At 33.6% G+C, this 72,089-nt stretch overlaps 1 protein-coding gene and 1 pseudogene across 1 annotated transcript; one reads left to right on the top strand and one right to left on the bottom strand.

Moving 5' to 3' along the window:
* Positions 1 to 20,571: 20,571 nt before the first annotated feature.
* Positions 20,572 to 21,321, bottom strand: LOC146992885 (uncharacterized; annotated as a pseudogene).
* Positions 21,322 to 22,676: 1,355 nt separating this feature from the next.
* LOC118205226 (histone H2A.V-like) lies at positions 22,677 to 69,455 on the top strand. The gene is made up of 4 exons (XM_035377529.2): positions 22,677 to 22,830; positions 22,927 to 23,004; positions 54,908 to 55,021; positions 69,151 to 69,455. Exons 1-4 carry the CDS (start codon positions 22,828 to 22,830, stop codon positions 69,343 to 69,345), a joined length of 390 nt encoding a protein of 129 aa, XP_035233420.1. The 5' UTR covers positions 22,677 to 22,827; the 3' UTR covers positions 69,346 to 69,455.
* Positions 69,456 to 72,089: the final 2,634 nt, after the last annotated feature.

The raw sequence follows: 72,089 nt of genomic DNA, 5'->3' as shown, positions 1-72,089 counted from the left end.
GAGAAAATACTAAGGACAAATTGAAATACATCATAGCTACGTTTGGTGCTTTCTATATTATCTGTATCAATATTAATATAAGTACCGAAAAATACTTAAAAAATAGGTATTTTCGAAAATTTAAAGGAATAAAATTGCAGTCTGAAAATTTATAGCATAATATCTGAATGAAAATTTTACTATCAAAGTTTTTAAAATTAGAATATTTAAAATAATTTTTAAATTAGAAATGCCATAAAGTTGCTATTATTATTAATATTATTTTTCTTTTAATTAAAAATGATATCAAGTTTCTACTTCCTAAAATTAAATTTGCATTGCTATTTACTTAACACATAAATCAGCTCGAAACGAATTATAGCATTAAAAGGTCGAGCATTAGTTCTGCATTTCTATTGTTAGAAACATCCTCAGTAGAGTCCTTCTAAAAATTTTTCACTGTTACATTCATTTCATTCTATTGGGTTCCGCTAACATGCGTATTTCTTCCTGCCGTCTTGAGAAGAGAAACGCAGCATTCTGCAGAGTCTAAGATCTTGAATTTTCCTTTCAATTTATTCAATTTGTAATTGTTTAGTAAACTGAGTTACTTAAAAGCGATAATTATATTTCTAAATTTTTATTTGATTTATGAAAAGATGTAATACACGGGTCTAATTCGTGCCTACCTCGCATTTTAAGAAGAGGGAAAACTATATATCGTAGTTTAACATTACCTATTACGCAGGGACTAATTTCTAAAATTTCACAGCTCTATGGAAGACCGTACGGAATGATGACAAAAATATACATAAAATAATAAAACGTCAATGATTAAAATTAAATAAAATGTTAAGAAATAAATAAAAATATTAGCAAATTAAATAATAAAGTAAAATATCCGATTTCAACCCAGCTCAGGCTGAAATTACAGTTTCATTGAAAAACAGAGAAACACCGGAGGCGGTTTCCGGCTTTTTCAAGCACCAATAATGGGAACAGAAAGCATGCTAGATAAAGCATGAGAACAAGTAAGAAAAACAAGTTCCTAAACAACGAATGCCCTGCCTGTTCTTACAGCTGTTAAGAACAATGTGTGACAGAGTAGGAAAAACTGCTCCATTTCTCGACTTCCAATTAGTGGTTACCCCTTGTATGCTGCACGCTTCGATAGATGAAATCTCTACTTCAAAGGTACCTGAACGACTCCTTTGAATACAGGCTTAGCAATTCCGCTCTATTATTTGTTCAATTATTTTCGATTATGTGGATGTAATTGAAATTTAAACGTCTTGGTCCTTAGTCCAAAATTGACCTGTTAGCAAAGAACAAACCTAAGTTTGGCATAAGTTACCTTTTCATCCCCTATATTTGAACTGTGAACTATCTTACCTCTTTTTTTTTCATCTTGTTATAAACAATGTATAAATAAAATCGCAATACTGTAGCAATACCTTCGGGATGAATGGTAAATTTACTATTACCACAGAAGTTTTTAAAAAAAAGAAAGAAGAGCTTAAATTCCTCTTATGTAGGTCTTCTATGCACTCCGTTTAAGTGATGCAGTTGTGTAGATAATTCATTCTGTTACAGAAATCCCATTCATAAAATAAATAATGTGTACTGCGTAATATCACATTGCACAGAATAATTAATTGCTAGAAACACAGTAATATAGATTTTTTCCTTATTTCTATTATCTAGTATAAAAAAGAATCGCTATTTAATTTAAAGTGTGAGTAGAAGTTTCAGCGCTTAATTAAAATAGAAATTGAGGAAATCGCAAATAAGTCAATGTATAAAGTATTGAGGTAAAATATTACACTAAACAGTTGAATCTAGGGGGCCTTACTTTTTTAATAGTAAAATTATTAGGATAAATATTTAAATCTGCTTAAGGAAACTTAGAATTTTGTGTTTGATTAATTACCTTTGGGTAAGGATAACCCACATTATTGAATACTTTCTTTAAGCTTATATAAGAACATTTAAATCTGTGTACATATTTTTTTCTCAATTGATACAAAACTTTTTTTCATACGGTATTGAAATCTAACTATCTATTTGTGTGCAATGCTGTCTTACTCCATGCCCTATTTTATCCAATAAACTTAGAAACATAGAAACGTACAAAATGATTATATTCATCTCAAATAGAAGAGAGTTTTGAGAAGGGAGCGGAACTTTTGAAGTAATTTGATGCCTTCTGAAGGTCGCCATGAACATAATTTATAACTGTCAGCTTTTACAACTAGGAATCAGATAAACTCTATTGTTTGCTAAACCGGACTGTCTAGAAATGTTTTCGGGACTGTCTAGTTTCCGGGAATGGCGATGTATGCAAGCTTTTCCCTCTTTATGCCCTAAGAATAAACAGCTCATAGGGGAATTCTGAAAAATATATAACCCTTTCATATATGTATTCATACCCTGATATTCACAATAGAGTTTCTTTACTTTGTAGAGTTGCGCGCCTCCAACCTGCACGCAACCAAGAGGTGACTGTTGAAACTGGAAAATAGACAGAGTCTTGCTAAGGGTTTAAGTCCCTTTTTATTCAGCTTAAGAAATTACAATTGCGTGCTCTTGACGCTCACAAACTACGCCGACCCGGCGGTAAAATAAAAATAAGAACCTGAAAAGAAAATAATAACAAGACTCTAACTACGAGGCTCTCTAAAAGTAACTAACCTCACCGCGTTTTACAATACCGCTGCTAATTCAGCAAACTTTGAATATCACGTTGAACGATTAACAATTCTCCGAGGCAAGCACACAGGCCGAAACGCGGGGTTCTTCAATTTCTGGCTAACTACCTCCGCGCTCGTGAAGAACAGCACATTTCGAACTCGTTTCCATTCTATTTAACTCAGAATACTTCCGCTGATAATTTGAATCCTTGCGCGTTCTACTAAAATTTACATACTCTGGCAGTGGCAGTTCCAGGGGAAAGTAAGGCTTGACAGGAAAGATAGTTTAAACTTAAAATAAATGTTAGTTAAAATAAATATAAACCCTACATTTGCCACTGCCAGAATTTGGAAAACTTGGAAGCAGGTCCTAAAAACGACCTGTTGTAAAGTTTCTACAATTCTGAACTAACTGTTAAGAGCCTCGTTTACACAAAAAAAAATCTTATGTAACAAAATGTATACTAAATTTCTGTCGATACTTATATAAATCTCTCTTCTTACAGCAACTTTTCCTGGACTTCATCAATCAATCTTGTTCTTTTCCTTCCAGCATCTGGAAGGAATAAGTATCAGTATCTTTCTAAATACATTATAATTTACACTTTCTTGACACTGAATAAATTTTTGTTTTTAAACGATTCGTTTTCCTTAGTTACTGCTTAATTCACATTCATTCAATTATTCAAACATTGATTTAACTTTACCCTGGCTCTCCACCATGTGTGGTGTCAAACGGGAATATTCGTGTTTTAGTCTTACAACACTTCCCCTAACCACCATGATTTGTTAGAATTCAACGACCAAATAGACACACCTTACTCGACATTCTACAACTCGATGAGCTACTTTAACATTCTTAAAAATTCAAGTGTAGGTGGAGAACCCTACAAAACACATTCATTCTAACTTCCCCCTCATTCATCTTTAGACATGCAGGCTTTCGTTCTAAAGCATTATTTTATCTACAGTTTAATACTTAAATTCGAATTCATTGCTTTTAAGCATTTACTTTTAGCATCTAAAATTTTATGCTTCTAGACTAAATTCTACTTTTACACAACTTTCAAGTATTTACATATATTTACAAAATTTTAATACATATGATTATTACAATTTACCATAAAATGAATAAGAGAAAATAAATTTTTACTTTACTCATTCTTAGCCAAGCTGGCGGCACTGAAACTAAAATGAATAAGAGAAAATAAATTTTTACTTTACTCATTCTTCGCCAAGCTGGCGGCACTGAAACTAAAATTCTTATTAGTACAAGAATACGAAGTTATTTTTATCTTCGGCCAAATTTTGGCTTTAACATAACAGAATAGTCTTTCGACCAACAGAAAATGCTTTTTCTTACATTTTATACTTAAAGAAAATAATACTTTTGCCTTAGCTAAATAAAGTAAAACAAAACTAAGTCTCAACCGAGACATATTGACTTTCGTCAAAACATAGAACTTCGTACTTATGCATAACATTTCGGAACAAAAGAAAAAAAGTTTATAGAAGATTTTAACTTATCTTTGAGTTTTCGATGATTCAAACTCCGTCAATCTTTTCTGGCAAAATTGTTCCCACGTTATAGGTTTCATGGACGTCAATCTTCTCCTTACTGACCTCCGAGTGTCGTCCACATTAGTTTTTCTTTTGCGTCCTCTGCATGCTGGCCTCTTGGCGGAGTAATCGTCGGGTTACTGTCTTTTTCGTTTTCCATTGGACGGCTGGTCTTGACGTCCTCCGGTCTGGAGTCCTTCTTGAATTTCTTCTGTTGTTCCTGGTATTTTCGTTCCTCCTGCTGTCTTTTCAGTTTCCGGAACGGCGGCCTTGTTTGCACCTGACTCTCTGGCCCTGGGAGCGTTCTCCTTGATGTATAATTTCTACTGCGATACGTTGTAGGTGGTATTTTCCTCTTTACCAAGGTTTCTTTACGCGGTGGCTTTGCATTCTTGTTTTTCTTAAATGCTGGAGTCTGAAAGTTTTCACTTTTTCTTTTTGGTACCTTCGTCTGGGTTGTAGAAGGGCTAGGTCTCTCTTCAGTTCTCTGCTTCTTGCGTGGTGGAACGGTAGTCGTTTTTTCTGGACCTTCTACTTCTTTTAGGCTTGAGTCCTGCAAGAAACTTTTAAGGATTTCAAAATCATTTGGATTATAGCATTTTTTCACCTGGTCGGGACTTGCTTTACAGATCTCCCCTCTCTCGTTCTTAAGGTACAATACGACTCCTTTGATTTCCTGAATTACATAGGGGCCTTCAAATTTTGGAGCTAACTTTGCAGTAAAATTGTCTGGGGCATTTGATAAAGAAAATTTCCGCTTCAATACTTTATCCCCAACTTCAAAATCTGCTTCACGGTGTTTTCTATCGTAATACACTTTTTGCTTATTTCTTGCCGTATCCGAGCTTTTAAGCGCCTGATTAATAAGTTTTTGCACATCTTTCTGTTTAAACTCTTGCTCTCTTTGTTGCACAAAGAATAATTTATCTAAAAGCGTAATTAACTTTCTGCCTAAAAATAATTCTGCTGGGGTTTTTCCCGTAGTATCGTGATTTGGCATTCTTAAAGCATAAGCTAATTCATTTATGTAGCCATCCCAGCGCTTGTGATGTGTGCTGACGTAACTGCGAATTATTTTTACGATGTTTTTATTCACTCTTTCTGCTATGTTTGCCTGTGGTCTATACGGAACTATTTTGATATGGCGTATGCCAAGTCCAGTGCATATGTTTTCAAATATTTGACTAATGAATTGTTTTCCGTTATCACTAATGACATTTATCGGTGCACCGTATTTTAAAATGTATCTGTGTAAGAATGCATCTGCGACTGTTTTGGCTGACGCGCGTTTAAGTGGAACAATTTCTGTCCATTTTGAAAAATGATCTACTATTACTAAAAGAAAACGATTTTTATTTAACTCGCTCTGGGGGAAGAAACCAAGAAGATCTATGCCTAAAATTTCATTCGTAAATGTGGCGCGAATGCTATTTAAGTACCCGGCCGAGCTGTAATTAATATCATTTATTAACTGACATTGATTGCAGGACCTGACATACGCAGTTACTATTTTGTATAATTGCGGGAAATATACCGCCTCGCGTACCCTTTTTAAAGTCTTTCTGACCCCTAAATGACCCGCTGTTTTCGCGTCGTGTAATTCCTTCAAAATGCTTAATCGAAGCGAGTCTGGGATGACTGGTTTGTACTCGAGATTTTCGTTTGTTGATTTCGTATAAAATAATAAATTATCTATTATTTCATAGTTTTCTGCTCTATTTCTTATCGCATCGATGTCTGTGTGCTCAAAGCTTTCGGGGTCTTTCAAATATGCATAGATATTTTAAATTCAGGATCAGCTTTCAGTTCAGTAATAATCGTATCTCTAGAATCTAAAATTTTTGAAGTCAACACAGCGCATTTAAGTTCATTTCCTTCATCGTCCAGTTTTATACGAGAAAGTGCGTCAGCTACATTGTTTTCCTTACCCGGTTTATATTTTATTATTAGATTATATTCTTGGAGTTTTAAAGCCCATCTTATTAACCTGGGCGTTAGGTTTTTCCCCGAGTAAAGTCTACCAACAGCCGCATGATCCGAAAAGACTGTTACTGGCGATTTGCCGAAATAAACTCGAAATTTGTGTACAGCCATTAATACGGCTAATGTTTCTCTCTCTGTAGCTGTATAATTCGTTTGTGTCTGATTCAACGTTTTACTAAAAAATGCCAGAGGATGGCTATTTTGCATAAGAACTTCGCCCACCGCATAGTCCGACGCATCTGCTGCAATTTCCAGGTTTTCGTCCCCCTCCGGGAATTTCAAAACAGGGGCATTGATGAGCCCTTCTTTTAATCTTTCAAATGCTGTATTTGCTTCCGCTGTCCACGTAAATTTACTTCTCTTTCTTTTAATTACTGAGAGTGGTTCAACAATATTAGCGAAATCTTTTATGAAAGACCGATAGTAAGAACATAACCCAAGGAAAGAAGAAAGTTTCTTGGCGGTGTTGGGCGGTGGGAAATTTTTGATTGCTTTTATTTTTGAATCTTGCGTTTCTATACCCTTTTGCGAAATTTTATAACCGAGGTATTTAAGTTCTTTAGTTGCGAACTTGCATTTTGAGGCGTTAATTGTAAGACCGGCCTCTTTTAATAATTTAAAAACTTCTTCTGGATCTTTAATGTGTTGTTCCAACGTACTACTCGTTATAATTATATCATCTAGATAGATTAAAGTTGATTTTCCTAGGACAGGCTTTAGAACAATGTCCATAGCTCTCTGGAATGTTGATGGGGCCCCACACAACCCAAAGGGCATGCGTAAAAAAGCATAAGTGCCCGATTTTGTTATAAACGCGGTTTTAGGTATGTCTTCGGGTCTCATAGCTATTTGATAGTAGCCAGACGTTAAGTCCAAAGTAGACATGTATCTTGTAGATTTGATCTTTCTAATAATTTCCTCTATAACCGGCAAAGGGTAAACTGGGAATTTAGTAATACTATTTAGTTTTCTGTAATCGATAGCAAACCTCCAAGCCCTTTTATCCGAAGGAGGAAACTCGTTCTTTTTCCTACATAGTACGACTGGCTCGCGTACTCACTATTTATGGGCGTTATTATTTTATTCTTTAACATCTCCTGAATATGTTCTTCGATGATTACATCTTTTTGTTTATCATAACGATATGGTTTAGTCGCACAAAGTTTTTCGGCAGTTAACTGTATCTGGTGCGTAACTATTTGACAACTACCAGGCTTTTCTGAAAACAAGTTAGAAAAATTACTCACGACTTGCTGGATGGCTTGACCTTCATGGTCATTCAGATGGCTAAGGTCAACTTGCGGTTGCTCCACAGGTTCCATCACCCTCTGGTCCATCTCCAGCAAAACTGAACTGTCTTGAAAATTCAATTTAGCCCTCGCGGCTCTTAAAAACTCCATACCTAAAATAAGAGGATTTTGCAGATTCTTCACTACAAAAATTAATACTTCGAGGCTTTCCTCTTTTACCTGTATGTTTAATGATAATTTCCCGATGCAGTGACAGGTTTTTCCTTGCGCCGCTATAATTTCCGAATTTTTGGTTTTAAATAATCGTAACCTATAAAAATTCTTTTTGAAGAATGTGTCACTCATAAAATTAACTTCTGCTCCTGTATCGATGAGGGCTTCTACTGGTACATCGCCAACCAGGACTTGTATAATTGGTAGATGTGAGTTCTTTACGATGACCGTATTTAAATGTCTTGTTGAGGGTTTTTTTAAAACTTCCGGGGTCTGGACCCTCGCTTTCACAGGCCCCTCTACTCGTTTAAAGCTTTCCTTTCAATTTCTGCCTTCTGGGTACGCGGATGTTTATTTTCGAATTTTCTTTTTGGGCCTTGACCTTCGAGGTTCGATGAGTTAGCTTCATAGCTCTTTCCCCCATAAAAGCGGTTTGCGTTTCTGGTTTGCTCATTTGAAGATTGCCTTCGGGTACTTTGAGAATACGTTGCCCCTCTAGCTTTTTCCGCTATTCTGCGATTTTGAAACTTCACCACCAATTCGAAGAGCTCCTGCAATGTGCTTGGGTTTCTAATTTCGAAGTAGTCTTGAACAGCAGGTAACAATCTTGGGAAGATTATTTCAATAATCTCCTCATCGTGTTTCTTCCCATACAGCATATCCGTCAGCTTAATTTTTCGCAAAATAAAGTCCGTCAACTCTTCTATATCCCGTTGATAGAAACTATATAGTTCGGCTTCCAGCCTTGCGCGATCTTTCACTATGGGGAAGGCCTTTACTACCGATTTTTTGAAATTTTCAAATGTATATGTCTGGCTTCCAAATTCCCCTAATAAAAATTTGCCTATATTCTTCCACCATAGCGCGGCCTGTCCTCTTAGTGCAGACGTGGCGATGGCAACTTTTTGTCTTTCAGGCACGGGGTAGAGCTGAAAGTCATTTTCTAGGCCTTCTAAAAATATCGCCACCGAATTTTTTCCGTCGAAATTGACGTTTGCCTTGATTGACGCTCTCAAAATCTGGACCAAATATCCAAATCCTTCCAATTGGCTTGCCATTTCTTGGTGTTGTCCCGCGGCTTCCATCCGATTTTCGGCCATTTCAGTTCGATAAGTGTTCGGGCACCAATGTAGAGTTGCGCGCCTCCACCCTGCACGCAACCAAGAGGTGACTGTTGAAACTGGAAAATAGACAGAGTCTTGCTAAGGGTTTACGTCTCTTTTTATTCAACTTAAGAAATTACAATTGCGTGCTCTTGACGCTCACAAACTACGCCGACCCGGCGGTAAAATAAAATAAGAACCTGAAAAGGAAATAATAACAAGACTCTAACTGCGAGGCTCTCTAAAAGTAACTAACCTCACCGCGTTTTACAATACCGCTGCTAATTCAGCAAACTTTGAATATCACGTTGAACGATTAACAATTCTCCGAGGCAAGCACACAGGCCGAAACGCGGGGTTCTTCAATTTCTGGCTAACTACCTCCGCGCTCGTGAAGTAAGAACAGCACATCTCGAACTCGTTTCCATTCTATTTAACTCAGAATACTTCTGCTGATAATTTGAATCCTTGCGCGTTCTACTAAAATTTACATACTCTGGCATTGGCAGTTCCAGGGGAAAGTAAGGCTTGACAGGAAAGATAGTTTAAACTTAAAATAAATGTTAGTTAAAATAAATATAAACCCTACAACTTAGATAGCTTTGAGCATGCAAATTCAGTAAAAATCAGAAAGCAAGTACAATACTTATAACAAAGCAGGTTATCTCAGTAAATGAAGGGAATTAAGTACCGGTGATAACAAGATTTTCCCATGGTTTGTGACTAAGTAATTTATTCCTTTCAGAAAATTTTCTCGGAAAGCAAATCATCACTTACGGATAGAAAAATGTTCTAAGAACTACGGGATAAATTTATAATGGGAATAAAAGAATGAAAGAAATCGGAAATTATTTTCTAGTAATCATTTTACTCCTCGAAAGTTGGTTTCAGTATCACCTTTTTAAGGAAATGACACATGAAATGGATTTCAGAAACTGTATCTCGAAATCATCAATAGCTATCCAATATTCTGCATTTGTAAATATTTATTTAATTTTCATTTCAACCAAATGTTGAAAACAAAGCGGAAAAAAATCTCCTTACAAAAGGAAAAAAAAAAAAAAAACTTCCCATTCTTTTACAGTGATATTCCATTAAATTATATCAGAAAATCATATCACTGATGGATGCAATAAATACTAATTTCAGACGTGTTGCGTGTTTATGGATGCAACTCTCTTTTGAAACTGAACACTGGTAGTTTTGCCTAAGTTTGAATTCAGGCGAATGCGTTCGTTGCTTGGTATTTTGGTGAATTTTAGGTTGAATATACCAAACCAGTTTCCCTGAAAAAAACCATCTACAAACGCATCCTTTTCCTCAAGCAGGTACCCATCGTATGCTGCCTGACGAATGTGCAAGAATTTTTCTTCTTTTACACAGTTTTCATAATCACGTGTTACCCACCAGCGGCCGAGCGGTAAAGACGTTGAACAGTGGTATAGTTTGGTCTGAGGTTCGAATCCCGGGAACGGGCTGGCTGCATGGTCGTTTTCGTGGTTTTCCTCATGTGTAACGTGTATACGAGCCAGTTCCCTTAAGTCCTCCACGAAGGCATCCCTACCTTTAGGCAGATAAACCTCGTGTGCTTTGCCTTAATTAAATAGTACCATACCAATAATACCATAATCACATATTATATCATTGAACATTTTTAATTTGCAAAACTATAAGTTATGGAAAACTTAATGGCATATTTATTTAGATTAATAAAAAGGTAAAAATTAAATGCGTCATCGGCATAATTTTGCTTGTAATATCATTATATAATCTTTTTTTTTTTTTTTTTTTTTTTTTTTTTTTTTTTTTAAGTGTACTGGGGAATTAAAGAAAACCTCTCAAAAGTACCATCATGTTTTCGTAAACTGATATATAGTACTAAATTATTATATTAAATTTCAGTTTATTATAGCAGAAATCATAAATAGCTGCTAGCAAGTTAATCTGCGTCCATCCTCATAATCGAGAAGCAGGTCGATGCTACACATTTTGCTTCTCAGTGCAATCGCTGTGGGATCTTAATTCTATTGACCGATGTTCTATAAATTTAAAATATTTTGCCCTGCCTAAATTCTGTAGCTCTCTTCATTCTAAAACTTTTGTCGTTCAATAAATTTTTGTTGTCAAGTGCCAAATTCTTAGAATTTTGCCATTCCTAAATTTTCTTGTTCGATGCCTCTTTAAATTCTAAGAATTTTTCAGCCATTAATCTGCCTCCCGGCCAGACGTGTTTTTCGATGCCACATATGGCACTGAAAACAGTTGGAAAATCGGAATTTTTAAAGCAAACTTCCTACTTTTCATCAAATAAATTTTATCGATTAGCAGTGCTATGGAAGCATTTAAACATTTATGTAATAAATACACAAATACTTCAGAAACATTTTTTTTCTCTCTACTGAAGAAATGCCTGTCTCTGACTACCTGTGAATTTGATTAAGATTTATTCAAAATCTACGTCAAAGCGTTTCTTTTTGGCCTAATATTAAATTTTACATTTTCATGTTCCTATCCCTGCTTGATGTTGACAAGATTTATTCAAAACTTACTGTTCTTATTTTTTATTTTAAAACAAACAATTTAAATGGAAATCCTCAGCTTACTTTTATTTATTTAAATAATAACATTTGATAATGTGAATTGAGATCTCTAAGTAATTTGCGTATTTGAACCCAAAAAAATGTTAAACACCAATTTTGAAGCTTTTGTTTTGGTTAGTTTTATTTTTCCTTCAAAGCACGCGAGAGCTATCTGCCTAAAGGGAGGAATGCCTCCGTGGAGGACATTCTAAGAAAAACTTACTGGCGCCCACGTTATGCACAGGGAAAACCACAAAAATTTCCCTTTGAAATGTAAAAGTATCCAATTTTTTTAGAGCGAGATTTTCCTAACAATGATTTTAGCAATTTAATACAAGTACTATATTTAATTAAGAATTAAAACAATGTTCTTTTGTGATTTACATAAGATAACTCTTTCTGTCAAAAATAATCATATGAAAATGCACCGAATTTCAGTACCATGTAATTCAGTTCGGAAACTGAGAGGTATCTGTTACAGCTTGTCTATATGTAAAAAATTTTTAATAAGGTTATTATGACTGAAATTTGTTTCAAAATATTCAGTATTTCATAACTTCTATCAACCAATAAATGCGATAAAGGTAAACTCCCCTTTTATAAATATGAAACAAAATAAACGAAATAAATTTGTGGTAAAATGAATTACAAACATTATGTCGAAATGACTGACACTGAGCATGTGTTTGTTATTTTAATAGTAATTTAATTATCAATTACATGTAGCTTTCAATAGGAATTAGGTATTTCAAGCCTCTTATAAATTTTTTCTTAGCGTTAAAGTTCGATAAAATGAATCAAAAGCAGAAAATTAGTTAAACTACACTGTCTGACTAGTCGTAAAATTATATTACTGAAATATGCATATAAAAACCAATTAACATTCTATAAACGCGTAGGGCTTATATTTATTTTAACTAACATTTATTTTAAGTTTAAACTATCTTTCCTGTCAAGCCTTACTTTCCCCTGGAACTGCCAATGCCAGAATATGTAAATTTTAGTAGAACGCGCAAGGATTCAAATTATCAGCGGAAGTATTCTGAGTTAAATAGAATGGAAACGAGTTCGAGATGTGCTGTTCTTACTTCACGAGCGCGGAGGTAGTTAGCGAGAAATTGAAGAACCCCGCGTGTCGGCCTATGTGCTTGCCGGGAAGTAGTGTTAATCGTTCAAGTGAGCTTCAGTTTGCTGAATTAGCAGCGGTATTGTAAAACGCGGTGAGTTAGTTATTTTTAGAGAGCCTCGTAGTTAGAGTCTTGTCTTTAGTTTGTTTTCAGGTTATTATTTTTATTTGACCGCCGAGTTGGCGAAGTCTGTGAGCGTCAAGAGCACGCAATTGTAAATTTTTACGTTGAATAAAAAGGAACTTAAACCCTTCACAAGACTCTGTCTTTTATCCAGTTTTCACAGTCACCTCTTGGTTGCGTGCAAGTTGGAGGCGCGCAACGTTACATTGGCGCCCGAACACTTATCGAACTGAAATGGCCGAAAATTGGATGGAAGCCGCTGGCCAACACCAAGAAATGACAAACAAGTTGGAAGGATTTGGATACCTGGTCCAGACTTTGAGAGCGTCAATCACGCCAAACGTCCATTTCGACGGAAAAAATTCGGTGGCGGTATTTCTAGAAGGTCTAGAAAACCACTTTCAGCTCTACCCTGTTCCTGAAAGACAAAAAGTTGCCATCGCCACATCAGCACTAAGGGGACAGGCCGCGCTATGGTGGAAATATAGGCAAATTTTTATTAGGGGAATTTGGAAGCCAGACATATACATTTGAAAATTTCAAAAAATCGTTAGTAAAGGCCTTCCCCATAGTGAAAGATCGCGCACGGCTGGAAGCCGAACTATATAGTTTCTATCAACGGGATATAGCAGAATTGACGGGCTTTATTCTACGAAAAATTAAGCTAACGGATATGCTGTATGGGAAGAAACCCGATGCGGAGATTATTGAAATTATCTTCCCAAGATTGTTACCCGCTGTTCAAGACTACTTTGAAATTAGAAACCCAAGCACATTGCAGGAACTCTTCGAATTGGCGGTGAAGTTTCAAAATCGCAGAATAGCGGAAAAAGCGAGAGGGGAAACATATTCTCAAAGTACCCGAAGGAAATCTTCAAATGAGGAAACCAGAAATGGAAATCGCTCTTATGGGGGAAAGAGCTATCAAGCTAACTCATCGAAACTCGAAGGTCAAGGCCCAAAAAGAAAATTTGAAAATAAACATCCGCGTACCCAGAAGGCACAGATTGAAAGGAAAGCTTTAAATGAGTAGAGGGGCCTGTGAAAGGGAGGGTCCAGACCCCGGAAGTTTAAAAAAAACCCTCAAATAGACATTTAAATACGGTCATCGTAAAAAACTCACAGCTACCAATTATACAAGTCCTGGTTAGCGATGTACCAGTAGAAGCCCTCATCGATACAGGAGCAGAAGGAAATTTTATGAGTGAAAATTTCTTCAAAAAGAATTTTTATAGGGTACGATTATTTAAAACCAAAAATACGGAAATTATAGCGGCGCAAGGAAAAACATGTCACTGCATCGGGAAATTATCATTAAACTTACAGGTAAAAGAGGAAAGTCTCAAAGTATTAATTTTTGTAGTGAAAAATCTGCAAAATTCTCTTATTTTAGGTATGGAGTTTTTAAGGGCCGCGAGGGCCAAATTAAATTTTCAAGATAGTTCCGTGGTGTTATAGATGGACCAGAGGGTGGTGGAACCTGTGGAGACAACGCAAGTGAACCTTAGCCATCTGAATGACCATGAAAGGAAAGCAATACAGCAAGTGGTGAGTAATTTTTCTCATTTATTTTCAGAAAAACCAGGAAACTGCCAAATAGTCACGCACAAGATTCAATTAAATGCCGAAAAACCTTGTAGGACTAAACCTTATCGGTATGACAAACAAAAAGACGTAATCATCGAAGAACATATTCAGGAGATGTTAAAAAATAAAATAATAACGCCCATAAATACTGAGTACGCGAGTCCAGTCGTACTATGTAGGAAAAAGAACGAGTTTCCTCCTTCGGCGAAAAGGACTTGGAGGTTTGCTATTGATTACAGAAAACTAAATAGTATTACCAAATTTCCAGTTTACCCTTTGCCGGTTATAGACGAGATCATTAGACAGATCAAATCGACAAGATATATGTCTACTTTGGACTTAACGTCTGGCTACTATCAAATAGCTATGAGACCCGAACATATACATAAAACCGCGTTTATAACAAAATCGGGCACTTATGCATTTTTACGCATGCCTTTTGGGTTGTGTGGGGCCCGATCAACATTCCAGAGAGCTATGGACATTGTTCTAAAGCCTGTCCTAGGAAAATCAACTTTAATTTATCTAGATGATATAATTATAACGAGTAGTACGTTGGAACAACACATTAATGATCTAGAACAAGTTTTTAAATTATTAAAAGAGGCCGGTCTTACAATTAACGCCTCAAAATGCAAGTTCGCAACTAAAGAACTTAAATATCTCGGTTATAAAATTTCGCAAAAGGGTATAGAAACGCAAGATTCAAAAATAAAAGCAATCAAGAATTTCCCACCGCCCAACACCGCCAAGAAACTTTCTTCTTTCCTTGGGTTATGTTCTTACTATCGGTCTTTCATAAAAGATTTCGCTAATATTGTTGAACCACTCTCAGTAATTAAAAGAAAGAGAAGTAAATTTACGTGGACAGCGGAAGCAAATACAGCATTTGAAAGATTAAAAGAAGGGCTCATCAATGCCCCTGTTTTGAAATTCCCGGAGGGGGACGAAAACCTGGAAATTGCAGCAGATGCGTCGGACTATGCGGTGGGTGAAGTTCTTATGCAAAATAGCCATCCTCTGGCATTTTTTAGTAAAACGTTGAATCAGTCACAAACGAATTATACAGCTACAGAGAGAGAAACATTAGCCGTATTAATGGCTGTACACAAATTTCGAGTTTATTTCGGCAAATCGCCAGTAACAGTCTTTTCGGATCATGCGGCTGTTGGTAGACTTTACTCGGGGAAAAACCTAACGCCCAGGTTAATAAGATGGGCTTTAAAACTCCAAGAATATAATCTAATAATAAAATATAAACCGGGTAAGGAAAACAATGTAGCTGACGCACTTTCTCGTATAAAACTGGACGATGAAGGAAATGAACTTAAATGCGCTGTGTTGACTTCAAAAATTTTAGATTCTAGAGATACGATTATTACTGAACTGAAAGCTGATCCTGAATTTGGAAATATCTATGCTTATTTGAAAGACCCCGAAAGCTTTGAGCACACAGATATCGATGCGATAAGAAATAGAGCAAAAAACTATGAAATAATAGATAATTTATTATTCTATACGAAAACAACAAACGAAAATCTTGAGTATAAACCAGTCATCCCAGCCTCGCTTCGATTAAGCATTTTGAAGGAATTACACGAAGCAAAAACAGCGGGCCATTTAGGGGTCAGAAAGACTTTAAAAAGGGTACGCGAGGCGGTATATTTCCCGCAATTATACAAAATAGTAACGGCGTATGTCAGGTCCTGCAATCAATGTCAGTTAATAAATGATATTAATTACAGCCCGGCCGGGTACTTAAATAGCATTCGCGCTACATTTCCGAATGAAATTTTAGGCATAGATCTTCTTGGTCCCTTCCCCCAGAGCGAGTTAAATAAAAATCGTTTTCTTTTAGTAATAGTAGATCATTTTTCAAAATGGACAGAAATTGTTCCACTTAAACGCGCGTCAGCCAAAACAGTCGCAGATGCATTCTTACACAGATACATTTTAAAATACGGTGCACCGATAAAAGTCATTAGCGATAACGGAAAACAATTCATTAGTCAAATATTTGAAAACATATGCAATGGACTTGGCATACGCCATATCAAAATGGTTCCGTATAAACCACAGGCTAACATAGCAGAAAGAGTTAATAAAAATATACTAAAAATAATTCGCAGTTACGTGAGCACACATCACAAGCGCTGGGATGGCTACATAAATGAATTAGCTTATGCTTTAGGAACGGCAAATCATGATACTACGGGAAAAACTCCAGCAGAATTATTTTTAGGCAGAAAGTTAATTACGCCTTTAGATAAATTATTCTTTGTGCAACAAAGAGAGCAGGAGTTTAAACAAAAAGATGTGCAAAAGCTGATTGATCAGGCGCTTAAAAGCTCGGATACGGCAAGAAATAGGCAGAAAATATATTATGATAGAAAACGCCGTGAAGCAGATTTTAAAGTTGGGGATAAAGTATTGAAGCGTAAATTTTCTTTATCAAGTGCCCCAGACAATTTTACGGCAAAGCTAGCTCCAAAGTTTGAAGGCCCCTATGTAATTCAGGAAATCAAAGGAGTAGTATTATATCTTAAGAACGAGAGATGGGAAATCTGTAAAGCAAGTCCCGACCAGGTGATAAAATACTATAATCCAAATGATTTTGAAATCCTTAAAAGTTTCTTGCAGGACTCAAGTCTAAACGAAGTAGAAGGTCCAGAGATAACAACAACTATTCCACCACCCAAGAAACAGAGAACTGAAGAGAGACCTAGCCCTTCTACAACCCGGACGTCGGTATCAAAAAGAAAAAATAACTTTCAGACTCCAGCGTTTAAGAAAAACAAAAATACAGATGCACCGGGTAAAGAAACCGTGGTAAAGAGAAAAACACCACCTACAAAGGATTGCAGGAAAAATTATACATCAAGGAGAACGCGCACACGGCCACAGAGTCAGGTGCCAGCAAGGCCGCCGTTCCGGAAACTGAAACGGCAACAGGAGGCACAAAAATACGAGGAACAGAAGAAATTCAAGAAGGACTCCAGACCGGAGGACGTCAAGACCAGCCGTCCCAGGGAAAAACGGAAATGCCAACCACCAGACGATTACTCCGCCAAGAGGCCAGCATGTAGAGGACGCAAAAGAAAAAATAATGTGGACGACACTCGGAGGGCAGTAAGGAGAAGATTAACATCCATGAAATCTCTAACTTGGGACCAATATTGCCAAAAACGAATGACGGAGTTTCAAGCATCGAAAACTCAAAGATAAGTTAAAACCTTCTATAAATTTTTTTTCTCTTTTGTTCCGAAATGTTATGCATAAGTACGAAGTTCTATGTTTTGACGAAAGTCAATATGTCTCAGTTGAGACTTAGTTTTGTTTTACTTTATTTAGCTAAGGCAAAAGTATTATTTTCTTTAAGTATAAAATGTAAGAAAAAGCATTTTCTGTTGGTCGAAAGACTATTCTGTTATGTTAAAGCCAAAATTTGGCCGAAGATAAAAATAACTTCCTATTCTTGTACTAATAAGAATTTTAGTTTCAGTGCCGCCAGCTTGGCGAAGAATGAGTAAAGTAAAAATTTATTTTCTCTTATTCATTTTATGGTAAATTGTAAAAATCATATGTATTAAAATTTTGTAAATGTACGTAAATACTTGAATGTTATGTAAAAGTAGAATTTAGTCTAGAAGCATAAAATTGTAGATGCTAAAAGTGAATGCTTAAAAGCAATGAAGTCAAAATTTAAGTATTAAATTATAGATAAAGTCATGCTTTAGAGCGAAAGCCTGCATGTTTAAAGATGAATGAGGGGGAAGTTAGAATGAATGTGTTTTGTAGGGTTCTCCACCTACATTTGAAATTTTAAGAATATTAAAGTAGCTCATTGAGTTGTAGAATGTCGAGTAAGGTGTGTCTATTTGGTCGTTGAATTCTAACAAATCATGGTGGTTAGGGGAAGTGTTGTAAGACTACAACACGAATATTCCCGTTTGACACCACACACGGTGGAGAGCCAGGGTAAAGTTAAATTAATGCTTGAAAAATTGAATGAATGTGAAGTAAGCAATAACTAAGAAAAACGAATCGTTTAAAAACAAAAATTTATTGTGTCAAGAAAGTGTAAATTATAATGTATTTAGAAAGATACTGATACTTATTCCTTCCAGATGCTGGAAGGAAAGACCAAGATTGATTGATGAAGTCCAGGAAAAGTTGCTGTAAGAAGAGAAAGTTATAACTATCAACAGAAATTTCAGCATACAATTTGTTACATAAGATTTTTTTTGTGTGTAAACGAGGTTCTCGCCAGTTAGTTCAGAATTAGAGAAACTTACAACAGGTCGTTTGTAGGACCTGCTTCCAAGTTTTCCAAATTCTGGCAGCGGCAAATGTAGGGCTTATATTTATTTTAACTAACATTTATTTTAAGTTTAAACTATCTTTCCTGTTAAGCCGTACTTTCCCCTGGAACTGCCAATGCCAGAGTATGTAAATTTTAGTAGAACGGGCAAGGATTCAAATTATCACCGGAAGTATTATGATTTAAATAGAAAGGAAACGAGTTCGGTGTGTGATGTTCTTACTTCACGAGCGCGGAGGTAGTTAGCGAGAAATTGAAGAACCCCGCGTGTCGGCCTATGTGCTTGCCGGGAAGTAGTGTTAATCGTTCAAGTGAGCTTCAGTTTGCTGAATTAGCAGCGGTATTGTAAAACGCGGTGAGTTAGTTATTTTTAGAGAGCCTCGTAGTTAGAGTCTTGTCTTTAGTTTGTTTTCAGGTTATTATTTTTATTTGACCGCCGAGTTGGCGCAGTCTGTGAGCGTCAAGAGCACGCAATTGTAAATTTTTACGTTGAATAAAAAGGGACTTAAACCCTTCACAAGACTCGGTCTTTTATCCAGTTTTCACAGTCACCTCTTGGTTGCGTGCAAGTTGGAGGCGCGCAACGTTACAAACGTACATTAAAATACCGAAACGCAATAAAAATCAATAACATTTATACTTAATAAGCAACAAAGTCGGGAAAAGGTTCAGGCAAGTGAGGCACTTGCCTCATGTGAATCACTAGAAGAGGCGCCGAATTGGCTATACGGATTCGAAAATTGAATTATGTTTTTTAATTTGTTAGTAATTATTAGAGGAAATACGCTTCGTCAAACTTAAATCAATAAAACAAACCAAAAAAAAAATTCTAAGAAAACCTGGAAATTAATGCAATATGCATTTCAGTGTTATTTCTTATTTATCAAAAACGAATTTTTTAACGTTTTCATTTGAAAATTATAAATAATTGGCTACATTATTTTTCTGAATTTATAAAACTACGATTAAAAAATACTTTAAGAATTATGGTATAATTATGCTATAAGAATTATGATATTTTGATTTAATGCAATTACTTTTGCTTAATACAAATGTAGCTATTTTTATATTTATATGGACGCGCATTTACTTTTCTGCCTCAGGTGAGAAAATATCTTGGCACGGCTCTGATAAGCAATTAATATCAGAAATATGCCCAAAATTAGTAGCAAGGCAGTACAAAACTTCCTTTTCTGTTTTGGATTTCCAGAAAAAAATATCTTTTTTCGTCTAACCAAAGCATGGACACAAAACGCGTTCCTTCCTTCGTAAGGGCAAAACCAACCCATCTGCTTAATCGCCTCTAGGCAGTAATCAAAGGAGAGTAGGAAACCATCACTTAAGTGAAACGACTTGTTGATCGCCCTACAAGGAGGTGGGAAGAAAATCTAACAAGGGTCGTTTTCAGGACAATTTTGGTTCACTCTAAAGGAAAAAAAAATTGGAAACATGGTTAATTTTTACTGCAGTTTTCGAGTCGTAAATAGATTTGAATGCGAGCCACCTGGTGGGATAAGTAACGATCAAATATAATTTCCTTATTTTTGTATTGTTATCGTTTAAATAATTTATGTATCTATAAATGGTGTTTAATGTGGTTGTGGTAGAGAGACTTTCAACTCGACGTATAAAATGTATATTCGACCAATACTACATTATTGCTGAGAGATATTGATTTCGGCTACGCGAGATGTGATACAACGTCTGGAGGTTTTCCAAATTCAGGCACTGGGCATTATAATCGGGGCTGTTAAAACGACTCCCATTCTGACAATGCATTTGGTATTGGCAAACCAACCAATGACAAACCTGATTCAGAAAAATGCTATCATCCTTTTCCAGAAGGGCCGTGATTGGGTTTCCGGTCAAAATGGCGCAAGAGCAAGATTGTAGTTAGGGTAAAAACGCTTTTCAGCATCTTTCAGTTTTTGATGGGGTACGTGTATTCGAATACTTTTGTGACCGGCTGTACCTGTCGATCGATCACTAATGAAAAGGTAACGCGATGTATGAAGCTGGGAAAAGTCCGTCGCTTCTACTCTTCCTTTTTCTGAAACTAGAAGTAAGTTCCTTGTAAGGAAGTTCCTTGTAAGGAACACGGTGAAACACTTTTTTTTTGCACTATCCTTGATTTCCGATGATACCAGCACAAATTATTGTCACGCGATTTGGAACGTTTGTGGTCAGAAAAATTGGTACGAGATGAGCTCCCGAAACAACGAAATTCGGACACTTCTTTCCGAAGAGCTTTAATTTCTTCACAAAGTTGAGCTGGAGAGGAACCGTTAGTATTCGTTATTAGAGACGATGGCGGATATATTCGTGTTGTTGATAGCTAAAATTCGATCACCTACTTCCGCAGCTTTATAAGAAGTAATAGGAGAGATGGAAGCTAATATAGTTTGAACAGGAACAGGCATTGCTTAATTAAAGAGTTCAAATAAAAGTGAATCGTCTATATTGTGATTCTCTGCGTGACGTCTTCGCTAGGTTTTCTATCTCCGATGCTTTCGCCTGCTAGCAGCCAATGAATCTCTTGAGTCTTGGATTCTGAACATCTTTCAATAACTTTTGATTTCAGATCCTCATATGTATTGACTTTATCGGGCTGAATGATGACATCGAGAACAACAGTAGAAATATTAGCTGGTAAGTGAGCTACGATGTAGTTGAATTTTGTCTTTTGCTCTGTTATCGGTTTAAGAGCAGCTAATTCGAAAGTAGATTTCAACATGGGAAACCAAAGAGATGGATCAACTTGAATGAAAGGTGGAAGCACCACAGCAAAAGTTTTCGATTCGTCCATTTTTCAGGTGGAACACGCAGCAGCGGGAAGAATCAAACCCAGAAGTATCCGTTACTGTAAAGGTCACCATTGATGAGGGTTACCATTAAAATATGGTTGCCATAGATGAGTGGTTGCTATTAAAGGCAATATTGGTTTGTCTCACTCCATAATTAAATGAAACAGCATTTGATATAAAAATATGTTTTATTATACACATAGGAATGAGACTCGTACAGGGAGCATTGCGTACAACGGCGACCGCCAACAGAGGCTGTGAGGTGAGACAGAAGATGCGACGTAACAGAACAGGGGTTGTGCCCTTCTTGCTGATTGGCTGATTGCGGCAAGCATGATGAATTGCTGCAATATCACGAAATTCTTCAGTAGTTTTCTGAAATCTGCGGAATATTTTTGCAAGCTGAAGAAGCCAGGGGAAAAGCTGCAATTGACTATTTGCCCTGTGAAGCTTTTAGTGGAGTGAGATTTTAGAATCTCTTCGTTTTCCGTGTACGATGACTGAGATAACCTCTTCTGGCCACGGCAGATGGCGCCAAAATTCTGCGAAGTGGATCTTTTCGAAGGAAGATTTTTTGACTTTTATCCTGATATTTGATTTTTCCTGCCTGTGATGTACTGCCCATCTTTCTCTCGCCTGTTACTGCCTCATCCTTTGGGTATCTCTTTCATTACTTTTCTAAGTTAGCACCTATGCGGCATTACTTTTACTATCCGGAAACAGTGCGCTTTGCGCAATATAGCAGATACACTAGTTCAGACTAGATTAAACCATAGTCTATCATGTTTTCTTTACGAAATAATCTAAACACCGTGGATTTTTTATGAAAATTTGCAAAACGAAATTTGATCAAATATAAGTAATGGTGAAGATTTCACTGCCTGCTTCAAAGAATTTGAAAGTAATGCACATACTTGCTGGACACTGAGGATAACTGTGTACAAATGCAAAATAAAATGTGATCAGCTTTCAAAGGTAAGAGCAGCAGAGCGAGAACACATTTTCGTTTGTTTACCTCAAATGAGCTGAAGGTCCTTAGAAAGAAATCAAAGAAGAAAGTAAATATCAAGGTCCGTTCTTTCTACAGACCTTGATATTTACTTCCATTGGTATAAAGAAATGTGGTCCATATTCTTAAAGGAGCGAAGGTGGCGCAACCAAGGCTGTTCTCTGTAGCGTATCCGGATTTTTAGTATTATTTAATTTTTATAACATTTTGAACAGTATGAGACAAAGTTAAATAAATGCTTGTTTCGTTCTTTCAAATAAATTTTAGTTTCATATTTTAAATTTATTCCCATTTTGGATTATATATAAACATATTTTTAATTTTATGAAATTTTAAATATGGAAGAAGCTGATTACGAAAGAAGAAAATTGTTTTATTGGCAGCACATTGCCGTACCGGTAGCCAATGGAACATTACTTCTGAATTTTACCGCGAACTAACGTAAGTACGTTACTCTTGTCATCTCGTTGTGTTCTGGTGAATTACCTTTGTTCTGAAAATGGTAAGAAGTGTTATCTTTTTTAAAATAATAATACCTGCAATTAACTATTGAAGTTATTTTAACATTGTAAAACCTTTTGTCTGCTTTTAATGTTAGGCTGGTGGAAAAGCAGGTAAAGATTCTGGAAAATCCAAGGCCAAAGCGATTTCACGTTCTGCTAGAGCTGGATTGCAGGTAAGCTTAAAGCTGAATTAAAATATTGATTTCATATTAATTACATTATGTTGTTGATAAACATATTTGTTCGAAAAATGTGCGTGACTTGTCTCTATTCTTCAGACGAAGGTATCCCAGTAGTAACGCATACGACTAAATGCGAACTGTTGAATTACATTCGCGAAATGCCAAAATAATATTATTATTAATTGTTATCATGATCAGTTGAGCTTCAAGACTATTTATTAGAGTTTAAAATGGTTATTGTAAACGGATACACTAAATTTAATTAATCAAAAAGAAACGAAAGTTAGCAATTTGAATTTGCGTAATCTGTAAATGCTGTTTAAATCTCAGTCGATCATGTAGGCCAAAAGTGTATCGTATAGGTGATTCATTTGTTATAGAAGGATATTTCAGTAAACGAATATTTAATGAAAAAAAAAACTGAAAAAGATTTACCTGAAAGTAGGTTACTAAAGTTCAAGGTTGCAAAGAACCAGTTTTCGGTTTTTGCTCGTCCACGTAATGCTGTTTCCCATTTTCTTTGATTTTGTATGTTTGCAGATATGTTCAATAGTTTCTCATTTACTGTGAGTGCATATAGAAGTAATCGGAAAGAAGCATAATTTTTTCTATTGTGGGTGTGTAAATTAGATATTATTCGTCTTTTATTTGAAATAAATTAAACTGTGTGAAATAATGCTGGAATTGACTTTTCCTTTCTTTTTGTTACTAGCTAATAATTTTTGTTAATAGTTAATAGCTTTGTTTTGTCCATAAATGTGAATTTGTTTCTCATTTACTGTGAGTGCATATAGAAGTAATCGGAAAGAAGCACAATTTTTTCTATTGTGAGTGTGTAAATTAGATATTCATCTTTTATTTGAAATATTTGATATTATTCGTCTTTTCTTTAGAAGTTCTTGAATGGAATCTTTCCCTGTAGGTCAATGTTCTTTTATATTATGTCAAAATTCATAATCAAACAACTTCTTGATGCTAAAGTTTCCATGATAGTATTTTTCATTAAATTAGAGTATTATGTTATGTGTATATATAGTACAAAGTAAAGCATTGGCAGTCAAGGTACTATTTTAATTCAGTGGAGCTTCTTTATTTATAATATGATTGCATACAGCTTTTTTTGGAGTTTTGAGGATATTTTGTTTTGTGATGACTTGTGAAAATGGATATATGTATATTTTGTTATATTTATCTTTGGCTCTTTGAATTTTTTTAAATACGTTTTAAAAATACAAGCACGTGTCTTTCTATTTATTTTAATCCTAAAATTTTGGGTAAAAATATATTTATGGGCGAAAATTGGCGATTTTTGGCAATACATGGATATCGAATTTGTGCAGTTTTTTTACTTGTTATTTTGTCTATGTGTAGCAGTGATTTTTGCACCAAAAATTGCTGCTACACAAAGACAAAATAACAAGGTCAAAGAATCGCACAAACTGGGTGTCTATATACACATCGACCTATTTTCACTTAAAAAAAAATAATAATAAATCAGAATCGCACAAACTTGGCATTGTGCACTCCTTTAACTTTGTCCATGTGCACATTGATCTGTTTTCACTTAATTCGAAGGAGCATCCAATTCTGCAGTAGAACCAAACAAAAAATACGTAATCTCAATAAACTATGTTTTAAATCAAACAATAAAATAACATAAAAAAGGAAATTCATCTTGTGCATCTAGGCACTACACAAAGCAAATATTCACTTACCTAATTTAGAAATTTCTGAGTCCTTCAAACTGTGGTATACAAAATTCCGTAACGACATCCAAAAACTTCCTACAATTATCTAAACTAGAATCCGTAATCGGCATGGCCGCATAAATGCACAAAAATAAGAGTAAAAAATGGCCTCTGTAGGGCCAATGTTCAACCATACCTATTTCTTTCCTACAAACAGGACACTTATAATGGCTACTAAGTAAACCTTCATTTAGACACCAGTCGATTAGTGCACTTTTCCCCTTTCGTTCCAAATTGTATAGAAACTGAACTTAATCTTACAACATCCAGCCATTCTACTGTCTAAACCACAAAACAAGCAATGTACTTCCTAACCAACACACACCACAAGCCCTTACAAATTTTTCTCCCATCATTCAAAATTTATGGCAACATGCAATTGATTATGTCATAATAGGTTTTCCATAACATTCAACTAGTCAAGTTACCATAGCGAAACAACTTCACGATAATACAAGAGGCACCCTTCAATCTACTATAACCAAATTTTGTTATTAATGGAGCATGTGGTATTATGCTGGCAGGGGGTGCTGCAATTTTATTACCAGTAATTGTATCAGTGTGTCAATCGTAAATATTTTAATTAATTGAAATAAAGTAGCATGTATTAACAGTTAAGATAAAATAATTAAAAATGTTGGGTTGATCTTTAGATTATGGTAACTTGGCGAAAATTTGGCGACCAACTCTCCTACAGCAACCCTCTATTTTTTTTTTCCCGCCGCCATTTTGTCTTCACGAAGTAAAGACATGTTTCTTTTCTTTTTATCTACTGAACACTTCTTCCAACAATCTACTAGCCGAATTACACTTATGCTGGAAATTTTATCTAACAAAATTGCTTAATCATGACAAATATTCACTGCAAAATTGGGAAAAAGTGCGCAATACCATACTTCTTACGCGTTTTTCAAAATAACACATACACATAAACCATGTACATGTCGACTTATTTTTACTTTAAAAAAATCCCAGAATTACACAAAAATGGCATTGCGCACACTCTTCACTATATCCATGTACACTGCTTTTTTCTCATAAATTAGAAAAATTTCACGAAAATACATGACAATTTTCTGAATCTTTAAACCCGGTAAAAAGAACATATATGAAATTACCTGATCGCGAAAAAGTATATACCCTTTCCAAATATGAACATTTCCACATATGAAATAAATAAAATATCCAAAAACTTTTACCTCTAAATCATCTATTATATTATAAACGTCACCAACGAATTCTTACCACAAGCATTACAAATACTTAGTGTCAAATATTTAAATTATTTCCATGCACGTTTACTTCAACTAAAACGTATACCAAACTCCTACAAACATAAAATTCACAAAATAACTATCATTTAATTAAAATATCACTAAACCATGTACACGTCGACTTATTTTTACTTAAAAAAAAAATCCCAGAATTGCACAAAAGTGGCATTGTGCACACTCTTCACCATATCCATGTACACTTCTTTTTTCTCATAAATTAGAAAAATTTCACGAAAATGCATGACAATTTTCTGAATCTTTAAACCCGTTAAAAAGAACATATATGAAATTACCTAATAACGAAAAAGTATATACCCTATCCAAATACGAACATTTCCACGTATAAAATAAATAAAATATCCAAAAACTTTTACCTCTAAATTATCTATTATATTATAAACATCACCAACGAATTCATACCGCAAGCATTACAAATATTTAGTGTCAAATATTTAAATTATTTCCATGCACATTTACTTCAACTTCAACCAAATTCCTACAAACATAAAATTCACAAAATAACTATCATTTAATTAAAATATAATTAAATTCAAAAACACTACTTAAAATATAAATAAGCACATACATTAAATTAATAAAAATTAGCTTACAATCCTAATTACTTTAAACTAAATCATTGCTAATAACAATTCTCCCAATAATACCAAATTACTTTACCTCCACCTTACATTTAGAACAATGCATAAAAATAATATCCTCAAATAATTAAAAATACTAACTTACCTAATCTTCTTCAGAATCTTGCTTACATGGTGGATACACTTTTGTTATGGATTCAATAAAATTATTGAACGATTTTTTTTCTGCGAATTTCCCTTCCTTACACTCCGTTTCACAAAATTTCCATTTTCACCAGATTTCTTGCACCGCCATTCAAACTTATCAGTAATATCCTTCCTTTCACACAATCTCATTTCATTCCCACATTTTGGACATTCATACTTATCCGCAATTAAACCTACACTCATGCACCGTTCAACCAATTCTTTTGAATTATCACACAAACGCATTAAAAATCTAGAATTCACTTTAGACAGCGCCATACAATCCCAAAATTATTCAACCCTACTTCACACAACACACAATGAAGCTTAATACAAAATAATATACAGCCAAAGATATTTTTCCAAATTCCCCCTTTTTCCGATTAAAGAACCGTAATTCGTCCATTAATATCACATGACATATCCCATGATCTCTCATTTCCCTCACATAAAATAATGCATAATTGGAACTGAGTACTGCTCACATTATTACCAAAGTCCCAGGTAGTAACCTTTATCGCCTCCAAAATGTCGCCAAACTACCAGTTACCATATTCTAAAGATCAGCCAAATGCTGTTTTGAAATTACTCTTAGAACACAAAGCTAAAAATGTTAGAATGATAAGGAATGAGAGAATGGTTATAAAATAAGTGACAAGTAATAAATAACATTTGGGTATTCTTCTGTTATCGGTATTTGATTCGTATATATATATATGTATATATATAGTGTGTGTTTATGTGCACACATATATATGTATGTACATACATTCAAACATACATACATGCATTTCTAAATCTGATTCCTGTAACACCAAAAAAAAAAAAAGTGACAAATAGTGCCTATAATTCATTGGCATGATATCTCTACTCCTTTCACGCATATAAAATGCTGCTTGTGAAAAGTTTTCAAAGTCTTTATTTGTATGTATTAATGTCAGAACATGTGCAGTTTTTAAAGGTTTTTTTAGATCCACATTCAAAAGTACAGGTCTTCATCCATTTTCTTGAAATATGACTAGCATTTTAAACTTCTATTCAATCTGATGTAAAAAGTAAACTGTAAAAAAAGAAAAGTAAACTGCCTATAAGAAGCCAACTGAATATAACAATATATTTTAGTGGAATTTTTGTCCAGTCTCGGATTTTAAAGTAAAAAATATGTACAATTTGTATCTATGCTCAAATGTTTCCCATTTTCTTGATTTTCAAGCCATAAAATGAATGGAAAAAGGATTAAGATTGCATAAGTAAATACAATATTTTAAATCTCGTAAGTAAGAGGAATAGCTGAATGTGCATGAATACAGTATTTATGTAGCATGTAAATTTTCAAAAGTTTAATTTGTAAATAATGCAGAATAAGACTTTGTTAACACTGGCATTAATAAAATGTTTATCCTGCACTGTACAATTTTTATATCCTCCTATATAAAAATAAGGTTCTGATATTGTAGTCAAGCTATTAACCCGCAAGAACACTCACCCATTTTCGAGCACGAGAACTCGTGCCGAGTACCTCATACCCTAGTCCATTTCTGCTGTTGAAATATCAACTAATACTGTTTATAAGCAAGCCTTATGTAATTAAATATTACAAAATAATGCATTAAAGAATTTTAGTGAATTTAATTATGCATACATACATGTTTAAAGACAATTTTTGACAAACTACATACTGATGTTCAACAGACTTTTTCCGCATTTTTGGCACATAAATCTTGATTTTCTGTCCTTATTACATGGACAAAATGCACGTCGTTTATAATTTGCTTTGAGATTTTATACAGGCAGTTCACTATTATCGATTTCCAGCTGCTTAGAAGTTTCAGGCTTACGGTTTCTGTGTTATTCTGAAAGAACGAGTTCCCGTATTTTCAGAAAGAAACGTCTGCTTCTGAACTGTGTGGTAGGATATGTTTCAGAAACATCAACAAATCCTGACATTAATAACAGCCCAGGGTTCGTACGGTCCTCAAGAGTCCTTAAGTTTTTTTTTTTTTTTTTTTTTTTTGAATCGATTTTTGGTCCTTAAAAGTCCTCAATTTTGGCCAAAAGCGGCAGAAGTTCCTTAATTTTAATCATCTGAAATTTCTGTCTGTTTTTACGACTGCCACTTTGAGTGTGAATTAGCATTTTGCAGGAATATTTTTGGCGATTCACTGACATACTTGGCTGTTTTTTGAATGGGTTCATGAGTTATAATTTGTTCCTATTTGTAATATAAATAACTCGAGTGGATACTCGAGTTTCTGAACAAGAAGTAAAACATAAGCATTTCAAAATTACTTCATTTTTTGTAATGAAGAGCTCTCAAAGAACTTTCCGCTTTTGGGGATGTGAATTCTTTTATTAAACAGTTCTAAATTTGGCAATTTTAAGATCGGTTTCTATAGAAAATTTTTAATTCCGAGATCTGGGAATTTTTTGACGATTTTTTTAGAACATTCTAACATTGTTAAATTTCATTAAAATAATGGTAATATATTGAAATTATATTTAATAAATAACATTAGAATAAAGCATTTTTATTTTTCTTTGTCATATTATAAACTTCCATTTTGGCCACATAATGTACAATTTTTTGGATCTGAAAAATAAGCTAGGAATAATGCTATAAAGCACAGTTTACAAAATAGTTTTTAGCAAAAGCAAAATAGCTATGTAATTACAAATGTCTTTTTAATTTTTTCATGGTAAGAATTTTTCACATTTCTCAGAATGATCAGAATTCTCAGAAAATGCATCAGTTTTCTCTATAAAATTAATTTCACACTTTTTTCCCTCCGATTTTTTTAAAAAACATTTCTGGCTTTTTGCTGTTACAGAATTGGTAGGGGTAATTTTTCTTTAGGATTTTAGATATTGAAGCTTGGAAAGTTTAGAAAGATTTTTAAGGCAGATTTTTAGACTCGCGACTCTAAAAGATTCCAGAAAAATGTGATAAAATGAAGGTTTCTGGAGTATAAGACAAGTGTGTTTCTGACCTCCAATTGCTCCCTGCATTAGTTGTGTCAGCTCTGATAATTTGTAATTATTAGACTTTCCATTGCTGCTGCTGACATTTGAGTTTATTATGAAAATAGAGTTACTGAACGAGATTAAATTGAAATTAAATTGTAGTCTTTGACCACTAGTCCATATTTTAGTTTGAAGTTGACTCTTCTTGTTTAATTATATCACCACAAACTAACTGTAAATGATTTTGTTAGCATAAGAACAGGCCTATATGTTCCAAGTTCTTTTTGAATAAGAAGCTTATTTAAAATTTTATTTAAATTTATTATCTGATTTATAGTTACTTTCAGATATAGTGATAATTTGTTTCACGTCTGTCGGGAGGGGGGGTTGTTGGACTATTTAACTTTTACCAGATCAAGTAAGCCTTCATAGGTAGTACATTGTGGAGAGGGCAGTTGGGAGATTAAACACGCAGAAACTAATGAGAACATTGTTTTGCATATTGAGACAAATTTCGGTTGATCTTTACATTATGGTAACTTGGCGTTTTTTTGGCGAAAATTTGCCGACCAACTCTCCTACAGCAACCCTCTATTTTTTTTTCCCCCGCCGCCATTTTGTCTTCACGAAGTAAAGACATGTTTATTTTCTTTTTATCTACTGAACACTTCTTCCAACAATCTACTAGCCAAATTACACTTATGCTAGAAATTTTATCTAACAAAACTGCTTAATCATGACAAATATTCACTGCAAAATTGGGAAAAAGTGAACAATACCATACTCCTTACGCGTTTTTCAAAATAACACATACACATAAACCATGTACACGCAGACTTATTTTTACTTAAAAAAACATCCCAGAATTACACAAAAATGCCATTGCGCACACTCATCACTATATCCATGTACACTGCTTTTTTCTCATAAATTACAAAAATTTCACGAAAATACATGACAATTTTCTGAATCTTTAAACTCGGTAAAAGAACATATATGAAATTACATGATCGCGAAAAAGTTTATACCCTTTCCAAATATGAACATTTCCACATATAAAATAAATAAAATATCCAAAAACTTTTACCTCTAAATCATCTATTACATTATACACGTCACCAACGAATTCATACCGCAAGCATTACAAATATTTAGTGTCAAATATTTAAATTATTTCCATGCACGTTTACTTCAACTTAAATGTATACCAAATTCCTACAAACATAAAATTCACAAAATAACTATCATTTAATTAAAATATCACTAAACCATGTACACGTCGACTTATTTTTACTTAAAAAAACATCCCAGAATTGCACAAAAATGGCATTCCGCACACTTTTCACTATATCCATGTACACTTCTTTTTTCTCATAAATTAGAAAAATTTCACGAAAATACGTGACAATTTTCTCAATCTTTAAACCCAGTAAAAAGAACATATATGAAATTACCTGATCGCGAAAAAGTATTTACCCTTTCCAAATATGAACATTTCTGCATATAAAATAAATAAAATATCCAAAAACTTTTACCTCTAAATCATCTATTACATTATACACGTCACCAACGAATTCATACCGCAAGCATTACAAATACTTAGTATCAAATATTTAAATTATTTTCATGCACGTTTACTTCAACTTAAACGTATACCAAATTCCTACAAACATAAAATTCACAAAATAACTATCATTTAATTAAAATATAATTAAATTCAAAAACACTACTTAAAATATAAATGAGCACATACATTAAATTAATAAAAATTACCTTACAATCCTAATTACTTTAAACTAAATCATTGCTAATAACAATTTTCCCAATAATACCAAATTCCTTTACTTCCACCTTACATTTAGAACAATGCATAAAAATAATATCCACAAATAATTAAAAATACTAACTTACCTAATCTTCTTCAGAATCTTGATTACGTGTCCGATAAACTTTTCTTTAGTTACGGCCATGGGATCCAAAAATTCACGAACACTGTTTCACACAACACAGAATAAACCAAATACAAAATTTCCAGATTTTGTCCCGATTTCTTCCCTTTTCCGATTAAAGAACCGTAATTCGTTCATTAATATCACATGACATATCCCATGATCTCTCATTTCCCTCACACAAAATAATGCGTAATCGGAACTGAGTACTGCTCACATTATTACCAAAGTCCCAGGTAGTAACCTTTATCGCCTCCAAAATGTCGCCAAACTACGAGTTACCATATTGTAAAGATCAACCCAAATTTCTAATTGTTAGAAAACATGTTTAAGGAGAAGGAAATCGATATAAATTAGCCAAAATTTCTGGGCAGGCCTTCAAATTAAAAAGACGCATAAGTATTTGAGTTTTATGTTTTGTAGCTTTTAATGTGTAATTATCCAAATATTGTTTAAAAAATCAGTGTCATAAATTGCATGTATTTTAAACTGAAATTTTATGAGATTTTGATATTAATAGGGTTTTTTAAACATTATTAAAAAATAAATTTAATTTAATAGTGGCTATGTAAATCCATAATGACTAAGGTTATCTAATACCTAATTTAATTATAACTAAATGCATTTTCTTAAAAATTGTCTCTCTATATTGCCTTTCGTTAAAACGCTGAGCCCGGCGTCGGTCTGCGGGACCGACAGTATTAAAGTTAAAAAATAAGTATAGTCTCAATGAAATGTGATCAAATGTAGTTTTAATTCAATTTATTGAAACATTGTAAACAAAAATACGGGTTAGCTTTACACATATTACAATATGAAACAACTATTTTGGTAACATTTTTGGCTATCTTGCATCCAAATAGTTTTGAATTGTCATCATAACATTTCGAACAATACTTTCGGACTTTATGTGCATCTCCTTCCTTTTTGTATAATTTATGAATAATATAAGTCGGCAATATTGCACCTCTTGATCGCATTATTGCCACTGGCTGAAGAGAAAGGACAGCAAATTCGGTGCCGGACTCAACGTGTTAAACCTTTACCGTGGTCACAAGGTAAAACACAAAAATATAAAACTTCATGTGAAACTTCTTCTTTGCATCTAGTGTGACTTAATGCAAAACAACTTATGACCGCTAATGCTTTCGTGGCTTAATGAAACCTTAAATTATATTAACTGAGTTACAACCACTGGAACTCTACACGAAGCTATGACACTAACAGCGTCAGGCAGTGGTCAGCTAACTTTCAAAACTTTCTAACTGTGCCTACAGCAGGCCTTTCAGGTTTGTTCTGATTAGCAGGTCTCTCTATAGGCGAGCAAAAGCGGTGACAACAGCCAGTCTTTTGTTATGAATCATGCAGATTATGAATTTAATGCTCATTTTAACCTAAGCTGCTTGACATAAAATCTACTTACTGTTTACTAAACATCTAGACTGAGCAAGTATGTGACAAAATGAGACATTAAAAAAAATGCTAACTGTTAGTAAAATGTCACTTATCTTCTTTCAGATATGTCCAGTTATTATGAGTGTAAAATATTTAACGCTACTTGATAAATTTCATAAAATTAATGTTATTCTCAAAATATTAATAATTATTTTAATTAAGTTATGTTTAATAATAATGCAAGCTGCTCGCGTTCAGGCATAGGTATAATATTTTTAATTCAATTTATTCAGTTCCCATTTGCTCATAGGTCCTTAAAAGTACTTAATTTCCTTGCGCAGAAATATGTACGAACCCTGCAGCCTCATTTATATATAAAATAAGATAACCATTGGCCAGCGATTTCATATCTTCGCTGTAGTGTACGCTGGAGCCATTTTGTCGACAACGTCCACAGCTCCTTTCGTAAGATTATAAAGCGTGATGATATTTGTTTTTGTTTCAATTCGATGGTGGTTTCGTCTGTTGTATCATCCGTATGAATTCTGGATAATATAACTACATTATTGTTCTTTTTTGCAGAATACGAATTAATTGTTTCTTTTTGAAATCCAAAGACTGAAGGGTATAGTTCCCCCCCCCCTTTTTTTTTTTTCAAAAATCCAGGCGTTATTTCTCTTTTACGTTGTCTGTTTCAACCATTGTAAGTTTATTTTTCAAAAGTTCTTGCGCTAACTCATATCCCGTATACCAATTGTCAGTTGTCAAGTTGCGTCTAGAATTGAAAAGCTGTGTCATCAACCGCATCACAATGGATTTCGAGCTACAGTCCAGTTTGAATGGTCCATCAAGTTGTTGACCGGCATAAATCTACATATTCCAGGTAGAAAAATATCCTAGAATCTACTAGTGCAAATATCTTGATGCTATACTTAGACCTTTTTGGGCATATATACTGCCTGAATTCGCACCAGAGAAAACATTCCATGCATCTACGGGAGAAGCAACATCTCTTGAATAAGCTGTATTACCTAGAAGCTTGCTAATTATATTCCTTGAAGGCTTCCTAACATTTTGCCGGTATTTTTTCTTCTGCCATTTTGTAACTTTATCTTTACCAATATAAAAATCGGTTGTTGACAGTGAACTTTCATTCTCTGTTGCTATCTCAATTTCGTAATTGGGTAAGAATCTACAGTATTCAGTCCTTCTTCAGAGGCAACTCTATCGTCAGACTTAGGTTCATCAGCACTAGAAACAGTCTCGATAAGGTGTTGAAAATATTTATTTTCTTCGTCGTAATTCAAATAGCGCGTCATAATTCACTAAGCTGACAGAAAAAAATGAAAGATCTGACGTGAGGACTAGCATGGGTATGGCATACCCCCGACACCTGTAGCGGAAAATCTATTTTTAGAGCTGAACTAGTTTTTCCTCTGCTGAAAGAATGTGACTTTTAATACAGCTACAAGAAATTCTAGCTTAATCTGGTAAGAGGAAAGTAACAAAAACGTTGAATGAAAATGAATCGAGCATGTCATACCCGGTGCAACTTCTTGCGGGTTCAGGAATGTGGCAATGAAAAATGTGCTATGTATAATAAAATAGATAGTATAGTTTCAAAAGTTAACACAGCAGACTTCAGATACCGAATTAACTGATACAGTGGAGTACACATTTGCGAAAGTACTTGTCACATTTAAATAAACAGAATGGCCAAAGATCTGAAACACTGGCAGTTTTACATTCTATATCCAGTAGTTGAATGAAGTGGCTGCATCATGTTTTTGTGATTTTTCTCACGAGTAATGTTAATACACAGGCATCCCATTCCAAAGGCACAATTTTTATACATTTTGTAAAAATAATCTAACTTGTAAACAGGTAATTATTTTCGCATATGTGTGCAAGATAAAAAATATCTACAGTAAAGTAACTTTAATTTGTAGTAGTCCCATAATCTTCTATTTCAATTTGGGTATTTTCCCTGTCTTTAAAATAGTAATTGCTTATGATAAATCTCTTTAAACTGAATTGTTTCCACATTAATCCAGCTCGTTAGATCCTACATAAAGCTGCTAATGCAAGTGCTTACATAAACACTTTAGCTAGTCATGGCAATTCATAACTGAAATTCGAAGTTGCAAACTATGATTTTTTTTACTTCTTTTCCCATTCTGAACGGGGTAAATTGCTGCTTTGCTTTCTATTCAGGTGGCGTTGCTTACCTCTGTCTTTCATCCATCGTATTTATCATTTTATGTAGAGAAGTTACAGATGTGATGAAGAGTGGGTGCAGATGGCATGTGTAATTTTTAGTGCATCTTTAGAATTTTGTCCAGAAATTGAGTAAACATGACAACTACATTTGATTGCAACTATGTAGTTATTCATCTTGGTGATATCACGATCTACATCAGCAAAAAATGAAAGTATCTGTGTCTTCTCCATCTAAATCATATATATATATGTATGTAAAATATAAAATATCTATCTTTCAAATAATAAATTAATAATAGCCGTTTCACTCCAGTCTTCATTCTAAAAATAATAAAAATTCTGGACTGTGTCATTTTTGGATTAATTTATGCCACGAAGCTTACATGATGCTGATGACATAGTATTTGTGGATCTAAACTCCGAGAAAACCTTTCTAACTCAAACCCAAACCTTCCTTTTCATGAGCTTCCGTATTGGATTTTCGTATTTTATATGCACTTTATGCTGCCTGGACATAATTTCGCTGTGCTCACTTCCTATCACAACAGTATCAAAAATGTGAATGTTCTTGAATAGGCACCATTAGAATGCCAAATGAATTGTGGACTCAAATGTCAGTTTCAATCAAAATGCAATTAAAACTGCCTCAACTGCCAAATTTTGGTTAGAATTGACTTTAGGGTACCCCTTGTGTTATCGCGAAGTTGTTGTTTCATTTATGGTAACGTGAGTAGTTGAATGTTATGGAAACTCTATTATGATGTAATGGTTTGCATTACTACGGGAAATTTTGAATCATGGGATGTTTTGTAAGAGCTTTTGTGGTGTGTGTGGTTAGGAAGTACATTGCTTGTTTCATTGTTTAGATGGTACAATGGCTGAATGTAGTAAGATTAATTTGAAGTTTCTGTACAATTTGGAATGAAAGGGGGAAAAGTGCATTAATTGACTAGTGTGTAAATGAAGGTTTACTTAGTAGCCATTTTCCGGACATCCAGCGACAACGCAGTATATTTTTTACTCTTATTTTTGTGAATTTATGTGGCAACGCCGATATGTGGATTTTAGTTCGGATAATTTTAGGAAGTTTTTGAATGCTGTTAAGGAATTTTGTGTGCCACAGACTAAAGATGGATGAATTTCTAAATAAGGTAAGTGGATATTTGCTTTTTGTAGTGCTTAAATGCATAACAGGATTTTCCCTTTTTATGTTATTTTATTGTTTGGTTTAAAATGTAGTTTATTGAGATTATGTATTTTTTGTTTGCCTCTACTGTAGAACTGGGTGCTCCTTTAACTTTTTAAGTGAAAATATATCAATGTGTACATGGGCAAAGTGAAAGGAGTGTGCAATGCTAAGTTTGTGCAATTCTCTGATTTTTTTCCAAGTGAAAATAGGTCGATGTGTACATAGGTAAAGTCAAGCTAGTGGGCAATGCCATTTTTGTGCAATTCTGGGATATTTTTTTTAAGTGGAAATAGGTCAATGTTTATATGGATACTGAGTTTGTGCAATTATTTTTCTTTCTATTTTGGCTTTGTTTAGAGGTGCAAAAATCACCGTTATGCAAGCTAAAATAACAAATCAAAGACTTGCACAAATTCGGTATCCATGTACTGCCAGAAATCGCCAAGGGGTACCCTAAAATATACATTTACCCAAATTTCTTATTCATTGTGGATCGACATTTCAATATTCTTTTTGAATATGGATCTATGTTTCTACCTCTCAGTGTTCCTACATCAATACTTCTCTGAAATTTGCTTTTATTACATGTATAATTCGAGAAAAAATCGGGGCATGATAAACTTTTCAGGTAACATGCTTTAACAATACATGTAATTTTTTAAACAGTTTATAAACTTCAAATGATAAGAAAGCTGGTTAGCCTAAAATTCGGAAGAGTGAGGGAAAATATAATTTTTATAATTAGAATAAAAGAGAAATTATTGCTTCATATGTGCAAGGTAGCTTGTAGTATGAAAGTGCTGAAAGGAAAACAATAAAAGCAAAGAATGTTACTGTGTACTTATGATGCTTAATCAGTTAACATTCTATTTAAAAAAATTTCTGAATTGTAAGAATATGAGAATTCAATTGAGATTTATCATTGAGACTGACTTGCAGATACTTAACAGTACAAAGGCTTTTGTTCTTCCACGAGGAAAATTCTTTGCTTAAAGTTGTATGCCATAACAGCATTTCTATACATCTTGCTTTCATTGTGTGATTTCCGGGGCTTGCCTTTATCTTATAACATTCTCAGTGAAAATACTTATATGAGAATAATGTTATTATTTAGGGAAGACTGTAATGTACATGTCTACCAATGAAGAAATGTGCTTCAATTTTGGTTTATCAACTTTTCGTTCACCTTGTACAGTAAAGGCCCATCTACACGACTACACTCGAAACGTAGCTGACGAACGCTCTTTTACGTTACCAGCGAAAAGCGTCCAAACGAACATGTTTGCGAAGAGTGCTTTTAACCAAAAGAATTATTTCGTGCAAAAATCACATGGTGCTTTAATATAGCTTCAACGGAGCTGTATCTTGTTACACCGCTGTGCTTCTATATGTTTGCGGCAAGTTTCCCGAATCGGAGGATTTTTTGATAGCTGAAACTTTACTTCATTAAGCAGAGGCAAAACCGGGAAAAAAATGACGAGAATAGTTACGAAAGATTTATTTAGAGCGACCTGTTCAGAGTTTTTTTTTTTTTTCTTTACTGCGTCATTTGCGAAATGAATATCCGGAATTTTTAAATTCCTATTATTAGCTCACACTCTTCGTATATCTTGTTCAAATTTTCAGTTGTTAATAAAATACTTTTTTCATCCATTCAAGTTCAAATACAATTTTTTAAACTTGTAGTGGATGACACTTGATGTTAATACAGCTTTTTCACATATTAAAATTTTTAATTAAAAAAATTCTGTTTGTATTTTTAATTTTTCTTTGTGGACCTAAATAAGAATTTATTTATTTATTTGTATATTACTTGTTTTTCAATTACTTCAGGATGAGTATCGACCAGTTTGACAGACTTGTAGATTCTATATTTTATGAAAATTAGGATTTATAAAATTGGTTTGGAATACAGTATATAAAGAGAATTAAATTACTTAATTCTCTTTATATACACCATCCACTATATAATAAAACCAACTTCATATTTTTTAAACTCCCCCTCCCTTGGTCTTTTGTTTTTCTTTTTATTTATTTTTGAATTTAGAATGAGGTTCAAACTTTGGACAGTTTATGAGAAATTATGTGCATGATAAAATATGCAATAAAATAAAAATAAAGAGATAATTTATAGATGATATATGATAGAGATGCAGATATATTATTACATAATGGTTTCTCTTTGCAATGCACATCTTTAAACTAAATTAAAAACAATAATAATAATGAATAAAATAAGAAATGAAAACAACAATATTAATAATAGGTAAAATAAGAATATAATGATTCATGATTAAATATAAGAAACACGTTTCAAAATGAGAAAAGCTAACTGAATTATATATTGTTTACGGGTGAGGTTCGAACTCGCCACCTTTCCATTTGCAAAGCACCGCGCTGACCACTCAGCTATCTGTGATAGCAGTGCTTGTGAAAAATAATGTAACAAGTAGAAGTCACTGCAAAGGTAATTTAATTAAACTTCAATAAATGATTGCTGTATGACACAAGTTGTAACTTTCCTCCAAAATTTCATAATTGTGTTTTATTGAATACTCTTTCACAGTCAACTGCTTTATTTTAAAAGTTGTTATATTGCTGAAGTTAGTTTTTGGTATATTTAATATTGGGATATTTATAGAGCATTTGATTACACATGATATAGCCAATATTTATAATAATTAAGGAGAATGTTGTAAGGCAGAAACTTTGATTTTGTAGAAACTGTAATTTATTTAGGTTCCTATTACATACGGTGTTATAAACAGGTGAAGCATATGGATATACTGGTCAGATCATTGCTTTATAAATATACAGTTTTCCCCTTTAATGAGAATTTGAAATTTATACCAATATATATGGTTTTAGAAATCTGAAGATGGCTTCAACAATGCTGATTATTTTATTGCTGTATACAGTTACGGTATTTCTAAGCAAAAACTCATCTCTGTGTGGTTCTGATGCCATATTGAAACGGGTAAGCAAGAAGGTTTTCTTATTATGACACGTGATGAGAACTCGGTCGGCTATTGGCTGTTCGTTCACGTTACGGGCGTAAAAGCTGAACAGGAGCGAACTCAGTTTTATGTCTTCTACGTCATGCGAATTTACGCCGGCGTCAAAAAAGTTGCATCATCTGCGTCGCGAGCATACTCATTTGGACGGGCCTTAAGAATCGAAATTTTAATCTTGATTGAACATCTGGTTCTTTTTAAACTTATTTTTTCATGCACTGTGTAGGTGGGAGGAAATTCCATAATAAGATTTACACTATAAAGTTTAGAAATCGTCTTTGCAATCTTAAACTGTAACTAAACTGTAGATAGACTGGCAGTAAATTGTCGCTAAGTCTAAAATATCAACTGAAACTTGGGTAGGGTGTAAAAGATTCTTTATTTAAAACTCAATCAAAAATGGAAGGTCAAACTTGGTGCTTACTACTTAACTAACCACTTGTGACGAGCTAACTTAAAAGTACAGTAAATTTAAATTCAGACAAGCTATTAGCCGAAGACTTCATAGATCAATTAACGTGGAGTTGGCTGAAAACTTAAATGGCATGGATATTCAACCACTGGTAATTATAATGCAAGGTTGAAGACTACAGATTTTATCTGCTCTACCAATGTAGTAACAATAAACTAGGGAGGCAGAACATGCTCTATCTTACAATCTAAAAAGTCACCTTAAATAAATGTGAACTAATTGGCATTCTGGCAGGAAAATGGATAGAAAAAGGGACAGTAAAGATCCAAAACATAAAATAACTGGTTGAGTAACATAATGGAACGTTGCATCTTTCCCTGCCAGAATTTATGTAGTCACAAAAAAAGGTCTTTAATGACCTTGATAAGATTTTAAAATAACCAAAAGCCAACTTTTTATAAGTAAGAAAATTTACAATCTGAACTAAAACTTAAGTCTATGGAGATCATGTGCGTTCTACGGGTTCGTGGATTCGCAGTAACTGATAACACTTGATGAAGAGTCAAAAGACAATTTATTTGCCAGTAAACACTATGACACAAGCAGGGCTGTGGAGTCTGAATCGGAGTTGGGCAGATTTTGGGGTAAAAGAAGTCGGAGCTGAAGTCGCTAAAAACGGGTCGACTCCAGTTTTAGTTGGACAGTTTGAATTTGAAATGAAATTAAAATTAATGACAAGCTGAGTTATTATTTTAATCTGTGGACTATATACATTAATAAACAGTTATTTTCTATTTTATTTAAATATTAATAAATAAATATAAGGGAGGAGGATGGATGTGATAGTTACCATTAGTGATTAAACTGATTCATTTAGTTACAAATCTCACTGGTAAATTTAGGTAAGCAGCAATAGCAGCAAGAACTCCCAGAATTAATGCCATTCTTAGGAAGCGAGCAGGAAAAGGAGCAGTTATTGATCAAGTAACATGGTAAGGAAGAACGTGATAAAGTGGTTTTTAGAAGATGTAGCTAACCCTAATACCCTTTTTAAGAAGATGTATGAGGACTGTGGAATGATGTTGCAGAACTAGAAACTCTTCTTTCTACACTGTATATAGCCACAAAAAAGCTGTAATCTGAAGAATTGAAAAGAGGCGAAAATGAAAGAATGGTTTGTTTGTTCTTTCTGAAATGGAGGGTTTATTGCAGAAGGAATCATTTCTTTAATGAAGAAAAGAGAAACTAGTTTGCTAGGCAATGAGATCTTGCTAGGTTCAATATGTAGATCTAAAACACCTAATTTTCTTGGATGACAAACAAATTAAAATGGCAAAGAAAGCCACCTATGAACTTTCATTAAGAATGAAATTATTCTCAGAACAATTTGAGAATTTGAATCAGGACAAACTGCAGACATTACAATTGAGTCTCTATCATTCTCTTTCAGTGATGAATTAGATTTTGAGAAGTAATTTTGGATAATATTGAAAAGGCTAAGACAAAGCGAATGAAAATAAAGAAACAAGAGCCTTTAGATATAAAATGAAAAAATACAAACAAGATTTCTACACGGCCTTTGAGGAAATAGAGAAATATGATTGCGCTTGCAAGACATTTCTTTTAGAACTTATAAAAATCTATCCTGAAAAGTTAAAAGAAATAGCCTTAACAGTAAGAGCTCTTCCTCTTACTCAATTTAGTGTAGACTCTTCTCAACTCTGAAGTTTATCAAATCGGATCTATGGCCCTCCAACAAAGAAGATCTTCCCGAAGCTATACTGTTTCTTAGAAATAACTATTGCCAGTTTTTCCATTTCATAATAAATGCTAATTAATATAAATAATTTGCTATGCCATCAATTTTTTCATGTAACATCTCTTACTTCTTTTATATTAAAAAAATAAGCTGTAACCATGTGTATATGTTTCTATATATATATATGAGAGAGTCGAGTTGGAGTCAGAGTCTAAAATTCCAGAGTCGTAGTTGGTCATTTTCCCTGACGACTCCACAGCCACACAAGACAGTTCCAAAGACAGGTATACACCCATCGAAAAACTATGGCAAACACGCTAAAACAATCAGCAGCAGAGCCTATGGAGATCATGGGACATCTTCACTGCAGAGCATTAAAGTAATGCTTCTAACTTGGTTGATCTCTCACAAGCTAATATCTGAACTCAAGACACAACTTTCTCTCCGTACAGAAGGGCCCCACGAGTAGTAAAGTCGCTGAACACTGGTAGTTCAGTCCAAGGTTCGAATCCTGCAAATGGGCTGGCTGCATGAGTGTTTTCATGATTTTCCCCATGCGTAATGGTATGACTGATTGAATTTCCTGTACCGGCATTAGAGGCCTAACAGGGCTTAGTGGTGCTATTTAAATAAAGAAACACTGAAATCTAAAACAAGGCCTAAATCAAGCCCATAAGCAGCAAAACAAACACCATACTACCTGAAATAACTTTAAATAGAATTAACAACTAAAATATGAACTTAGTCTAGAAGCTGGTGAGATTTACCAGCTATACCAACAAATAACACATTGTTACATACTCTGTAAAACAATGTAACGCATGTTACTAACAGGATATCATAAACACTCTAATTTTTCTTAAAACAAAGAAATTTTTAAACACAATCAATGTATAAATTTGTTTCATATACAGATACATATTTTAGGAAATTAAATTTCAAATTAGTCACTGTACTTTTACATAGATCCTTTAGAGCAGTAGTTCTCAACCGTTTGACTAACTCATATCATCTAAACAAAAACTGAAAAACTTAAGTACCACCACTACATTTTATGATGATTATTTTTTAATTTCTCAATAGAAATATTAAAAAATATATTTTGCCACTTGAACAATGTATTAAATATTCATATATAAAAAATAGGAAAAAAATTGTTTTATTTTTATTATCAAAATTTAAGCTATAATACTTTAATTCTAAAATTTAGTGTGATATTTGGGTCTGTTTAAGAGAGATCAATTTCTTCATTTCTCGTCTTATTTCATGTAATTTCAACCGTAAATTTGTATCCACTTTCAATTTTGTTTTATATATTCCAAATAAAACCTTTGTTCACACGAATGGGTTGTGCAAAAAGACAATAAAAATATTAAGCTTTATTTAAAACTCCTTTAAATTCCTTTTTTTTTTTTTTTTTTTTTTTTTTTGTGGTTTAGCCAAAAGTTGACAAGTGTGTTATTTTTGAAATCTTCAGATAGAGTACTATTACAGGAAATTTCTATCAATTTTTTTTATCATCACTAGACTTTTTAATCTAATAGTTAAAAATATTTTTTATGTACCACAGGTTGAGAATCGCTGCTTTAGAGTATTGAATTTAGCAATAGCTGGAATATATCTTAGAACACTATTTTCCATAGAAGAACATCTAAATAACTGGTGCTCAAGATCTACATTACTCATGCCACAAGGACAGGCACAATTTTTAATCGAAAACCTGTTACAGTACAAAGTCTGTAATCTGGAATGATCTATAATCCGGACCTCAAAGCCACAAACTTTATGCATGCGCGTAGTGAATGAGCATACATTACGCATGTGCATACATTACACGGATATGCTTTACGCATGCGCACGTTGAAAGTTAACAAATATTAAGCTTTTTTTTTTTTTTTTTGTAAAATTTGATACCCTTTAGTTCATAATTGCTTTTTATTTCATAAATTACGGTTTCATATTTTTAATAGTATAATTTCTGCATGACATCTTACCAGATTTAAATTGATGATCTATAAATCCAGAATCGCCGAAGTCCCGACGAGTCCGGATTACGGACTTTGTACTGTATAATGAAATGGGAAATTGCCTTGATTAGTTAAAGCTTGGTTAAGATACCTGTCACTTGGGTATCTTCTCTCACTTACAATTGAGATTAAATTATATGTGAATCTTCCTTTAGATTCTGGGTGATTCCACTTTGCTTTCCAAAGAGTCGAACATTTTCTTCTCAACAAAGATTTCAAGTTGTCAAAGGAAGTTTGTACTTCAAAATCAATAATATGATTTTCAGTGGCAGCATTTGCCAATCTGTCTGCTAACTCGTTACCGATAGTCCCAATATGACTCTTCATCCAAAAGGGCTTAATATCTCTGAAAGCGCTAAGAAAAATGACCATATCTTTTATCTCTTTAAAATTTTCGGAAATGGATCAAAAAGCAAAGGAAAGCAAAAAATTTATGGCATAAGAGAGAAGGAAATGTAAAAAAAAGAAGGGGGGGGGGAGAAATGTGAATTCTGGAGAAGTTCAAATTAAATTGTTACTTGGACAAACATCTGTGATTGAAACAATTGCACTTTCACAGTCGATATAAATTTCTACAGGATCTGGGGTAGAATTAGAAATAAGCCAATATAAGGCCTCTCGCAGAGCCACTAACTCTGCCTGATAGACAGAGGCATTGTCAGACAGTCTAGATTTCCTTTGTATGCATAGTTTCTTGTGTGAGAACGCACGAAAAGCTGCCCCGACATGACCATTTAATTTAGATCCATCTGTAAAAAATAGTGTAGCCTATCATATTAGTGAGGCCTTTATGCCGATTCAACTGTTTCAATAAAGCTGGATGAATGTCTAATCCTTTCTCAAAGTCAAAATCTCTAACTGAGAAGATCTCACTGAAGCAATCGACAGTTTTATTACCAGCTTTTAATTTAAAGATGGCATATTTTTTTTCTGCTAAAATATTGATCAGAAGACATCCAGACAAAATCTGAAGAGCTAGCGTGGAATTACTTAGTAAACCTCATTAAAGAGATTCTTTGAATTTGCAAAATTTTGTTACGCATTCAGACTGATCCAATCCACCATGCCCCACATGCATACAAGATCTTTCTCTTTATAGCTCTTTTATATAAACTCTTAAGAGCTTTGATGATTCATTTTTCCAAGTCTATTAAGAATATGAGTGCATTCAATCTTTATTTGATCTATGTGAGATATAAAAGTGAGCTTTTCATTGATCGTAATGTCCAAATATTTGATTGTCTTAGAGACTCTAATTGGTTGTCCATATGGTTTACACCTAGGATGTATTGATCTAGTATTAGTTTTGGCAATACCCAAAAGAAAGCTCTTCTTTGGATCAAATTTAAGTTAACATGGGGAGATCACTTTTCCAATTCTTGAGTGGCGAAACTTAAGGCTTTTATCAATAATAGGATGACCACTTCCCGTGGCTAATAAAACAAAATCATCAGCATAAGCTTGTATACTAACATTTTGTCGTAAAGTTACCTTTAGAGCTATATTAGCAATAATATTATACAAAAGTGGACCAGATATTGAGCCTTGGGAGACAGCCCCTTTGGTAATTTCTGTGGTGCCACTTATTACCATCATATAAGGAAACTTTTCTTTCATTCAGAAAATTACGTATCTATAAAAAGATGTTTCTTGGAGATTTCATATCTTTTAATTCCTTTAATAAAATTGGCCACCGAACGTTGTTAAAAGTGCTTTGTACATCTAAGAATAAAATTGCAGTATGTTTGCCATTCCTTCTTTTTCAAAGGATGTCAGAAATTAAATTATGTAATGTGTATATGAACCAGTTACACTGAAAGAGACCTCCATGAGAACATCCTCTTCCTTGTGCAAATAGCCCTCGAGGCTTTGCCATAATCACACAAATCGGGCCCCATACAGGCAGGATTCCCCCAAAAACAGCTAAGAATGCATGACATGTAGCCAGTTTTGTCGCCAAATGTGTAATTTTGTACCAAATCCAGCACCTTTACATGCCACTTTCCAGCAAGCCCACCGTTTTTTTACCCTTTTTGCGGGAAAGCGATCTCACCGGGCAGCCACTAGGCATTTCGTAACACTGGACATTGTGCTCCCAAGGACTGCACATCCTGGACAGTACAATCAATAATCAGGAGCCAAATTCAATATAAACACATAAAACAATCAAAAAGGTAACAAAGCAAACTAGGATAAAAGAAACAAATATTTACGAGTAACTACGTACAAGTTATACACACAAATTATACAGGAAATTTAATCTCTAAGAATTATGAGGACTTACGGATCCGAACTATGACGTCGTTCAGTGTCTTTAGGACTGTATAGGAACCCTGCCAGTGTGACCACAGTTTAGGAGAAATACTATCATGACGACTTGGATTCCACATCCACACCTTGAAGATCCGCACCACTTCTCAACATCAATTCTTACCAAACTCCAGAAGTGCTCTCGAACCTTCTTTAGTATCTTCATATAGCTGAAATGCTATGAGTTGCTATGTATTACCTTCAGAACATCGGGCATTTGATTTTGAGGAAGCAGCAGCTGCCATCTCTTATTAGTTCCGTCATCGTTTTCTCATAGTCGATATAAGACTCCATTTTGGAAGTGGAGTGCCAGAGAGCCCAGTACCTTTTAGTTGTAGGATTGAAGATGGAAATGTGCAGGTTTGCCACGTTGCCTGGAAAACCGGGGGAAAGTCAGGGAAATTAAATAATTTGGTCAAAATCTGGATAAGTCTGAGAATTTCATCTGGTACCCCCCCTCCAAATTTCTGTGCCATTGCAAGCGATAATTTTCTTAGCGAATTGTGTATTGCATGAACGTCATTTGGGCAGCTGGCATAGAGATAATTTTCACAGCTCTAATCAGATTGCCCTTTAAAAGGGCAAAGCAAGTTTCCATCAACTTTTGGTTTCCAGTAACCTCAAGAATCCAGACACAAGCACACACATGTGAAGTGCATGTTGAATGAAAGTAAATACCTTACCATTCTCATAAAAAACAAAATTAGTTTTATCCTAATATACAGTATGCATGGGATTTGGCGACATTAACCGCTTCCCTTACAAATTGTTTTGAAAAAAATTGCAAAAAATCATCACATTTTTTATTTTATTATTAAATACAACAAAACAAATCAAAATATGTAGGTTTTAAGCTGAATTTTTAATTTTTTGAAGGTGTAAAAGCATTAATTTTTAATATTAGTTTCTCGGGCAAACGAAAATAGTTAAATATTAATCTTTGTATGATTGTTTTTAACAAGGGACAACACAGAGCGATACCTGACGTTCTACACTGGTATCTGGTCTCTTTTCTTACTGGCTTACCGCTGGAATCTCTTTCACGGGAGCACAGAGTACACTGTCTCGTTGGATTTGATTCCCCCCCCCCCCCACCTCTTCATGATCACTATCTGAAAAATCTTCGCTTTCGCTATCTTGCATCATCGACATTATTTTATTTTTTTCCCAACGCATGCATCCTTCTTTATACATTACTAATCCACAAGCCAACGTATACTATACAATAGGGAAACACATGACCAGTCCCTCCAAAAGAACCGCGCAACCAACAAAATTTGGCAAACTGCCAATCAAAGCTGAATATTTCCTTTCATTTCCTCCAGACCGAGTAAAACCGTGATAAAAGAAATCGTACTAACAAATTCTGCTTCGCCCGAGTTTTCTCGGGATAATAATTAACTGCAATATATACAAACCCGAGATACCTCGGGATAATCAGGCAAGCGGTTAAGATGAGCAGTAAATGGATCATTTTGGTGTTGGCAACAATTTTCAAAATCACGCCAAGGCTGTGCTGTATACTAGGATTTTGCTACAAAATCTTTTAAACCTTTTTTTTTTTCCTTTTTAATAAATGCCTTCTTTTATCATTTTGTAGTAAGATAAAAAAAACAGTAATTAGTCATCAATGCTAACAATTTTATATAACTATATTTGCCAGTTATGAAGATATCCGCTAAGAAATTCATCATCCAAAAATAAATGATGTTTAACTATCAAGCTGGTCATGCTTCTAAAATTCCATTGGATCATTCCACTATGATGCAATTTCCAATCATCTATGCAGCAGTAATTTTGGCCATTATGTAATTGGTAAATTTTTGTGTTTTCAAGTGGCACCACAGTTAATTTACCTCTCAGCACAGTCAACGTGCACTAGGCAAATAGACTGGAATTTTCTTAAAGCACACATGGTTAAAGTCAGGGAATTTCATTATCCTATTTGAGTGGCAACCCTGGTCATGCCACTTCGGTTTTGTACCCGATGATTCCTTTAACTTTATTATTGGCTTAATGTCAGGATCCGCCAATTGATCCTCTCTAACTTTTTCATCACTCCACAGATCTGCATTGGCTGATGTTGAAGAAATTATTTGCCGGATACGGACAAGTCTTCCTGGATAAAGCATCTGCATTTCTGTGGGGGAAGCCTTTACAGTATTTCATCTCAAAGTCGTATTCCTGGTTTGATTTCACAGGAGCTCTCTTCCGGTTTGTTCACATGACAGTTCTTGCGGATATGTCGTCTCCGTCCGCAGTTCCAGTACTTGATTGTTTTCTTCTTATTGTTGCTTGTATTTGGCCTTCTTAATGCTTCCCAAATCTTTCTAATTTTTCTCATTTTATGACATCAAAATTTGGGTGGCAATCTTTTCCAGTCGCTTTTTGAATGACTCGAACTTTGGCATAGGCCAAGTAGGACTTTTTATCTTGCAGAAACACCAATCTGAGAGTCTTCTGAATTTCCAGATCCTTGACTGTAGGGACAAAATGCATCGGGGCAAGATTTTCATGGACATCAGGTAGACAGTCCGGATATGCTTGATGAGCAAACCTATCAGTGTCAGTCACTGGTTCTTAAAGACTTTCCATGATTTTCGAATCTCAGTTCCAGCACATTTGAGAGGGCGCTGAAGTTTAAAATTTGGTCTTCTGATAGTACTCCTAACATGTCTACAGCATCTCCTTGGCATGATGCAGCTAACTGTAAGGCCTTAATGTGGGAGTTTCACTTGTTAGTTTCTGTCATTATCAAAAACTGTGTCATATATCCACTGTGTGATGATTTTCTGCCGTATGTCCTTGGTTTGATTACCGTATGAGAAGAAACTGGGAGAATCTTAAAATCTCAAGGTTCGTTTTTGGGCTTGGTCCGGTTTTCTTTCAAAACATCTCCTTCTTTCTGTAACTTTCTCAATTTTTCTTTGAATTTTTCTTCCGTATCTGCTATTTTGGCTCCAGTTTTATCTAACTTTTCCTTCACTTTCTCTTTCATGTCTTCTACTTTAACTTCGGTTTCTTCTCTAAACTCCACGATGTCACTTCTAATCTTGTTTTGCTCCATCTGCTGGAGTTGCAGCTTTTCTTGTCTGGCTTTTATTTCTTCTTGACCCAATTTTATTTCTCTCTTGATCGCAGCCTTCATCTCTTCTTGCCCACCTTTTACAGCTGCTAACAAGACCGTCAAACTTCATTTTTTGTGCCCTAGCTTTCTGCTGTAGGTGGGTCTCTGGCATTCATTCTCAAACCCCCACTCCTGACAGCAATTGTTGTGTTCTACAGGTTTGTGGATTTGAAGCAATTAATGATAACATTTGATCTGATGAAGAATCAAATTACAATTTATTTGCCAGTAAGTACTGTTACATAAGGCAGTTTGAAAGACATGTTTATGCACATCGAAAAATTACGACAAATGTGCTGAAACACTCAGGAACACATCCTTCAGTCTATAACATTGAAGATAGCTTCACGGCAAAGCACTAGAGTACAGCTTCCGACTCAATTGATCATTCTCAAGCTAATCTTTGAACTGAACACACTACTCTCTCCATGTGCAGGCAGAACATACATAGCTTTAACCTACCTTCAAAAATATTCCCAAGAACACCGCTAAGAATGCGTTCTAGAATGTTCTCGCTCCGTCTGTGGCATGTCAGCAGTTTTATCGCCAAATGGGTGAATTTGCACCAAATTTGACAATCCTTTTTTGACCTTTCCCTTCCCATGGTTTTTGAACTGTTTTGCAAGAAAGCTATCTTACTGCGCAGGCGCTGGGCATTTTGCAGCAATTTTTTATTCCATTGTATTCTGTTAAAAATTGTATTCTTGATGAATTAACTGAACCTTTATTAAAGTTATTTATACCGTTTTATTGGGTACTTAAAAAAAAAAAATTAAATACAAAAGTTCCTTAACATAGTTTGCTGCTGCTGTGTGCTTAGCTTTTGTAGTTAATAAAGCAACTACTAGTTGTTTCATCATACTTTAACTCGGCAGGATTTTCTTCATATAAAATGGTATATTAACAGTGCTTCTGCTTGTTTCTGATCTGTATTACTTGAACTTGTACTTCTTTTGTTAAGAAAAGCTATTTTAGGGAAATTTAATGAAGATCCTTATTTGTACATTTTTACATTTTCAATATCTTTTGTACTTGGATTTTTGTATGTCTGTTTTGAAGAAAACATCATATATTAAATCTGGAAAAGTTTTGTTGGACACAACGAAAGATTACCAAATACAGTCAAAAGTCTTTAATCTAGAATGATCTATAATCCGGACCTCAAAGCTACAAACTTTCTGCGCATGCGTAAACGCATACTACATTTAAGCATGCACATTTAATGTATAACGGACGGTATAAGCTAAGCTAAAATTATCTAATTATCTATTTCAGTTAATGTTGCAGATTGTGTTGTTCCTTGATCTTCGAATTGGATCTGGCTTATTATTTTTTGCAGACTGTTAGAGCAATTTTATAAAAGTAAGCTTGAACTTTCATGCCAAAAAAAATTTCCGATTCTGAAGCTGCCAAAGGATTTACAAAGTGAAAGCATGTTTCAATGTCCATCAAACAAAAAGTTCATGCTGCTCTGGGGGGGGGACGTTGCCGCGCGCAATGAACTGGAAGTTGATCTGTCAGCACTATCCTTATCTTCAGGGCAGATGTTTTTATTTTATTTGGCTTATAATTTCTTACTAAATGTAGTATTTCATCTCGATGTACTCCGTCTTTGATATGATTTAAATCAAATTCCTCGTCATTATAAATATCACGAATACACATCAAATAGTTTTCTGGTAGCAATTTTCTAATTTCGACTATGCATAATGTATGCTTTGCACATGCGCGCGTTGAAAGAAATGTTTAATAAAGTAAACAAATAAATATTAAACTCTTTTTTTTTTTTTTTTTTTTTTTTTTTTTTTTTTTTTTTTGTAAATTTTTTATACCCTTTAGATCATAATTGCTCTTTATTTCATAAATTACAGTTTCATATTTTTTATTTTATAATTTCTGCATGCCATCTTACCAGATTTGAATTGATGAACTATAATCCGGAATCGCCGAAGTCCCGACGAGTCCGGATTAAAGACTATACTTCTTTATAAGGGAAATTAATTTTTCATTAGATATTGCTGATTAGAGTACTTCTTCCTTTACATTTAGTGATTCTGCATTTCTTGAGTGAATATGTTGCAAAATCCGAGATCATCAGACTCTGCGATTCTAGATATTAGATCATCAGTTTAAATCTAGCAAGATGACATGTAGAAATTATAAAATTAAAAATATGAAATATGTATGAAATGAAGCATTTGTGACCTTAAGGGAAACAATTAAAAGAAAAAAGCTCAATATTTGTGTTATTTGTTTACTTTAAACATTTCTTTCAACACAAGTTGTTTAAGTTGCTTTGTTTTGGGGCTATATATTGGTATTTCTTCTTCAGTTAAAAAGTTCGATTGTTCAAATCCCGTAATAGCCATGATAAGAATTCCCACTAAATTGTAATTCAAAATTTTTTTGTTTTGAATCATCTCTTTGTTACATTCTTTGCTATCAGCAGCAATTTTTTCTGGCTTTAGAACCTTTAAGATTTTGCCGTTCATTAGTTGATTGATGATTGGGACTTTATATCATCAAATAAAAACTTCCGCTATATCATCATTTATTACCACTTCACATTTCTTTGTAAATTCCATTAATTGGAAAATTCTGCTTTTTGCTTGCAATATCTGAAAAACCTCAAATTCATGGCTATCATCATAAAGTTTAGTTCGCGTCCACTATACACTATTTGTGATGTATCATGAGATTGGCAACATGTGGTTCCACTAAATGTTGTCTTTCTTCTATTGCACGCTGATGAATTTTAGCCTGAGTTATAGTTTAGCTGTTTATTATACTAACACCTATTTCCTACACATGCTTAAGACTTGTCCCAAATAAACAGTCACATACAGTTAATTCTTGTCCAGAGCTGGTGCAGTGTCTGTGGGTCCGAAATTCTGCTGCCAAGAACTGTTGTAATGTTTTTGTGTCTGTGTCCCTTCCTGAAATTCTAAAGATTTTGCCATTAATTTTGTTGTTCTCTTGAATTCTAAAAATTTTCCTTTCCCTAAATTCTGCTGCTCGATGCAGCCACACCAGCCGAGGTTTTAACTGAATGACAAATCGGTTATTCTGAATGCAAGCAACACAGAATATGACCTTTGGCTCATAAGTATCAATTACAATTTTCTGCATGTGGGAAAAAATTGTGTTCTTGTCAACACACTCAATACTTAATAGCAGAACCCACTGGTGGCCAAGTGTTAATGTTGTTGAATACTGGTAGTTCAGTTTGGGTTTTTAATCCTGGCAAGTGGACTGGATGCATGGGAGTTTTTGTGGTTTTCCTCAGGTGTAACATGGATACGAGCCTGTTTCCCTTAAACGACTTCTGCGAAGGCATTCCTCCCGATGAAGGATAGCCCTCAAGTTGCTTCGCCTTAATCGATTAACCTAACCCAACCTAACTTCACAGCAGAGTAGCTGAAATCTGTAATCATTGCCAAGCACAATGTCAATATAAAAGGTTACCACAAGCTTTGGTATTAAATTATTAATATTAAAAATTTAAAAAAGTGTTTAGACATAGCTGCACGAGTCATTTCTAAAGTTGCAGTGTGTTGGTAGTCATGCAGTGATGAAAGAAAAAACATAATAAAAAATTATTTCCCTCATTGGCGTCAGAATGAATACACAAGCATAAAGTATTAAAAAAAATTTTAGGTCGTTCCAGATATTAGATTTCGACTCTTGTATTGACTGTTTTAATGTTATTCCTAAAAAATTACTTAAATGCTCTTTGACTCTTAACTGAAATTCATTTAATATTACTTCTAAAAATTTCTTCATTTGTTCATCATTTGAGTTAAAAGGCATCATCAACAAATACTGCTAAAATCATTGAGGAATCTAAATGCATGTTTATCTCATTTGTTTTGAATGAAACCTTTACTTTTTAGAAATTTAGTGAAGCTTTCATTTAAATTGAATGGAACTTGTTTTAGTCCATAAAAGAGACTTCTATAATTTTAATATTTTGCTTCCATAATCAAAGCCATCTGGAACTTTCATGTAAATATCTTTTATGTTTCCATACAGAAAAGTAATTTTTTACATGAAACTACATTGTTTCGAACTTATTCTTGGCTGCTGTTGCAAATAATATGCTTAATTCTGTATTACTTATAACATAACTGCATGTTTCTTTAAAGTTAATTCCTCCCTGTTGAAACCATCTTGCAGCAACCCTATAAATTTTCAGAGTTATTATTTATTAACATTTTTTTCCCAATAATGATTAACCATGTTTCTTTTATTTTCTCATAATATTGTTTCCTGGAATGGCATTAATAAACCTGTGTACTTTACTTAACATTACTCTTGTTCATTTTCCATTTTCGTTCTCCTTATCAGCTTCTAAATCATCTTTCATGGTTGAAATGCTTTTATCTCAAATATTTAAGAACTTCAGTTTGGTTTCCTTCTCACAGAATTATTTTTATATCTATATTTTTAGCTTCCCCATTTAATGAATGGAAATTTTCATCAGATTTTAACATTTCTAGATATTTTTATTTGTTCCATCACCTATAGCCATTTGTTGCATATGTGACGAAAATATAATTTTCATAAATCGAGCATCCTAATTGGTTTATTTACCACTAAATACTTCCAAAAAATTTCAGTTCTGTTAAATTAGATCGCTGTTTATTTTTTCCTGTTGGGCTGTAATTTGAAGACCTTCATTCAACATCTCGTTTCCCAGTTTGGAATCTTTGGGCAAGGTTCTTATTCCTTCTGGTGATGTTTGATTCATTCTCTCTGCTTTCTTTTTTTTTTGGGGGGGGGAAGGTATAACTGAAAATGATACATTATGTCATAGTTTCCAGTCTCTAACCTTTACTAAGGAATGTGTTTTCTTCAATAAATTTAATTTAAAGTGAACAAATTTGTAAATGCTTATTGTAGAACACTAAAAAGATCAAGGGAAAGCCATTCAGAAATACTGAAACATGGTACCCGACTATATGATCGTTTCTTCCAAATTTATGGTGAGAGGTTATTGAGCACCCCTTTTATAACCCCAGACTTATCATTTGCACTAATGTCTTTTCCCCCAAATTAAGGGAAGTTTGGGCAAAAAGCAGCTTGTTTCTCAGTTGATATGTGGCAGAATGTATGACAAAAACCCAGTATGGTCATAATGCAGTACTGTGGGTAGTCCAAGATGTATACTTTAGAAACAAAAAGGTCTTGTTCTATTTTATTACTAGACAGAAATTATTTTCAGAACATGTTATTATGGATTAAATATGAGAAGTGTGATGCAAATACTAGTAGAGTTTAAGTACTGATTAAAACATTCATTTTGATTTTACATTAAAATATTTTATTGGTGAATGAAATTTATGAATACAATTTGGAAATTTCTACGCGAGAGCTGTTTTGTGGTAATTTTAACTTGTATTGGTTTTAAAATGTTTTTTCTTTCTTTATTTATTTTTTCTTCCCCCTGTTACACTGATACATAGCAGTTTAAATTTTAATGCATTTAAATGCATATATTTTTGTCAATTTCTTAAACAGTGTATGTGTTTGGATTATATTTCTAGAAAACCCATTATTTAACAGGTAGCAAATAATTTTATTATTCTAAAACTTTAACTCATAAGTTATGGCTTATTTTATAGATGCATTCATTATTTGTAATGAATACATCTATAAAACAGTTTCATTACAGTATCCTGAACAGTTTCATTAAATGTTCTATATTGTGTGTACTTCTTTTAGTTCCCTGTTGGCCGTATACACCGACATTTGAAACATCGTACTATAAGTCATGGCCGAGTTGGTGCTACTGCAGCTGTGTATAGTGCAGCTATTCTTGAGTACCTGACAGCTGAAGTGAGTATTTTAAAAAATTATCATTAAAACTCTTGATGGTTGTTTAATGATATACTTGTATAAAGTTAAATTGTGAAGCAGCAAATTGAATTTCCTAGTCATCAGCAGCAAAAACACTTTTTGGTATTTTCAACGTACACTTTAAAACAGGTGTTCAGAAAATTGTATTTCTAAAGTAAAAATTTTAAAATATTCTTTTTCTAAGACTATGTCAAACTTCATTATGTATTGTTAGTTTAATGAATAATGGTACCACATAGCATGAAGCAGTACTAATTATTAATTCTGAAGTTGGCCACAAGAAAAATGTTAATTATAAATATCTTAACTAAAATTTCAAAGGAAGGTACTGTGCCTATTTTTAAAAGAATTAAGTTTTTAAGAACTTGAACTATGGTACTATATTCGCCCTATTTGTTAATCTGCTAATTACTCCATAGAATATCATTAGTGAAATGACATACAATGGGGAAATCAAATGTTTTTTTCTCGAGTTCATTCATGGCAAATTGAAGGTTTTCATCTAACATTAATCTTCTAATGTCTAACTCAACTGAAACTTGTTGGCTTCCAATACCAGTGTTGTCTTTTTTCTGGAAGAAACTTTAAAAAAAAAAATTAACAATGCTGCACTTAAAAGGCTGCTAAAGTTGATAAATGTACTAATATAGTACAAAGTTAGAGATTTGGAATTGTTGGGACTTCAGTTACTCCAAATTTTAGCAGTTTAGATTTTCTTTGGATCACTAATGTTTTTGACTTTGTACACTTCAACAACGTTACTTAATTTATTTTTTTTTTCCCATAAGTAACTTCAGGATATTGTTTTAAAATTTTCCTAGGGCCTGAAAAGGGAGAAGGAAGTTTACGGGTATTAGGATCACCTGTTTTAAAATTACTGGGTTTATAATTGGGTGTCTTATCGTTTTTTATTTACATTATGATCATCAGACCTTTTTTGAGCATTTTTCTGGCTGCTTCAATTTGAGGATATACTTGATTTTCGAGTAGAGGATCATAAGGTAATTTTCCATACATTAACCCATTAACCGCCAAAACTACAAGGAATGTTTCTTTTCTCATGAAAATAATAACAAGTATTAAATTAGCATTTATAACATAAATTTACATTGAAAATTTAAAAAAAAATGCTCTTACCTGTGGCAAAAGCGAGTGTTGCGTCTGCGCAACGTCAGCGGAATAAGACTACGCATGTTTAGTGAGTAGGATTGTACTCGTGTGATGTTTCTTTCGAGTGGAGTGCAGGATTACTTTTTAGCTGTATAACGTTTTATAAATCTACAAATCACTTTACTTGTAATTAATTTAAGATATATATTGTATTTCTTTTACAAATACAGATTATTTCAATTGAAAGATTGAAGTCTTTCAATTGAAACGTCTCTTTACTACGAAGTCTTTTGCTATCATCGAACTTTACGATAAAATGTCTACCATCTCCATGCAATGGTTTTTGAATGCTGAATTTACTAGGTCTTCCTTTTGCTGATCTATTTCTGGCTAATTCTACACTCTCAATAGGAGTTTGCAAAAGGAATAATGCATTCTCACGTCTGAAATCTAAAAGAGACTATATTTCCAGTAGTAAAAAAAGTGGTGATATTTAGTAAGTTTAGATAGGGTCTCACCTCATATAATTTATCAGTATTGTCAATTTGACTATCGTCAAATGCAAATTCTGCTTCGTATTCCTGTACTGCAAACGTGATATCGATTCTCGTACAACAGGAACAGAAATGTCCTTATCAAAAGACCAGGACATTTTTTCTTGAGGTAAAGAATGCTATCCTGTAAGCAATAATATTCCAATAAATCTTCTCGTATAAGCTTCAGATGCAATAAATTCTGGGCCGCCTTCTCTCTCTCTTTTTATTTATTTATTTTTTTGCTGAGTGTTTATATTTGTCTGCGTAATGAGAAGAGAGTAAATGTCTAAACCAAAAAGAAAATCGAAAATCTGTGCACTAGTTTTACCTTGTATTTTGTCTTTTATAATTTCTCTTTTATCTCTTTCTTCATGTTCCTCCTGAGACATAAATAACAGTTCCTTTTTTATCCAAGATTTCAGTCTTCTGCTTTTTAAACTTTTTAGTATGACTGTAACTGCTTTTAGAAGGCTGAAACTTACTTCTTACTTGAATTTCAACTTCCCCAGCAGTATCATTTGGTAAAATATCATTATCATTATTTAAAATATTGCCATTCCTTTCTTCTTTGCCACTAGCTTCTGCACTTTCTGGGGGAACAACAACAATATCAGTTTCATTCTGGTCATTATTAACAATATCATCATCTGTTTCTTCATCAAAAAATCTTTGAAGGGCTTCTTCTGATGATGATGATTCTCGTTCTAGGCATTTTTAAATAACCAGAACACGAATCAGAACATCGAAAGGAATGAGAGAAAAAGGAGATTGACTACCCGTTTCCTGCTGATGTTACATCAGCGCAACACCTGTTTTCCCTTCCTTCCCAACACAAATATAAACATCTGACTGATGTAATGTTCTGATAAACGGTGACCTTGACTAAAAATAGATCGCTCATAAAGACTGTGATTCTTTCGTTAAATATCTTCAGCAAACATACCCGGTCGAAAATTTTGCTTATAGTACGAGATTAATTATTACAAACAAAATGATTGTTGAAGGCAAATATTTTTTTACAGAAATAATCTTCATAATATTCCCTACACAAAATCATCTGCTGGTATAAAATATCTTAGGTAGTTATATTTATATACGCATTTATTTTGACCATTGCGTCAACGCAACACCAGCAACTAATGGGTTTAATAAGATGGGAATTTTTTACAGAATGGGGTGTATTATAGTAACCTGAGGTAACAATTTGGCCCATGCAATATTACCCTGATAAGAAATTATTTACATTTTAGCCTAGCTATTGTTTGATTAACTCGTTCAACTTTTCCATTAGTTTGAGGCCTGTTAGCAGTAGTTGATAATTGTTTTACATTATGATTTCTTAAACAGTGCTTAAAGGGGTGTTGGAACCCAAATATTTTCAAAAAATTGTGATTTCGGATTTTTTCATTTTCAAATTCTCTACACTTTTATTCTTCTAAAAATACCATTCTTTAATCTCTATGAAAATTAGAACTGTAAAAATTCTAGTTTTAATTTGTCATCGAATGCTTTGACCAATAAGGATTTTTTACATAAAAACACGTTTTTCTCCAAACATGATTTTTTTTTATACTTGATGTACCTTTTCTCAGAAACTACTGCTCACAGGTATCTAAAATTTTTATGGCTTGTTTATTATGTTTCCTAATATTTACAGAAATGAGCTTTTTGTGATAAACTAAGAAAAAAAATTTTTAAAATTGTTTTGTGTAAGAAAAGTGCTTAATTTTACTATGCCGAACAAAATATTCTATAAAATACTCTAAAATTCAAAATGTTTCAAACGCTCATTTCAGTATAATGATGCGGGTATACTTTAATTACACAAAAAATTTCAAGCTTGTTTCTACAGCAGGTTTTGAGCAAAGGTACATCGAAAATGGCCAGTTTAACATTGTTGGTATAGTGGTTGCTGATACCCCTTAAAGTTTGAAGTAAAAGCATCATTTCTATCACTTAAAATTTTCTTTGGTACTTGAATTTGAAAAGTTTGTCTTGAACAATTTATGTAAGTATCAGTAGTTACACTTTTAGAAGCAAAAGTCCATATATAACCTGTACCATGATCAATAATTATATGAATATAAATTTTAGTAGAATTATAATAATTTAAAGCACCAACAGTATCAACAGACAATAATTCAAAAGGTTCACTAACAGATGGTAAGGCTTACATTAAACCAGATCTCTTTTATTTATTTTTCTTATTAAATTGAAGCCAAACTAAAGCAGCGTGACCAGTATGTACAGTAAAATGATTATCATGTAGATAATAATAAAATTTATTTATAGCATCAATAATGACTAAACATTCTAATTCAGTATTTGCATAATTTTGCTAGTAAGACCTTAATTTCCTAGAATGAAAAGCAATTGGATGAAGATTATCATCCGGATGATCTTGTTTTAGAACTGCACCAGAATCTTTATATATGTCTAACAAATACGTGACAAGGATATTTTGGATTAAATTAAGTTAGAATGGCACTCGAAATTAATGCATCTTTAAAATTTTGAAAAGCTGTTTGACATTCAGTAGTCCATTTATAGGGAGTATCTTTTTTAAATAAATTTGTTAAAGGGGCTCTAATTTTTGCATAATCTTGAATAATTTTATGGTATACATTTATATTTCCTAAAAATCTTTGTAATTCTTAACATTTTTAGGGGTTTGTAATTTTTTAATAACTTCAATATTTCATTACAAGGCTGATATTTTCCTCCTTGAACTTCATATCCTAGAAAATATGTTTTTTCTTTAGCAAAGTTACATTTAGATTGCTTAAATTTCATGTTCTCTTTTTCACATATATCAAATATTATTTTAAGATGTTTATCAAAATTTAAAGAAAACACTATGTCATCAAAATTATTTAAAGCAAACTGAATCTGATATTTGTTTAAAATTTGTCTAAGAGTTCTTTGGAAAACAGCGGGGGAATTTTTCTAACCAAAAGGTAATATATTTAATTGATGAAGGCCAAAATTTGTGGAAAATGCTAATTTTTCAGTATCTTTTTCATTTAATTGTGTATGCCAATAACCTGATGCTAAGTCTAACGTGGAAAAAATTTTTGCATTCGTTAATAGCTTAAAGAAGGAAATAAAAATAAGAATAGGCCACTTGTCATGGCTGGAAATTCCTGCAGGCCTGATTTTGAGGTACATACTGCCCAGGATAGAAAAGCCTCGAAATACGATACGTGGGCTGATGATTTTGTGTGAAATTTGGGAGTTAAAAATTATGTGTGTTTTTATACATTGCTAGCCACTAAAATTGCAACACCACAAAGGAATGATCTGACGAATGTCAATCAAAGGAAGAAGTTGGGATATGCAAATGATGATATTTCAGAGGATTTAGACGATGCAGGAGGGAGAAATGACATCTGAAGCACTGCCTAAAAGAAAAGTCGTGTAATGGATTTCTCATTTGGAAAGTGCTTCATAAAGTTGGAGTTTGCTCAGAATATCATGTTATACCCCTAATAAGGACAGGAAATGCTTACCAGCAAATTTCAAAATTCGATAGAGGCAGGATCGGTGCCTATCGAAAGTGTAGATTATCGTTCCGTGATATCGCCGGTTACATCCAACCGCTGTCATATGATTATGGAATCAATGGATTGTGGAGGGTCATTCTGAATAGCATGCAGGATCTCATTGTCCTCCTATGACTAATGCCAAAAAGAACAGATATATTGAAAGGTCAGCCCTACTAAACCATACAGTATCAGCTTGTAAGGTGTGTCAATGTTTGCAGCAGTGTGACTATTACTTCAGCTTCCCTTGACAATGCAACATAGAGAGAGAGACAGAACTCTGGTGCACCATACGACAAAGCTGGGTACAGGAGTGGCACGATGTCTTTTCAAACGAGTCCTGGTTCTACTTTCAGTATTCTGTTCTCCGTATATGTGTTTGAGGAGACTGCACGTTGCCTGCTTGCATTCAGTATCAGCATAGGTGCCCTGTGCTTGGTGTAATGGCTTGTGCAGCCATTGGGTGCATGGCACGCACATCTCCAATTCAGATCGATGGTAATTTGAATGCAGGTGGGTTATACATCTTATGTCCAGTGGTTGTGCCCTATTTTCTAGGCCTCCAAACTGCATGTTCCAACAAAGATAATGCAACACCACATGTTGCATACCGTGTTCTGACCTTCCTAGATACACAGAATATTCGATAGCTGCCCTGGCCTGCATGATCTCCAGATCTGGCACCCATTGAAAACATGGTCTACAATAAATATCTTTTTTTAATGTTTGCTTTCCTGGTGTAGCAGTTTTAATGGCCAGCAGTGTATATTGTACTTCTTCCAGTGAACTTGAGCTAGAAAAACGTTTCTGCGCTAAAGATATCCACTCTTGCAGAGAAGTGATATTTTGCATATTTACCAACAACCTCTGCTGCTCTGGCCAGTCCCTGATTTAAGGCATCAATTAAAATTTTGTCGTTTAACTTTAAACTAGATGCATATCTTAACTTTTGTCAGATATATTTATCAGTATCATTGAACTTCGAATAAGTACTAGCCACAAAATCATAAAATGTTACCCTTTCTGCAGTTGAAAAATAGGTGAGAAATTTATCTCTTCAGGCTTGCCAATCCAACTCAACATATTCACAGACATAGAACTCTAGTGCTTCACCCGTAAACATTCTGAAAACACTAATTGCTTGTCTTTGTCAGTAATATTTTTATTCTCATTTCTTTTCAAACGATAAAAATTTACTGGAATATCCGAGCTTTTACCATTAAATGTGATGCACTGAAATTTGTCCGTGCTCACAGAAACCATTTCAATTTTTTCACTTTTCTGAAAACTGAACACTGAAGAATTTGCAAAATAGGCACACTTTTTATGCAGAATTTTCAAAATTAAGCACACTTTTTTTTGAAGAATTTGCCCTAAAACACACTTTCTGCGAGGAATTTGCACCAAAACTACGCAAACACAAAATTGGATGTACCATGGTTGAATACTCGATGACATGCGCAAGCATACCACTAGAAGTCTCGGGTGTCATCACTATGATTTTTCACTCATCAGTTTGCAGAGATCGACCTTGACGCACACTAGTGAAGACACAAATAATACAGTATTCAGTAGATGTGTGCACTGTACATTGGAATTTCCATCACAAATAAATTATGTTCTCCATCACTGTTACAGGATTGCTCTATTTTATTCGCATAATAGCCAAAGGAAGCAATATGTAAACACGCAGTTAGGTGACCTTCAAAGCACTTCTGAACACACCGTTAACTAATTTGATGATTCACTCGATGATTGAACTTACAAATACTTTTCCACTGGAGTATGAGGCAGCAGATACATATCCTGTCAACTCTTTTTATATGCAATATTTAAATGTATAGTTGCCATGGCTGAGGGTGAAAGCATACAGACAATGCTAACAAAATTGAATTTTAAGAATCACAATCTTTATTTTTACGCATATCAAATCATTTCTTTGGGAGACGAATTGCTTTTCAATCATAGTTGAATACAATAATTTTTATGTACACTGCTCTGTAAGCATCTTAGAAAAGCATAAGCAGCGCAGAGATGTTTGCATGGAAGTTAGGAAAAGGAATGATGTAATTGCTTGCGAAGCAGTTTCTATACTAAGTAGGTGCATAATTGTACAGCTAAGCTGTGACTGGTTAATTTTAGATTTTAATTCTTATTTCAAGCAGTGTTATGTAATTTGGAAAGATCTCGAATTTGGGAGAACATAAAATCTACAATAGTCAATTTCAAGGTTGCCAATTATTTCTGAACGTAGCCATCATATTTTATTATCTCTAAGTATACATATATATCTATGAATTTCGGTTTCTTGTTGCATCTGCTGGTAGATCACAACTCCTGGTTTTAATTTTTAGCCTTTGCTGAAGAGAATGTTTCTTGGCAATAAATGAAATTTGTAATTTTTCAGCATAACTTTTCTGGAGGGCATTACTAAGTTTATCTACATAGTATGTGCGTTGATTATTTATTTCATTTTCTTTGCATTTAAAAGTACTTATGTAAATAAAAACTTTCCTTTTTTACTCAACACTTTCTCTGTATAAAAATCTGAGAAAGTAACAAAAGAGTGTAAAATTTAGAACACCCTATTAAATCTCAATATACTTTACATTAGAATCATTATAAATAGTTCAGTAATCTAAATTAGGCATTGTAAAGTGAATTTAAGTTAATTTGGTCTTCTTTTGAAATAGCATCGCTGCAAAGTGTCTGGAATCTTCTGGAAACTCAGTTGTTATGTTAAAACCTCACTTTTTTTTTTATATTCTAACACTCCGTCGTGCACAGTATATTTCGGAACACATTAGGATGAATTGAGGCACTTCTTGATTTACTAAACTTTTTTATACATTGAAAAGTTTTTTCTTACATAAATCAAATGCTATCCATTATTATTAAACTTCCACAATTTATAAAAATACTTAAGGGACAATAAAACAATTTTTATAGTCTTAAAAAGAAACTATTAAACAAATTTTGCAAAATAACTTTTATAAAGTTGTTATACAAGATAAATTATAGATTTAAATTTAATTAAAACTAGAACATAAGTACAATGCCTCATTCATCTGATTCATTAATCAATATTTGTCCTACTTCTCTCTTCAAGCATGGAGGACACACAAAAACACCATATTAGAGACAGGTTGCTGTGTGGCACTTTTTGCACGCATATTAGCTTAATTTTTTCTTCAGAGTCTCTAAATAGCATGTTTCACATTTGCAACTTTTTGGAGGTATCTGCAGCTCATCATAATTTTGAGGTGGTTGTTCTTAGTTGAGAGCGTATGTCTTTAATTTTTGTTGTAAGTATAATGGCATCCCAATAGACTTCAGACTTCGTTGAGCAAGTCGTACAAGTACATTAAATAGCTGTTTTATAAACAACCTTGCAAGAGTTGTGTACCCATTACCTACATGTATGATCTGAGAAACATTGAAAAAAAGATTACTATGGGCTACCGTTTTACATTCCGAGACACATTATACAAACCGCATATTTTATCTGCTATACCTACTCCTAATTTGGTTTCATTGTAGGAACTGATTGTTTCTGTTTTTCACAGTAGAAAGATCAATAGCTCAGTCGTGCAATGATGATATAAGGACACTTTTGTTTGTTTTTTCTTGAAACATAGGACACCAAAACATTACCATCACTACTGAAGCCAAAATTACTAGTGTTGTGGTCTGGCTTTGTCCCAAATAAAAGTCTTATTTTGGTCTAATGGATTTTTGTTCTGTCTCTGATCCCTCTTTACATTCGTCTACACCATCTTCTGAATCAGGATAGCTTTCAACATCAAAATCTTCATCTTTGACACTCTCATCTTCTTCATATGATGCCTGCAGTAAGTGGTGAATTTCTTCAAGGTCTTGAAGGTTTCTTAAATCAAACAAATATTTATAATGTTACGAAAATGTCTTTTTAAAATTTTGTAATAAGCAATATTTTAAAATATTAAAACATTTTACAATTCATGACATGATCAGGCACATTGTGTTTGAAAAGCCAGAACGCTAAAAAGATAATCATAAAATATTTTATTGTACGAAATTGCTAACTGCAAAATGTGATACAATATTAAAAAATCACAGAAAACTTATTTTTCAAATGCAACATAATCAGGCACAATGAGCCTATTAGATCTTTTCATCTGTCAACTGGAAATGAAGAAATATATTCGCTGACTGACCTTACAACTGCCAGTGGCACTAGAAGAGGGAAAACTAAGTGGATGGAGAAGGAGTGACAACATTTGCAAGAAGTAGGGCAAACAAAAGTGCTCGAGGTGTGCCTAGCAGATCATATGCAGTCGACAGTGTGTTAAAGTTCACAGCTATTTTTACACATATGCAGTCATATATAAATAACCAAAACATTTTTATTATTAAGTATGACAATTAGAATAGTCAAATCATATAGATAATGAAAATATTTAAATTAGTAACATAATAGTGGTATGTAGTGGAAGCTTGCAGATGAAATTAGTGGGGGTGCTGCTGTGGGAAATTTTTAGCATACGATTAAGTCAAATTATCACTATGTCTAGATCTATAGCAGAAATCTAAATGACCCTTTTATTCAGAACTGAAGTGATGGAAAAAAGGCATTTCTTGTGCATACAAAGCACCCAGCATTTCTGGTGTAATTTGAAAGTAGGGAATTTCAAATTAAATCTAAAGTTAACCCGAAGTCTACGCAGAACTGATTAATGTGCAAGTTGGCTTAAACCTGTACCAGTATGACGAGAATAAAGAAATGCCAAAAACAATCTGCTGTCATAGAAATTCAACTAGTAATTTGGCTTTCAGGGGGCTGAGCATGCTCTTCATAAATAATCTAAAACCTTCCTTTAAATACTTTATCTACCTTAGTTAAATATATGTGGACTGAAATTGGTGTTCTGTCATGAAAATGGAAAGAGAGAATTGACAGTAAAGCTGCGTAGATGAAATAATTGGTTAGCTAAAATAAACAAATACTCATAAATTTATTCAAAAACTTTATAAAATCCTATGTGCACAAAGATTGGTTTAAATTTTTCAAGATGAACAGAATGGTCAACTGTTAGAAGAATGAAAACAAATTTTTTCATTCTGTAAAAGAGCAACTTTAATTCTTTCTGAAAAGTTGGCAAAAAAAGAAAAGTGTGTAAAAGCTGGTTATTTTAAAGTATTAATTACAGCCAAAATATTCAACAACCAATTTTTTTCATCGTAGATGAGTGTTATCTTTATGTATGTAAAAATATTTCATAAATTAACCATTTAATCTGATTTTATTTTTCTGTTTTCCAATTTGATCAATCTATTTCTGAAGTCAATCAAAGCTTTGCATAAAATACTTTTTCTGCAAACTTTTGCAGTTCTGTGTTTGGTATTTATTGGGTGAAAACAGTTTCATGTAGGAAATTTTAGGACCACTGTGCTAAAAGTATTGGCACAAATAATATCCGTGTATTATACAGTATGTTCTCTGAAAGAATTGCTTATGCCATGCATGTGTTACTTGTTATACTAATGTAGAAATTCTTCATTATAATACATAATTTCCTATATGTTTTGCATAAACTTATGCTCATCTCTGAAGCTTTTCTTCAAAATTGTAATGTTTGATGGCATTGATCAATTGTGAACATTTGTCTTGGAGGTAACATGCATTATACTTTACTGTATTCATACCTGCCAACTTTTACGAATTTTTTCGTAATTTTTACGAAAATGCTTTTTTTTTTTTTTTTACGATTTTACGATTCTTTTCCTTTTTCAAGTGTTTTTAGTGATTTTTATCGAAATTTTAGAATTTTTCGCCAATTGCATCGTGTTTTACCGCTAACTACCGACTACTTCGAATCCAGTAACCTGCGGTTTCTCCCAACTCGCCGCTTAACCAGCCAGTCCAATGCGCTGAACTTGTTTCTCCCACTCTTTTCTTTGTGGGCGGCAGATTATTTTTTCGTGTTCGCTTCAGCAGCAAGGGAATTACTCAGCGAGTGTGGCTTGTCGCATTCTGTGTTTTTAATTTTTTATTTTTGTTTTGTTTGTTTGTTTGCACGTGCTACGAATTTTCTTAATATGTCGTTGTTACGAAATGAATTCAAAAAAACTGTATTCTCAATATTTGCGGCCTGCCTACAAAGCCGAATTTCCAACAATTAAAGAATCCTTCAAAGGAAATAACTATGCATTTTGCAACGTGTGCGTGTGTGACTTCATAATAAGTCACGGTTAAGTCTAAAAAGCATGAAGTTAATGCTTCGGCTTCAACAACGTCAAAGAAAGTGGATGATTTTTTTTTTCGAATTCGGATGCCGATGTCATTTTGGCAGAGTGTTTGTTTACTGCATTCCTCTTCGAACACAACGTGCCGCTAAGCGCTGCCGATCACGCCGGTCAACTTTTCAGACGGATGTTTCCCGACTCCAAGATTGCTCAGAAATATGCTTGTGCTCGCACGAAAACATCTTCTATTGTGAACAAAATTGCTTGCGATGCACAAAGTAAAACGATAGCTGCACTCCAGAATTCAGCATTTTCGGTGTCAATCGATGGCAGCAACAACAGCGATTGGAAGCTGTCGCTTACCCCATCGTTGTCACATATTTCTGTGATGTTTCCAGTGAAATGAAAACTCATCTTTTGCGTCTTCCATTGTTAAATGGAGACACTACGGGGGAAAATATTGCCTCCTTGGTAATTAATGAGTTGATACAACTTAACATCCCAATATCAAACTGCATTTCATTTGGTGCAGATAATGCTCATGTCATGGTGGGTGACAAAAAGGGTGTAGCCTCTTTCCTCTAAAAAGAACAAAATGAATTAATTGTTATTGGATACCCATGCCACTTAATTAATTTGGCAGCAGAAAAAACTGCAGCTGTAATTCCACACATTAATGCTGAGTGCTAGAGAGTCTTCAGTGTTGTGAAGAAAAACAAAACTATGTTTTGTTCTTCAATTTCACCAAAAACTCTAGAAAACATTTTAATTGCTAAATGTTATGAGGAAACTAATTGTTATGACAGGAAATTTTCCAAAGAATTTTTGGCTGAAGCCAAAAAATGCACTCTAAATTCATTGCAATAATTTTTTTGTGTAACATTAAGTTCTTGTTTTATGTTTCCTAATAAATTTTTTAGTTACTACTTAATTGAGATTTACTAATGCAGGTACAATTTTCTTTTTTCTATTTGTATAAATTGTTATTTTTTTAATATCAAAGCATGATATTAATTCTTCGTGTTCTTCTGAAATTTTATCTTTAGAGGTTGGCAGGTATGCTGTATTTATTAACCCCCAAGTGGTGCAGGTCTGTTCATGAAGATCTGTATTGAAACCACATTTAATGGCTAAATTTGTATAATTACTTATTTTATTCTCTGTTTTCATTAACTTCATTCATTAAGATGATATTTACTTCATTAAAGAAAGTAATAAAGCAAAATGTTTTGAGTTGTAAATTAATAGATACAGTCAAAAGTCGTTAATCCGGACTCGACGGGACTTACAGATCATCGGACTCGACGGATTATAGATCATCAGTTTAAATCTCGTAAAATGGCATGCAGAAATTCTAAAATTAAAAAGATGAAACCGTAATTTATGAAATAAAGAATAATTATGATCTAAAGGGTATCAAAATTTTAAAAAAACAGCTTAATCTTTATTTGTTTACTTTATTAAACATTTCTTTCAATGTAAGTTGTTTAAGTTGCTTCGTTTTATGTGATAATACTTTCTCTTTAATTCTATAAACAGACATAATTTCTTGTTCAGTTACAAAGTTCCGCTGTTCAAGTCCCGTAATTGCTGTGCCGAGAACACCGACTAACTTGTCAATCGAAATTTTTTCGTTTTCACTAACCTCTCTGTCACCTTCTTCATGTCTTTATCCATTTTTTGCAGCAATTCCACTTTTTGTTTGATGGACATCGAAACATACTTTCATTTTGTAGATCCTTTGGGAGCTCTAGCATCGTAAATTCTATTTGACATAATCGAAAGTTCAGGTTTACTTTTATAAAATTTCTCTTACAGTCTGAAGAAAGTAATAAGCCGGATCCAGTTCGAAGATTAAGGAACAACGCAATCATCAACATTAACTGAAATAGATAATTTTAGCTTATACCGTCCGTTGTACATTAAACGCGCATGCGAAAACGTATTCTGCACTTGTGCACACGCAGATGCGCAGTTGTAAAGGTCTTACGCGCACGCGTAAACGTCTATGCGCATCTGTCAACGCAGCGCATGCGCAGAAACTTTTTAGCTTTGAGGTCCGTATTATAGATCATTCCGGATTATGGGTGTCCGAATTAACGACTTTTGACTGTACCAAGAAACAAAAAAAATCCCATGACTGGATAAAGGTTGTCATGCCACTTAGGGGTCATTTTACAAACTAAGCTTAGAGGTTTGAAATATTTAATGTTTTTCAACTAGTGAATAATCCTCCCCTTTCCCCATTAAAAAAAAAACAAAAAAACTAAGGTATATGTGCTAGTTCTATCAATGCAATATCAGTTTCTGTAAGATATTAATTTCTTCTTTTGGAAAGTTCTCGGTATTACAATGAGACAGTTTTAAAATTATTTTCATATCTTTTTTTAAAAAATAGAAGGTACGAGAACATTAAGATAATTGCTTGCTCCTGTTCTTGTAGAGGTGTACTTAAACAGATACCGAAACTAGATATTACTTTTAACTCTGGTTTTTTAGATTTGGAATTCAGTATTAGTATTTGCGCTTTGAAATACACTGATATGTCAAAATCAGTTGTGAATTGATGCTGATATAAAACTGCCTGGCTGTCATTGATTTTAACCGTGACTGTATCACCCTAAGAAAGGTAAGTTAAATGCTGATTTGGTATTTGATAAATAGTTGCTTATTTTCATTTTTGTTCTATATTTAGGTTTTGGAGTTAGCAGGAAATGCAAGTAAAGATTTGAAGGTGAAAAGAATTACTCCTCGCCATCTTCAGCTAGCCATTCGTGGGGATGAAGAGCTTGATTCGCTCATAAAAGCCACAATAGCAGGTGGTGGTGTCATTCCCCATATCCACAAATCTCTTATTGGAAAGAAGGGCACAGCACCTAAGACTCCATAAGTTTGTCATCTTTCATCGGGAAACATGTATCATTGTCATTTAATTCAGCATCTGTAAACCTTTGAAATATTTTTCAATAAAACATCTTTACTCTTCTCCTGGCATAAAAATTATACTACTGTTATTTATAATAGAATTACATTATGAGCTTGATTTCTGACACTGTTAACCAAAATTTGTGTAACCATTTAAAAATATTGTCATGCTACTGGGAAAAGTCAGGGAAATCAAAAATTGACCAAAAAAGTAAGGGAATTTAAATATTTTAGTTAAAATCTAAAAAAGTTGGAATTTCATATGGCAATCCCCAAAAAAAGCGATTTTTGTGCCAATGTTAGAAGCGATCACTTTTTTGCCGAATTATGTATTGCGCCATTTGGGCAGCCAGCATAGAGTTAAGTTTTGCAGTGCCAATCAGATTGTCTTTCAGAAAGGTAAAGCAAGTTTCCAGTAACCTCTTGAATCTAGGGGCTTGTTATATGTTGTGCATGTTGAGCAAAAGAAAATTCTGCCTCTTGGTTAAGAGAGCTAGCTCGCTTCTCTGTTTCCAGTTAGAAAGTGTGGTAAAAAATTTAACTTTGTTTGGTGAATGCTAAATTTATTCTGAACTTAATTTTTCGATTTTTAAATAATTCACATTTAAAATTTTATTTTAAGAAATTCCACAGTTTCAGATAAATCGAAAGTGCAGATTAAACAATTGCTATTCAGAAGTAAGGGTGTTTGGAAATATATTTGTTAATTATGCTGCAATCTGACTTGATTAATAATTCAGATTTTGAAGAACATTGGAGTGTTGTAAAACAAGTTCTAATTTGATCACATGGCAGTCCCACGATAGAAAGTGGTTTTTCAGTTAATAATACATTTGAAAACATTCAGAAAAATTCTTTTAATTGCAATGCGAACTGTTTATAGTGTCGTAAATGTAAATGAAGGTGATAAATATTAGTATAACTCCTGATATGCTACTATATGCCAGATCTGCTTATGGTGCATATCAAGCACTCAAAGACAAAAAGCTGTGTATTAGTAAACATTAAAAAAAATATTTTGGGACAAAAGGAAAGCACAGATAAAAATTATGGAGTTAAAAAAAAAAAAAAAAAATTGCAGCTTTGTTTCAATTGCTTGCAAAATTACAGAAATATTTTTCCTATTAATGTTTTATTTAACTATGCTACATGTCTCTTTTTATCTTGAACTCAGATAAAAAATTACATTTAATTCATATTATATATGCTTGTATTAAAAGTGTTTCATCAAAAGTCTTTGTATTAAATTAATTGAAGTGAGATCATTCATAAATCTGGATCAACTTTTATTTAGCATAAATATTAAAGAAAAGTATGTAGCCACAAATATTACATTGTTAGTCTCTGGCTACATAGAGATAATTACAAATATTGGCTTCTTAAAAAAACTGCTGTTTGACCTTTCAAAATTTAGCAAGTGTTGTATTATTACTCAGGTAATTGTTTGGCAATTGCATATTATTTAATAGGATAGATATAACTGCTCCCCCATTGCCATTTTGTGAACAATAACTTTCATTCCAGAATTTATCTATAATGCTTTTTTTTTTTTTTTTAAATAATAAAGCTGTCTTTCTTGGCATAATTTTATCACAATTAATCGTGGAGAAAATCCAGTGTTTAAAAGCTTATACATTTCACTGAAAAATCAATGAATTTCATTTCTAGTTTTGTTTATTACTTAGATGAAATGTATTGTAAGTATTTAATTTCATTTGTAAGTGAAAGTTATTGAGTAAAACAAATATTATAGTCAGAATAGTAATGCTTTGGGGAATGTATATATATGTAATTGTCAAATTTTTTGCTTTCTCAAGTGGTACCATAATTAATTTACCTTTAGCACAGTCAACGTGCACTGCATGGATAGACTAGATTTTTTTTTTTTTAACATACCTGGAAAAGTCGGGGGAATTTCATTCTCCTGTTTGAGTTGCAACCCTGTAAAAAAATTTCAGTGTGATTTTTATTAAGACAGTAAATGCATATTCTCCAGTGGAAATTTTTTTCATTAATAAAATTCTGAAAGTTATTTTAGAAATATCTGCTGCTATACAAACCTTGGTCGTTTTTTACACAGTTGCTGAGCTGAAACGGAAGATGTAGTTCTTGATAGTAGGAAACTGGTTGAGTGTGCATTGAATCTTCCTGTAAATGCTCTTTTCTAGGCAGAGAGTTGATGAAGGCCCAGGATGCAGAAGAAAATATTGGGTAGACAGGAAAAATAAAAATACGAGTTAACCATGTTTTTAAATAAGTTTATCAAACTTTTGAACCAATAATAGCTGACCATATGTAAAAGAATAAGTGATGACGGTATACATATAATAGGTGTAACATTCAGGAATTTGAATTAAAAAAAAGGTAGAATTTTACTTGAAATTTAAATAATTTTTTTCCCTTGCTTTTCATTTTGTAAGCTTAGTTTCTAATTGCAATTATTAATTTTATGTGAATCACTCTCTATATAAAGTAGCCATGTTATTTGGTCTTTGACACTGAATTTCTTAATTTTTTTTAAGGAGAAGAAAATGTGCATTTGAAATTGGTATGGTTAACTAAATTTTCAAAACATTGCTTTCATATCTAATGTTTATTTATTATATACATATGAAATTAAATGATCACTTGGATTCTTCATCTAAAAAAGATTTAAAACTTTTTCCAACTCATCATTAAAACTGCTCAAATCAATGTCATCTTTATGCA

The sequence above is a fragment of the Stegodyphus dumicola genome, chromosome X2 (genome assembly GCF_044657685.1).
Source record: "Stegodyphus dumicola isolate Sdum_Otavi_A_Nest chromosome X2, ASM4465768v1".
NCBI lineage: Eukaryota > Metazoa > Arthropoda > Arachnida > Araneae > Eresidae > Stegodyphus > Stegodyphus dumicola.
The sequence above is the reverse complement of the archived record's forward strand: the minus strand, read 5'-3'. Positions and strand labels throughout refer to the sequence as shown.

What these genes read in the sequence shown, in the direction of transcription:
- LOC118205226 (XM_035377529.2), top strand. An exon ending in CTGCTAGAGCTGGATTGCAG is followed by an intron (nt 23,005 to 54,907) that starts GTAAGCTTAAAG and finishes TACTTCTTTTAG; the next exon opens with TTCCCTGTTGGCCGTATACA. An exon ending in TTGAGTACCTGACAGCTGAA is followed by an intron (nt 55,022 to 69,150) that starts GTGAGTATTTTA and finishes TTCTATATTTAG; the next exon opens with GTTTTGGAGTTAGCAGGAAA.